This window comes from Budorcas taxicolor, chromosome 1, assembly GCF_023091745.1.
Source record: "Budorcas taxicolor isolate Tak-1 chromosome 1, Takin1.1, whole genome shotgun sequence".
Taxonomy (NCBI): Eukaryota; Metazoa; Chordata; class Mammalia; order Artiodactyla; family Bovidae; genus Budorcas; species Budorcas taxicolor.
In genome coordinates, this window is record NC_068910.1 from 135,635,335 (window position 1) to 135,696,282 (window position 60,948).

The 60,948-nt window shown below is 44.7% G+C and overlaps 1 protein-coding gene across 1 annotated transcript; it reads left to right on the top strand.

Annotated features, from left to right (window-relative positions):
- The first annotated feature begins 25,178 nt into the window (after nt 1–25,178).
- Nucleotides 25,179–51,258, top strand: NRROS (negative regulator of reactive oxygen species). Its single transcript, XM_052646908.1, has 3 exons — nt 25,179–25,216; nt 44,497–44,617; nt 49,028–51,258. The coding sequence occupies exons 2-3, from the start codon at nt 44,510–44,512 to the stop codon at nt 50,996–50,998; spliced, it is 2,079 nt and encodes a 692-aa protein (XP_052502868.1). The 5' UTR covers nt 25,179–25,216; nt 44,497–44,509; the 3' UTR covers nt 50,999–51,258.
- Nucleotides 51,259–60,948: the final 9,690 nt, after the last annotated feature.

The window sequence follows — 60,948 nt, forward strand, 5'->3', positions numbered from 1 at the left end:
ATCTTTCCCAGCATCAGGGTCTTTTCAAATGAGTCAGTTCTTTGCATCAGGTGGCCAAAGTATTGGAGTTTCAGCTTCAGCATCAGTCCTTCCAATGAATATTCAGGACTGATTTCCTTTAGGATGGACTGGTTGGATCTCCTTGCAGTCCAAGGGTCTCTCAAGAGTCTTCTCCAACACCACAGTTCAAAAGCATCAATTCTTCTGCGCTCAGCTTTCTTTATAGTCCAACTCTCACATCCATACATGACTACTGGGAAAACCGTAGCCTTGACTAGATGGCAAAGTAATGTCTCTGCTTTTGAATATGCTGTCTAGATTGATTATAACTTTCCTTCCAAGGAGTAAATGTCTTTTAATTTCATGGGTTCAATCACCATCTGCAGTGATTTTGGAGCCCAGAAAAATAAAGTCTGTCACTGTTTCCATTGTTTCCCCATCTATTTGCCATGAAATGATGGGACTGGATGCCATAATCTTAGTTTTCTGAATGTTGAGTTTTAACCCTACTTTGTCCTCTAGGAAGTACTACACTGTGGTCTAGGAAAGTTAATATATTTCAAATAGCCCAAAGGGAGAAGATTTGTAGTCTAGGCTCATCAAAAGCTTTCTGTCTCAACTCAACACTCTCCCCCTTGTTCTACCTTGATCTCCTTATTTATTTTTTTTAAAGTCATTTATTGATTTAATTATGAAAGCAATGATCTACATAGTTGTTAGTTTTCTTTTAACCTCTTTTATCAGGCCTATTTCGGAGGAGGCAATGGCACCCCACTCCAGTACTCTTGCCTGGAAAATCCCATGGATGGAGGAGCCTGGAAGGCTGCAGTTCATGGGGTCGTGAAGAGTCAGACACGACTGAGTGACTTCACTTTCACTTTTCACTTTCATGCATTGGAGAAGGAAATGGCAACCCACTCCAGTATTCTTGCCTGGAGAATCCCAGGGACCGGGGAGCCTGGTGGGCTACCGTCTATGGGGTCGCACAGAGTCTGACACGACTGAAGCGACTTAGCAGCCGCAGCAGCAGACCTTTATGCTGATTCTAAGTCAGATGTTTCAGATATTTCTGGCAAAGATTGATTTTTAGTGTCAGTCTGCATTAAAATACTCCGTTTTGTTGCCTGCTCCTTAGAGGTTCCTCTTCCACCCTGGTGGTGGAAAGGGGCCATTCCCCAAAGGCACCTGGCTCCCTGGGTTTGTAGCATTCTCCCACCAGGGGGCAGCAGCGCCACACTTCAGATTCTCAGGGAAGGGTGGGGTGGTGTGGGGTGCCCTTCGGGGAGGAGCTCACAGAAGGAAACCCATAAAAAGTGGAAAAAGTTAACTAGTTCCTCGTCCCATTTTAGAGCTAAACCCACAGCCTGCCGTGGGTTGAGCCACAAACAGTCTTTTCTGTAAAGCTAACAAAATCTTTTCTTCTGGAGGGAGGAGGATGCTCTCCATACTTTTGAGGACCTTTTGTTTGTTTGTTTTTTAATCCCTTTCTCCTAATTCTTTGCCCTCTGCTTTTGCTAATGAAAGTTCTAGTTCCTCCAGCTTCTCTTTTCCATTCTTTCCTCCAGTTTCCCACCACCGTGCTTTATGGGTCCATTTAGATACTCACCTTGATACTGGGTCACTCTGGCAAGAAGAGATGCAGCATGAGGGAGGAGCAAGCTGGCTGGCTTCCTGAGCTCCTTTCCTCTCCAGGGGCATCATTTTCAGATTAGATTAGAGACTCCCATTACCTCTGTGCAAAGGCCTCTGGCGCTATCTCACACATCGTCCTGTCCCATTCACTTGTGATCCTCTGCCCCGAAAGGATGAGAACAGAGGCACCACCCTTGCGATCTGGCCTGTAGTGTCCTACACCTGCATGCCACGGGGGGAAGGAATACCTGGGGGCAGAGTTAGGGATCAAGGCACAGTGATGGGGGACAGTTTTGCAAAGGTCCCAAAAGACGATGACCCTAATACCGTCTCCATGTTTTCCCCAGATCCACAGTGTCAATGCCTTTACACAGCATGGCCACCCTGGCTTCTCACAGTGGAGGTGGTGTGGTGCAGTAGGAAGCACGTGGGACCAGGACACAAGCCATATGCTTGATTGCACTGCTTGTGTGGTTTGGGGCAAGTCACTTACCTTCAAGCCTCAGCTTTCTCCTCTGCAAATGGATATTGATAGTACTCTCTATAACTACCTTACAGAGTTGAGATAGTCAAGTAAGATAATGATATGAAAAGGTTTTATAAACAATAGAATGCTTCCAAAGCATCATTTGTTATGAGAGCACTTTGGTTTCTGTTTCATGGGCACAGAATCTGGTATTGGGACACAGGTATTCTTGAGGGTTCCAGGGCTATTGAGAGACAAGTCAGGACAGAACCCAGTGGGATTACTTCTGGTGATTTCTTGGCTTTTAGCCCTCTGTGAGAGGAAGTGTGTCTTTTTTATCTTGGGCCTAGGGAAACTTTGCCAACAAAGGTCCGTCTAGTCAAGGCTATGGTTTTTCCTGTGGTCATGTATGGATGTGAGAGTTGGACTGTGAAGAAAGCTGAGCACAGAAGAATTGATGCTTTTGAACTGTGGTGTTGGAGAAGACTCTTGAGAGTCCGTTGGACTGCAAGGAGATCCAACCAGTCCATTCTGGAGGAGATCAGCCCTGGGATTTCTTTGGAGGGAATGATGCTGAAGCTGAAACTCCAGTACTTTGGCCACCTCATGTGAAGAGTTGACTCATTGGAAAAGACTTTGATGCTGGGAGGGATTGGGGGCAGGAGGAGAAGGGGATGACAGAGGATGAGATGGCTGGGTGCCATCATTGACTCGATGGATGTGAGTCTGAGTGAACTCCGGGAGTTGGTGATGGACAGGGAGGCCTGGCGTGCTGTGATGCATGGGGTCGCAAAGAGTCGGACACGAGTGATCGACTGAACTGAACTGAACTGAACTGAGGGAAACTAATAGGAAGATCTGCCTCTTGAATTCTGGGTCTGGACAGGATCACCAAAGGGTCAATGGTCTTAGGCCATTTCCTTATCCCTCACCTGAGGTTGCATCTAAACCACTCCAGATAGATAAGAATGAATACGGCATACAATCTGTTGGTTAAGTATTTCTGGGGAGATTCCATATTTCCATATACTCTCCTGGCAATTCAGAATCAAGTATATTTTGCAGTGAATTCTTACTTGTATTTATTTATTTATTTAGCCTTTTTTTTCCTGCCATTGAAGGTTTTGAATACTTCAAGGGAAGGGAAAGCATACATTCATCTTTGCATCCCATCTAAGCCCAGTACAGAGTGACACTGGGGTGCAGTGTGTTGGGCTGAACGGTACTGTTCTGTCCTCACCAGAACTAGGAAATATGCTGGTCACTGTTCTTTGCCAGTTTTGCATGGAGTATTTGCAAAGCTCAAAACAAATATTGCAGTAATTTGACTTGCAGCTTCTCTCCTAGTCCTCCCTCCTGTGGAGACTGACCAGGATGGGGGTAGAAACTGTCAAGACTGAGCTCCCTGTTTCTGCTCAAGAAATGCCTTGTGATGGCTTGGCTTGGGCTCCCCTCCCTTAACTTATCAAATGAGATCAGCCACTGAAGGAAATTAGTTTCTCCAGATTGTGAGAGACAGGAAGCAGCACTGAGAAACAGTGTCCCAGGAGGGAAGCCAGAGAATGAGCTCAAGGCCAAACCCAGTTAGTGCCTGGTCCAGGCCCCTTTCCCTGCAGCCCTATCCTGCCCTTATCACTTCCAGACCCTTCTCTCCTTTCCCTGGGTCCTGGCATGTGAGGCTGAAAGAGACTGTAGAAAACATCCAGGCTAGCACTCCCAAGCCTTCCAGCCTGTGTTTGATGCTTCCAGAGAGGGGAATTTTGCTGCCTCCCCAAGGAATCAGCTCTATTTTTGCCTTTCATCCAGTTGAAATCTGCCTCCTCCAGCATCTCCTCGGGCCTGCCAGAACCTCTCTCCTTCCTCCATGGGAGAGCCCTTCAGTTACCTTACCCTCCAATCTGACGCCCCAGGAGACGTCCTGATAAAGACATCAGTTTTTCAGAAACTTACAGTCCCAAAGGGCATCCAAGCTGGAACCTAAGCAGGAAGGAAATACTGAGAACAATGCCGTTGGTGGTCCCTTTCCTTGCCTAGGAGACCTGCTGTTTACTGTGACCTTTACCTACTGTTTTTGCTCCCCTCTGTGTGCTCAGTGTCTTCTGCAAGAATTTTTTCCCATTCAGTTCACTTTATTAATTTTTGCTAAAATATTTAAAAGTGTATTTTAAGACATCATTACATTCTGCCCTTAAGTACTTCAGTATGCATCTTTTTTAAAAAACAGTGGAACAATAACTTTATTTTATTTTTAATAAATTTTAAAAATTGAAGTAAATAGTTGATTTACAATGTTCTGTTAGTTTCAGGTGTACAACAGAGTGATTAAGTTGCATGTATATACATATATATATTCCTTTTCAGGTTCTTTTCCCTTATTGATTGTTAACAAAATATTGAGTTTAGTTCTCTGTGCTGTACCGTTGCTCCTTGTTGGTTGTCTATAGTAATATACATATGAATATATAGTAGTGTACATCTTTTAGGGCTTCCCAGGTGGCTCAGTAGTAAAGAATCCACCTACAGTGCAGAAGACACAGGAGCTGTGGGTTCAATCGATGCTTGGGGAAGCTCCCCTGGAGAAGGAAATGGCAATCCACCTCCCAGGCAAGTATTCTCCCAGGCAAGTATTCTTGCCTGGGAAACCCTATGGACAGAGGAGCCTGGGAGGCACTGAGTAGTGACTAAACTACAACATACATATGTTAATCCCCAAATCCTACTTCACACTCCCATTTCTTTCACCTTTGCTAACCACACCCTTATGGCAGATTGTGAAGAAGAACTAAAGAGCCTCTTGATGAAAGTGAAACAGGAGAGTGAAAACGTTGGCTTAAAGCTCGACATTCAGAAAACAAAGATCATGGCATCCGGTCCCATCATTTCATGGGAAATAGATGGGGAAACAGTGGAAAAGTATCAGACTGTATTTTTCTGGGCTCCAAAATTACTGCAGACGGTGATTGTAGCCATGAAATTAAAAGACACTTGCTCCTTGAAAGAAAAGCTATGACCAACTAGACAGTATATTAAAAAGCAGAGACATTACTTTGCCGTCTAGTCAAGGCTATGGTTTTTCCAGTAGTCATGTATGGATGTGACAGTTGGACTATAAAGAAAGCTGAGTGCAGAAGAATTGATGCTTTTGAACTGTGGTATTGAAGAAGACCTTTGGACTGCAAGGAGATCCAACCAGTCCATCCTAAAGAAGATCTGTCCTGGTTGTTCATTGGAAGGACCGATGTTGAAGCTGAAATTCCAATATTTAGGCCACATGATGAGAAGAGCTGACTCATTGGAAAAGACCCTGATTCTGGGAAAGATTGAGGGCAGGAGGAGAAGGGGATGACAGAGGATGAGATGGTTGGATGGCATCACCGACTCAATGGACATGGGTTTGGGTGGACTCCGGGGGTTGGTGATGGACAGGGAGGCCTGGTGTGCTGATTCATGGGGTCTCAAAGAGTCGGATATGACTGAGTGACTGAACTGAACTGAACATATAAATTATCTTTAACTTTTTATCTAATCTATTACGAATATCTCAGACACAATCAACAGAAAACAAAACACACAACTGCTTATACTGAAACATTTAAAATTTTATTTTTACCTAAAAATTAAAAAATAAAAATCTTCTAGATGAAATTAAGGCCTAAAATTTGAGTAAGAAAATCTGGAGTTGATCGAAACAATGGCCGTAAAGGAAAATCCACAGTGGGTGTATCAGTTAAAGCATTTTCAGCAGCAAGGAACAGAAAGTTCAACTGAACTGGCTAAAAAGGGGCAGTGGAAGGGGATTTAATGGCTTGTATAATAGTAAAATCCATACCTAGCTCATTCAGATGTAATTTAATCAGGGCTTCCATTCAGTTTCCATGGAGGCCTATAGGTCCTGTCCTCCTGTATGTGGTGGCTTAGCCTTCTGCCAGGATTCTACCTCACGGCAACAAAATGGCTGCAGTACTTCCCAGCTTCACATCTTCATATCATACCAGTCAATGGAAGAGAAGAGAACTGCTTTCCCCAAACACCCCACCAAAAGTCTTTTTCCAACTGACCCGAATCAAGTCACATCCTAACCCCTGCAATAACTGTTCACTGGAGTTGAGATTTTGCTGATGACCCCTGACTTGAGCCATGGTCCTTTCTTAAGCCAGGGATGGATGGGGTTAGTTTTCCTCACATCTCCTGCACTGGCTGGTGGATATATGGTTCCCAGACAAAAGTTGGGGTACTCACCAGGAATTAGGAAATGGACGGGGGGTAGGGGGACAATCACAATGTCACTGAACGTGGCAGATATTTTATTAAAATTTGATATAGATCTGATACAGATAAATAAACCAAGAAATGAGACAAAACTAAATTTTAAAATATAAATGAAAGATAATTGAGCCTTTAAAAAGTATTTATTTGCTTATTTGGCTGCACTGGGTCTCTGTTGCTGCGCAGGCTTCACTCCAGTCGCGGTGAGTGGGGGCTACTCATCATTGCTGTCTCCAGGCTTCTCACTGGGGTAGCTTCTCTGGCAGCAGAGTACAGGCTCTTGGCGTGCGGACTTCAGGAGCTGTGGCGCATGAGCTTAGCTGCTCCACCGCACGTGGGAGCCTCCCAGACCAGGGACGGAACCCATGTCCCCTGCACTGGCAGTCAGATAAAAGAATTGACTCTAGTGAAAAATATTTCAGTTGAATAAAGCACATTTTATTTTAAAATAAAATAAAAATGGATAAAAATGGAGATGTTGCAAATGAGTGTCATAGAAAGACACTCATCATCACTTGACACTTGATCACCTTGATCAAGAAATTAAATTGATTTGGTGGTGTTTGTTCCAGAAAACACATTCCTGATGAAAATCAACCAATGTTGGTATTATTTATTTGAATTGCTAGTATGAAAAACCTCCTTGGGCACAAAATGGCAGGGACAGAAATATTCTTTAGCCTCCTAGTGACGACTGCCTTTTTGAGGTGCTCATGAGCCATCTCATCAATATTCCATTTTGGTTCTGGGACTGGCAATAAATTCAATGGCTGTGATGTGTGCAAGTGAATTTGCTCACTCTTTTGAAAATTGTAATAAGTGTCTGTCTCCAGAGGTTTGTCATTTAGACAATGCCTCAAGGATAATTCAGCTGGAAGTCTCCTGATACTCTGGAAAGTAATTTGTCTGGTTAGATTCTTGGAATTCATAGAGAAACACTGGGAGTGTCTTTACAATTTTCCCTTTCACCTCGGATAAACTTCTCTTCTGGGCCTTTCTGTTCTAAGAACATTCCCTGTGACACAGAAAACAGAAGCAAAATACAAATTAAGTTCCTCTTTCTCTCTGTCACCCACCAACATGACAACATTGACCACAAATATCGTATCCCTTTTTTGCTTCGAATATGACTTTATGAAGCACTTTACAGGCCTCAATTCACGAGAGGCTTTCACTTTCTCAAAAGCACGTTAGGCAGTTGTTCCACCTTCTTGTGCTCATCATTGTTCCTGCTCTGCTCTGTCCATCTTAGGCTTACTTTCTCTCACAATCAAATAACCAAACATATATATAACCGTGTGATCTCTAAGTCCCTTCTCCTTTTTCACTGATTTGAGATTTCACAGGTAAAAGGAGATGTTCTTAAGCAGATACCAAATTCTTGAGCATCTTTCTCAAGTTTCAAGCCACGGAAATGGAAAAACAATTCTTTTAATTGTTAAAATCTGGGGAACACATTTAACAGTGTCCTAGCATTTCTCTATCACAAACTTTAAGAAGACACAGTTGCTCTTTCCCAAGGTTCCTGTCACTTCCACTCTGCCAACCAATTCCTCCTTTTGGCCAAATTTAGGTTCAGAGTGGCAGTTCCCCTTATTACTTCCTCTGCTCTTTGGAAGATGAAATTGTCAGCAAGCAATAATATCAGCTAAGGTCTACTGAGCTCTTGATGTGTGCAAGACACCTTTCCTAGGAGGAAACTGAGGCCCAGAGAAACTAAATACCTTGCTCAGGTTCATCCACCTGACAGGTGCCAGAGTCTGACTCCAGAGCCCACGTTCTGTCCCAGGTTAAAAGTGCATATTGCCCGGTCTAGTTTGAGCTGTGTGGACTTCCAGCCAGCCCAAGCAAGAGCTCCTGTCAGCATCTCCCCGCCTCCACGCCGCTTTTGTGACGTGGAGAGGCTTTGCTCCATTTCCTGCATCTGTTGTGGGAGCTGTGGTAATTCCCACCGCAACATCCTTTCTGGATCTCTCCCCTCCTTCCACCCTCAGCTTTCGCTCCTTGTGACCTACAACCCAATACCCTCTTGGTTGTTGAGTTTTCCTTAGTAAAGCCCTTACCAGGGTTACCGAACAGGGTTCCTTGGTTTCCTCCCAGGATGTCCGCATCCTCTCCACTCACAAGTCACTCAGAGAGGCTTTTCTCCTTTTTTCCCTCTGCCTGTGGACCATTTTGCACTCATTACAGACTTTGCTGCCAGAAGGATAATGGTGGCATGTCCCTGGGGGCCATCTGCTGTTGGTGATGGGTTTCTAAGAGGAAAGGTTATCTCCTGTGGATTCTCCTTTTAACCCCTGGAGAGAGAAATGGCCACCTATTCCAGTACTCTTGCCTGGAAAAGTCCCTGGACAGAGGAGCCTGGTGGGCTATAGTCCATGAGGTCGCAGAGTCAGACGAAACTGAGCACATACACGCACATGCTTCTTTAAACATTTCTGTTCTTTTTATTTTTTCTAAATTTAAGTCACCTTTGAGAATGCCTCCCTTTGGGGTTTTTAAAGTTATCTTGTTCCAATTAAACTGCTGCCCAAGCCTGCGTTCCTTTCCATAGCCATTGAAAGTATATCTGACTTTAACCTCAAGTAAAAACCTAAGAATCATAATAAAAACAACTAACACTTATTGAGTCCTTAAAATACATCAGGCTTTGTTCTGAGGGCTTACAGTATTAGCTTATTTAGCTTTCTCAGAACAGTTCTATTAAGTAGCTACCATTATAATCAACAAATGAGGAAACAGAGGCGCAAAGAAGCCATGCAACTACAGTGTGGCTCATTTCTACTGAAACCTAACATGGAACAAAGCCTATATGGATCTGTTTCTTTCACAAACTTCTGTTAATTATGTTCAGCCAATCTGTATGATTGAAGGGATCCTAAGATGAAAAAAGTATCATTTCATTGAAATGGCCTTAAATTCAGTGTTACCAAATTTAACCTATAAACCACTATAGAGAGTGTGTTAGAGAGTATTATTTTTCTGTTAACAATTCCAGTTATAATATTTGTTATTAAACTTATATAGAATTGTAGTTTCAGGATAGCTTAAGTGGTAGTTATAATCCAAACTATAAACATTTCTATCACATAATCATAAACTAGCTCCCTCAATTCTTATTGTTAAAATTTGGTTTCACATTATTTCACCTATAAAAATGTATTGGTTATTAATTTCTTCACTAATATTTTTTACATGTTTCAAATATTTCAGTTTTTCCTGTATTATTATCAAGTTTGGGGCCTACATTTTACTCCTATTCTTTTTTGTGTTTCCAGGTCTAACTTATCCTAAAGTATACCCACTAAAAAACATGATCTCAGAATAAAAGACACTACTGTCTCTGAAAATAATTCTATCACTCTGTTCCTTGAGTGGGGTTTCCTGGGTAGCTCAGCTGGTAAAGAATCCATCTGCAATGCAGGAGACCGTGGTTAAATTCCTGGGTTGGGAAGATCCCCTGGAAGAGGGCATGGCTACCCACTCCAGTATTCTTGCCTAGAGCATTCCCATGGACAGAGGAGACTAGCAGACTACAGTCCACGGGGTCGCAAAGAATTAGACATGACTGAGCAACTCAGCACAGCACTTGAGTGACATCCTTCTAGAATGCTGGGTTGTAATTTTTTACTTGTGCCAACTGAATTGCAGTCCTGGTTTCCCTGGGAATTCAGCAGCTTTGCTCACAGCTACAGGTAATGTCTTATTCTAACAAGACTTGCTGCTGTCACTGCTTTATGCTAATTCCAGAAAAAAGCCTATTTTACTTTTCCAAATCCCAATATCTCCTTGTTGGTTGTTAGTCACTCAGTTGTGTCTGGCTCTTTGCAAACCCATGAACTATAGCCTACCAGGCTCCTCTGTTCATGGAATTTTCCAGGAAAGAATACTGTAGTGGATTGCCATTCCCTTCTCCAGGGTATCTTCCCAACTCAGTGATCGAACCCATGTCTCCCACATTGCAGGTGGATTCTTTACCAGCTGAGCCACAAGGGAAGCCCAAGAAACTGGAGTGGGTAGCCTATCCCTTCTCCAGTGGATCTTCCTGACCCAGGAATCAAACCGGGGTCTCCTGCATTGCAGGCATATTCGTTACCAACTGAGCTATCACTGAAGCCCCAAGGTCTCCTTTATGCCCATCACCTGTTTCAAGAGTTTTTCTGTATTTTCTTTTCCCATTTGGAAAATGAGTTAGAGTTCCTGACTGCAGACAATAAAAACTGATTCTGGAGGAGGAACGAAGTTCTTGGAAGGATTGAAGGTGGATGCGAATGTGAAGGCTGGCCATCCAGAAGAGCAAATGGTCAGCACCAGAGAGAGGTGGACAGCTGTAACCACACCCACGGTCATGCCACGGGGACAACCTGGTTGGAAGGCTGCATCACTGCAGCTGCAGAACCCTGTCCCTGGTGCTGTGGCCACTAACTGCTCCAGATACCATGAGCTGCAGCTGCCACCCTGGAAGAGTCAGCTTCTTTACATCACTTGCTCCAGACCCATGGTTCTTGGGGCAGATTCAGATGGTTGAGGCTGGACTGTGCAGTTGTGTTCTAATTTCCAAGGGATATGGGTCTGTTTCCTACCAAGACTGCACAAGAAAAGGTTCCCCTAAATAGAAAGGGAGTTTGGATACTAAGCACTCCTCAAAAATAGCCCAGCAAATATTGACTATTACAGAACCAAGTTCTAGGTGTAGAATCTTCTTTTTCCCAAATAGAAAAAGGGAATTATTTCTGCTCTCAAAAGGATGAGGGCCCCTTTCTCTTTCACAAAGAATACCAGCTGGCCAAAGTGTTCTGAAATATACAATTAATTTAATTTACATATTTAAGTTATATAAACATATGTGTATTTGCATACTTATATTTGTCTTTACATTATACTTACAATGTAATAATTAACACACAATAATAATATCATTAATATATATTCATGATCTTCTTGTGGGATCCTAGTTCCCTGACCAGGAATTAAACCTGTGCCTCAGCATTAGAAGCACAGAGTCCTGATCACTGGGCCTCCAGGGAATTCCCAAATAATTGCATTTTAAGCAAGAAATCTATAACTTCAAGATCTTTAAAACATTTAAACAGGTGTTAGGGCTTCCTTCGGAGAAGGCAATGGCACCCCACTCCAGTACTCTTGCCTGGAAAATCCCATGGATGGAGGAGCCCGGTGGGCTGCAGTCCATGGCGTCGCTGGGAGTTGGACACGACTCAGTGACTTCACTTTCAGTTCTCACTTTCATGCAATGGAGAAGGAAATGGCAACCCACTCCAGTGTTCTTGCCTGGAGAATCCCAGGGTCGGGGGAGCCTGGCGGGCTGCTGTCTACGGGGTCGCACGGAGTCGGGTGCGACTGAAGCAACTCAGCAGCAGCAGCAGCAGGGCTTCCTTGGTGACTCAGTGGTAAAGAATCAGCCTTCCAGTGTAGGTTTGATCCCTGGTCGGGAAGACCCCATATGTTGTGAAGCAATAAGCCCAGGCACCGCAACCACTCAGCCTATGGTCTAGAGCCTGGGAACCATAACTACTCAGCCTGAGAACCTTAGAGCCTGTGACTGCAACAAGAGAGGCCACTGCAACAAGCACCCAGAAGAGTAGCTCCTGCTCGTCACAACCCAGGGACTGAACCTGGGCCACGGCAGTGAAAACACTGAATCCTGACTATGGGACTACCAGGGAATTTCCTAAAAAATTCTTAAGTCATATGAGATTCTTATACAAGAAATGGAGACTATAGATTCTGCTTTTTTCTAGTTTTATTTATTTTATATAAAAGATCAGTTGAGCTATGACTCATATTTTTGTTGTTTAGTCACTATGTCATGTCTGACTCTTCCGTGACCCCATTGACTGTAGCCCGCCAGCCTCTTCTCTCCATGGGGTTTCCCACTCAGGAATACTGGATTGGGTTGCCATTTCCTTCTCCAGGGGATCTTTCTGACCCAGGGATCGAACCTGTGTCTGCTGCATTGGCAAGCAGTCTCTTTACCAATGAGCCACTGGGGATGCCCAGCATCACTCATATGCTAAACACATATTAAATATATGATTCAATGTCTTTTTAAAAGCATATTAACAGAGTTGTGCAACCATTACCACAAACCATTTTAGGACACTGTCATCATTTCAAAAGGAAACTCCATACCCATTAGCAGTCTCTCCTCAACTTTCCCCAAATCCCCAGACTTAGGTAATCTTTCTGTTTCTATAGATTTGCCTATTCTGGTCATTTCACATAAAAAGAATCATAATATAGGGTCTTTCATGAGTGACTTCTTTCACTTTGTATAAAGTTTTCAAGGTTCATTCATGCTGTAGCATGAATTAGTACTTCACTCATTTTTATGGCTGAGTAGTATTGCATTGGAGAAGGCAATGGCACCCCACTCCAGTACGCTTGCCTGGAAAATCCCATGGACAGAGGAGCCTGGTGGGCTGCAGTCCACGGGGTCGTGAAGAGTCAGACACGACTAAGCGACTTCACTTTCAATTTTCACTTTCATGCACTGGAGAAGGAAATGGCAACCCACTCCAGCGTTCTTGCCTAGAGAATCCCAGGGACGGGGGAGCCTGGTGGGCTGCCGTCTCTGGGGTTGCACAGAGTCGGGCACGACCGAAGCAACTTAGCAGGAGCAGCAGCAGCAGCAGCAGCATTGCATTGGGGCCTTCCCAGGTGGCTCTAGTGGTAAAGAATCTGCCTGCTAATGGAGTTAGCATAACTCCAGTGCAGGTGACACAAGAGACTTGTGTTTGATCCCTGGGTTGGGAAAGTCCTGTGGAACAGGAAATGGCACCCCACTCCAGTATTCTTGCTTGGCATTTCCATGGGCAGAGGAGTCTGACCGGCTAGAGTCCATGGAGTCACAAAGAATCAGATGTGACTGAGTGAACACAGAACAAAGCATTTCATTGTGTGGATATATTGTATTTTGTTTATTTGTTTATCCCTGAGTGGATATTTGGGTCGTTCCCACTTATTGGCTATCATGAACAATGCTGTGATGAATATTTGTATGAAGGTTTTATTGTGGACATATGTTTGCATTCTGGGGGAGTCCCTAGGCATGAAATAGCTGATTTCCCTGATAGCTCAGTTGGTAAAGAATCTGCCTGCAATGTGGGAGACCTGGGTTCGATCCCTGGGTTGGGAAGATCCCCTGGAGAAGGGAAAGGCTACCTACTCCAACATTCTGGCCTAGAGAATTCCATTGACTGTATAGCCCATGGGGTTACAAAGAGTTGGACACGACTGAGCAACTTTTACTTACTTACTTATGCTAACTCCATAAGGAGCTGTCAAACTGTTTTCCAAAGTTTCTGCATCAGTTTGCATTCCCATCAGTGGTGTGTAAGGGCCCTGATTTCTCTCCATCTTTGCCAGTACTTGTTATTTGTCTTTTTTCATTTTATACATCTTTGTGGGTGTGAAGTGGTATCTGATTGTGGTTATGAGTTACATTTCCCTGATGACAAATGATGTTGAGTATCTTCTCGGGCTTATCACACATTTCTTTATCTTCTGGAGAAATGTATGTTCATATCCTTTGCCCATTTTATAATTGGATTTTTGTCTTTTAATTACTGAGCTGGAAGATCCCCTGGAGAAGGAAATGGCAACCCACTCCAGTACTCTTGCCTGGAAAATTCCATGGACAGAGGAGCCTCGTAGGCTATAGTCCATGGGGTTGCAAAGAGTCAGACATGACTGAACGACTTAGCTTCACTTCAAGAATTCTTTATATGTTACTCTGTTCTTGATAACTTAGAGCCTTCTTATGGGCATCAGCAACTGAGGTTCACTGTATTACAGAGGAGCTTTCACGGGTTTATAGACCCGCGTGAGTTGTTTGATCTATATTAAAAGGCAAGGCGAGGGCTTCCCTGGTGGCTCAGTGGTAAAGAATCCGCCTGCCAATGCAGGAGACACAAGTTCAATTCCTGGTCTTGGAATATCCCACATGCCATGGGGCAGCTAAGCCTGTTGTATTGATCCTGTGATCTAGAGCCTGAGAGGCATGACTACCGAGTGCACTCACTGCAACCACTGAAGCCTGCAGGCCCTAGAGCCCGTGATCCACAAGAGAAGCCCTCACCCCACAACTAGAGGGTAGCCCCCATTCACTGCAACTAGAGAAATGAAGCAATGAAGACCCAGCACAGGCAAAAATAAATAAATAAATATTTTTGAAAAGGCAGGGTGATGCTATCAGAGAGAACTAAAAGGCACTTAGAAGAGCATGTCCTTATATATTCATGTATATCTTTTTTTCTTACTCTCTCTGCTATCACCTCTGTTCGCAGAGCTGTAAATTTTTATGATTGACTACTCTAGGCAGAGGCCCAGAGTACTCAGCTTCTCCCATGAATGAGGTGGGAGACAGCTTTCTGCTGTTTGGGTAATTCTGTTACCTGGGAATCTGACTTCCAGAGGAATTAGAGGCATTTTACCTAAGTGGAGATAGTACACTGGCTAGGGGAGGATTAACTGGGACAGGTTTTGAGGAGGTGATCGTTAGTGAAATGGAGAAGGAAATGGCAACCCACTCCAGCATTCTTGCTCCCCAATAAGGTAGTGATGATAACCTGGCAGAGGAGAGGAGAGTCCTGTAGGAGGGAATTTGCAAGATTTGTGTGGAAATTGCCTCACTGGTGCGACTGACATTGGTAACTATGGCAAGAAACAATGGAGAGGAAGAGACTCCTTCAGAGTGGGGAAGGCTCTATACCCAACTCCAGAACTCATTGCCAGCCTGATAACAGTTGATCAGATAGGTCAGGCTTCCTCTGGTTTGATGGGTTGAGGAAAAAAAAAAAGATCACTCCACCCTGTTTCCATCTTACCAGCCTCCCTGCGCTCCCCCACCCGACTCTGTCGACCCTGCCCTGCCCCCTGCTTGTGGCTAAACTGCCCAACTGCCAATTAAAACCCACATTTCCCAGCATGCCTTGCACCACCCAGAACCCCAGTCCCCACCATTCATTCTGCTCCCCTGCTGAAAGCAGCTCTAGCAAATAACCTGTCAGATTTGGGGCCTCTTGCTCTCACTCTCGGAGGGCCTCGCCCCGCTGCCTGCCTTGACTGTGGCTAAACCTGCTACCACTTGACAGCAAACCACACTTGACACCAGCACAGGAAGGAGAACGGGGCCCGCTGCCCTCGGTCTCTATCAAATCAACAAGCTAGTTCTGCTTCTCCCACAGCCGCTGCTTCTGAGCCCTCCACCCTTCTTCCTTCCCTCCCAGAGTCTCAGGAGACCCAGGGGGCTCCTTTGTGGTCTTTATCACTGACATGTAGAGCTTTTGGGGTAGGTGGATGAGAAATGTATTGAGGGGACCTGCACTCTGTGACAGCTTGCACCTTACCTCAGTGCCAAGGCCTCTCTCATGTCAGTCACCCAGGCCTCCTTTTCCCCCAGGCACTCCTCTACAGGATCCTCAGGACCCTCCTTCTACCTCCAGGCCTGCAGCCCTCCCTGATCCAGGAAACCTACCACCACCTTTTTGCTTCTTTTGCCTCCAGAACCTTGCCTTATGGCTATGTCTTTCATCCTGCTGCCATTCTAGAATGTCACAGCTGTTGGAAAACATGGCCATGCTGTGGGACCAGCCAGCTTCAATTCTGATACAGGTGCACAATTCTGAAATCCAAAAAGCTCTGAAAATTAGAGGCTTTTTGGTGAATTTAAGACAAACTCATTTGGGTGCAAAACCTGGCCTGAACTGAAAAAAGCTTATTTTGTTCACTCTATCTTTTGTCCACTTAATGCAGAGTACATCATGAGAAACACTGGGCTGGAAGAAACACAAGCTGGAATCAAGATTGCTGAGAGAAACGTCAATAACCTCAGATATGCAGATGACACCACCCTTATGGCAGAAAGTGAAGAGGAACTAAAAAGCCTCTTGATGAAAGTGAAAGAGGGGAGTGAAAAAGTTGGCTTAAAGCTCAACATTTAGAAAACTAAGATCATGGCATCCGGTCCCATCACTTCATGGGAAATAGATGGGGAAACAGTGGAAACAGAGTCAGACTTTATTTTCCTGGGCTCCAAAATCACTGCAGATGGTGACTGCAGCCATGAAATTAAAAGACGCTTGCTCCTTGGAAGGAAAGTTATGACCAACCTAGATAGCATATTGAAAAGCAGAGACATTACTTTGCCTACAAAGGTCCGTCTAGCCAAGGCTATGGTTTTTCCAGTGGTCATGTATGTATATGAGAGTTGGACTGTGGGGAAAGCTGAGTGCTGAAGAACTGATGCTTTTGAACTGTGGTGTTTGATAAAACTCTTGAGAGTCCCTTAGACTGCAAGGAGATCCAACCAGTCCATTATAAAGGAGATCAGTCCTGGGTGTTCTTTGGAAGGAATGATGCTAAAGCTGAAACTCCAGTACTTTGGCCACCTGATGTGAAGAGTTGACTCATTGGAAAAGACTCTGATGCTGGGAGGGATTGGGGGCAGGAGGAGAAGGGGACGACAGAGGATGAGATGGCTGGATGGCATCACCGACTCGATGGACGTGAGTTTGAGTGAACTCCGGGAGTTGGTGATGGACAGGGAGGCCTGGCGTGCTGCGATTCATGGGGTTGCAAAGAGTTGGACACGACTGAGCGACTGAACTGAACTGAACTGTGAATACTTACTTAGGTTTGTGGCCAAAATGTTAGTGTTGATTTGAGGATGTAGTTCTAGATCCCATTGGTGGAATTATGCAATATATGGTATATATACCATGTAACCATGAAAAACTGGGATTTTTGAAACACCTTTGGTCCCCAAATTTTATGTACTGTAATGCCATACAAAACAGAACCGGATAATTAACTGAATAGAATTGAATAATCCAAGTGACAATAATATACAGCCAATCAAAATCATGTCCATGAAAATTTAGGGACACAGGAAAGCAATTCCAATGTATTGTTATAGATTATGTATGTAAACTTACAAAAGAGCATGTGGAATGTGATTTCAACTTTAAAAAAATTATTTATTTATTTTTGGCTGTGCTGGATTTTTGCTGCTGCTCAGGTTTTTGTCTAGTTGCAGCAAATGAGAGCTTCTCATTGTGGTGGCTTCTCTTGTTGCAGAGCACAGCCTCTAGGCACACAGGTTTCAGTAGTTGTGATTCCTGGGCTCTAGAGCACAGGATCAATAGTTGTGGCCAAGATGCTTATGTTGCTCCACGGCATGTGGGATCTTCCTGGATCAGGGATCCAACTCGTGTCTCCTGCCTTGGCAGGAGGATTCTTTACCACTGAGGCACCAGGGAAGCCCTCAATATTGTTTTTTTAAAAAGCATATAGCACATTCATGAAAAAATGCTTGACCTGCAATACATCATGTTAACAGTGAGCTGTCTCTGTGGTCGATTTTCTTCTTTTTAGCCTTTTCAGCATCTATGTAATACTTTTATAATCAGAAATTTAAAACAAACCCAAACCGTAGCTGTTACTAAAAACAAGTTGGTACTGACATTTTCTACTGTGCGATCAATCTGAGCTCAATTTTCTTTTTGGTAAATTGAGACCATTAGTACCTACTTAATGGAGTCGCTGGCGGACAGTGTAGGTACCTGGGTGGAAGGTAGCTATGACTATGGGCTTTGTGTCAAGGTGCCTTTCTCCTCCACCTGGGTAGGGTTGCCCACTGCCATTGTGCAGTAGTGCAGACTGAGTTCCCCACACGTTGCCCACTGTTTCACAAGTGGGTTCTTACGAACAAGGATGGTCAACAGTCCTTTTGGGTCTGCCTCTCCCTCTCCCTGTCACATTGCCTGAATATCTGCCACATGCAGAGGGTTCACCACTTTACCAAGGTTAACCCCCTCTTAGAGACTTGATCCCATCTCCACTCATCTCTCCCTATTTATTGACTATGCCAAAGCCTTTGACTTGTGGATCACAATAAACTGGAAAATTCTGAAAGAGATGGGAATACCAGACCGCCTGACCTGCCTCTTGAGAAATCTGTATGCAGGTCAAGAAGCAACAGTTAGAACTGGACATGAAACAACAGACTGGTTTCAAATAGGAAGAGGAGTACGTCAAGGCTGTATATTGTCACCCTGCTTATTTAACTTATATGCAGAGTACATCATGAGAAACACTGGACTGGAAGAAACACAAGCTGGAATCAAGATTGCCGGGAGAAATATCAATAACCTCAGATAGGCAGATGACACCACCCTTATGGCAGAAAGTGAAGAGGAACTAAAAAGCTTCTTGGTGAAAGTGAAAGAGGAGAGTGAAAAAGTTGGCTTAAAGCTCAACATTCAGAAAACGAAGATCATGGCATCCGGTCCCATCCCTTCATGGCAAATAGATGCGGAAACAGTGGAAACCGTGTCAGAATTTATTTTTCTGGGCTCCAAAATCACTGCAGATGGTGACTGCAGCCATGAAATTAAAAGACGCTTACCCCTTGGAAGAAAAGTTATGACCAACCTAGATAGAATATTCAAAAGCAGAGACATTACTTTGCCAACTAAGGTCCGTCTAGTCAAGGCTATGGTTTTTCCAGTAGTCATGTATGGATGTGAGAGTTGGACTGTGAAGAAGGCTGAGCGCCGAAGAATTGATGCTTTTGAACTGTGGTGTTGGAGAAGACTCTTGAGAGTCCCTTGGACTGCAAGGAGATCCAACCAATCCATTCTGAAGGAGGTCAGCCCTGGGATTTCTTTGGAAGGAATGATGCTAAAGCTGAAACTCCAGTACTTCGGCCACCTCATGCGAAGAGCTGACTCATTGGGAAAGACTTTGATGTTGGGAGGGATTGGGGGCAGGAGGAGAAGGGGACGACAGAGGATGAGATGGCTGGATGGTATCACTGACTCGATGGACGTGAATCTAAATGAACTGCGGGAGTTGGTGATGGACAGGGAGGCCTGGCGTGCTGCGATTCATGGGGTCGCAAAGAATCGGACACGACTGAGCGACTGAACTGAATTGAACTGATATATATTCTTTTTCAGATTCTTTTCCACCATAGATTATTACAACATATTGAATGTAGTTCCCTGAATGAGTATGTCCCTGTTGTTTAACTATTTTATATACAGTCCAGTGTTCTTGCCTGGAGAATCCCAGGGACGGGGGAGCCTGGTGGGCTGCCATTATGGGGTCGCACAGAGTTGGACACGACTGAAGCGACTTAGCAGCAGCAGCAGCAGTGTATATATGTTAATTCCAAACTCCTAATTTATCCCTCCTCCATTCTTTCCCCTTTGGTAACAATAAGTTTATTTTCTATGTGTGACCTTTAATTCTTGAAAGAACATTTGTCTCTCCCTGGGCTTATTTTCAGACAAGGCGATGGCACCCCACTCCAGTACTCTTGCCTGGAAAAATCCCATGGATGGAGGAGCTTGGTAGGCTGTAGTCCATGGGGTCACGAAGAGTCAGACACTTACTGAGCACTTCACATACCTTGTCACTAATTAACCAACATGTGGCAACCTGGCTTCTGACCCCATGACTCTGCCACAACTGCTCTTTTTAAGAATGTTCTTTCATTCATTCATATAGTCAACATAAATTTGTAAGCACCCAGTGTACCAGGCTCTGTTCTAGGCACTGGGATACAACAGCTAAGAAACAAGTTTCTTTTCCTTAGAAGCACACAGTCCAGTTAGGGAGGCAGATAATTGGCAAGTAAATATATAATAAAATATCAGGGAGTGACATGAATAAAAAAATGTTCTGAAAAAAATATTAAGTACGGGGAAACTGATGGAGGGTGTGTCCACCATTTTAGATGGTGTGATCAAGGAAGGCCTCTTTGAGGGAGGTGACATTTGATCAGAGGTCACAAGAAAGTTAAGGAGTGAACTATTTGGATATCTAGGGGAGGGGAAGAGCATTCTGGACCTCGAAAAGAGAAAAATGGCAAAGACAGAAGCCCGCTTGGTTTAAATGGGCTGCAAGGATGACCTCGTGCTTTGAGTGGAGTAAATGATGAGGAAAGTGATATGAAATACATGGGAGCAGAGACGTGACCAGATCATGCAGGGCCAAGAGCCCATGGTAAGGATGGGGATTTAGATTTGTCAATTAAGAAAAAATGATTTCTCAGTGAGCAACATGTTTCCCTGGAGAAGGTATGTCACCCCACTCCAGTACTCTTGCCTGGAAAATCCCATGGACGGAGGAGCCTGGTCTGCAGTCCATGGGGTCACTAAGACTCGGACACGACTGAGCAACTTCACTTTCACGCATTGGAGAAGGAAATGGCAACCCACTCCAGTGTTCTTGCCTGGAGAATCCCAGGGATGGGGGAGCCTGGTGGGCTGCCGTCTATGGGGTCGCACAGAGTCGGACACGACTGAAGTGACTTAGCAGGAGCAGCAGCAACATGTTTCCCAAGTCCTCAACTTCTCCAACTGCTCTAAGCTGAATTCACTCAAGAAACCTTCACTGAGCACCTACCTACTAGATGCTAGACTAGGTATTCCTGGGGAAACGTAAAAATGTGAACAAACCTAGTCCCAGTCTGCCAGGGCTCACTGCCCTGGGGCGAGGGCAGACTGGTGTGTAAATGATGAAGCCCCCTGCGCAGCACTTGACAGAACCATGAGCAAAGTCCTGTGAGGACACAGGAGATATCATCATCACTCCTACAGCCTCTCCTTGACCTGGCCTCGTCTCATCATCTAATCAATCGGCTTCCTTATCTCTTCGCTCTGTGACTTCATGCTCCGTCCTGTCTCTCAGGGATTCAGTTCAGAGGCCCCCTCTTCCAGAAAGCGCTCCTTGAAATCTCTTCCTCCCATGACTCTCCCAGCACCTTGTTCCTGTTTTTCCATGATTCTCCTCCATTCTGCCCTGAACTGGACCATAGTTAGATGTGTGTTCCCCCATCTCTCTCAGTGTCTTACTGCTGGACCCGCCCTGGCACTGACATTATACTTCTGTAAGCATCTTGTTGTCTTTGTACAATATGAAATCTTCACCATATGTTGATAAGGTCAGTGTTTCCAGAAAAGGAAGAGGCAGTGTGCCCCCAGACACCAGCCACTGAAATTAGTGACTGGGGGAGGCCATAAGCTCATTATCCTGGGAGAGTTCTGTGAACTGATTAAGTTCCTACCTTCCTGGGCAACAGGAAGCATGAGGAACTGGCCTCAGGACTGGAGACCCAGCCTCTTGCCCAGAAGGTTAGAGAATAGCAATAAAACGTGCCCAGAAGGACCCTCAGCCAAGTCAGCCTCACTTGCCTTCAGTCTTTGCTTTGACCCCTAACCTCTTCCAGGACTGGCATCATGAGGGCTTGAGTGGTACAAGTGTGGGTGGTGGCCTCTCCTCTTTCTGTTTTTGATTTTTAGTTCTTAAAAACTACATTCCAAATGAGGGAAATGAAACTACCGAAGACTCTCCCCCAGCAGCCAGCTGACATGGGGCAAGAGAATAATTCCCAGTTAAGGCCCCAAAGGAAATCCCCTCCCTGTCATGTGCTGAGGCCAGGAGAAGTGGGGGAAGCACTAGCTCACTGCTTGGCCAGGCCCAGTCACCAAGGTGAAGGGCCAGGATGGAGTGGCTGTGCTGTCTGTGGCCAGGAGTGGAGAACCCAAGGCCGAACGGGAAAGGCCACACGTGAGAGTGAGGTGACTAAGACCTGGGCCTGGGGTGAGCTGCCAGTTTCAGGGAGGACCCAGCCACTCCACTGCTGGGCACACTGGATTATTGGCTGCTCCCACAGACACATCTGCAGGAGGGAAGCTGGCCCCATTTCTCCCACTGAACCCTTGAACACCTGGCCCCAACTCAGATGTGTCTTCCTTCGGTCTCTGCTGTAGGTCTCTCCCGCTGTCCCCTGCCCCTCAGTCTTGAATAGTACCTGGGTAGAATCTGAAAAAGCAGTGGGAAGGGAGAGAAGAAGCCAGGGTACCTTTAATCTCTGAGAGACTGCCAAGTTCTACCAGTAACATTATTATAAAGCTTAGTTTAAACAAAGAAGGGGGAAACAAGAAACCCTCAGAAGGCAGTGCCTAGAGAATCACCAACATGGTAGGTTTATTGCTTTCCTTTCTTCTTTCCTTCTCTTCCTTCCTTCCTTAAGCAAATATTTACTGAGCCCCTTTCTATGCACTGGGCATATACTTCTTGGAATAACCTATGACCCCTGTCTCAAGGAGTTTGAAGTCGGGGAAACAAGACAGAGATCCTAAATTCACAATAAAGAAGCATCATGAAGCCAATGGATATTGTAGACACATGTAACACTTGGGACTGTGTGTTCAGAGGAAGAGGTGGAGGCTTCAAATTGTGTTTTTGAGATGGGAAAAGTTGGAGGGGGTGTGTCTGGGAGGTCGTTCCAAGCAAGAGAACCCTCCGATGAAGGGAGTACAGAGTGGGAAGCATTTGCTCTGTGTTTAGGGTTGAAACCCACTGTGGATCATGTGTTGAAGCGTGGGAGGTTACAGCGAAAAGAATCTGGAGACAAGATCGGACTGAAAGAGGCATCTGGACTTTCTCCTCCAGCTGGGAACTGCCCAGCTCCTTGCTTTTACCTAGACCTCCTTGGAGAACCTGTGTACTGCTTGACACTGGACCTGTCTTTGTTATGGTTGGGTGGGCAGTGGGTACGAATGCCATGACACAAGGAGCAGGTTCAAAGAAAAAGGTACATGGTCCCCCAGACTCTCATCATCCCATGGAGAGATGTGCTTGGCCAGGCCAGTACTGGATGCAGCATGGGTTGTGTTCTGGAGGAAGCAGCATGGTTGGGAGGGGCCCAGAGGACCAATTCACGCTGGAGAATCCTGAGATGCACAGTCAGGGTTACAGCTTTGCTGGTATGAAATATGTTCGTTTCCAGCTGCACATCAGCATTGTTTTTGGTTGGAAGTCTGATAGGACTTCGTGCTGAGCCAGCTTGTGGCTAAATTAGAGGGAGAGCTATGGTGTGATCTGGCAACAAACTGGCTAGTCTCCACACATCCATCAGGATCGTTGGTTTTCTAAGTCCTTTTGAAGGGTAGCAGCTGCCTCTCTCAAAAGAAATTCTCTAGAGAACCTCAATGTATAAAACATTTAAAAGTGGAATTGCTGCAGATGGGGAGGGGATGGAGTGCCCAGAATCCTACCAGACAGTCCTTAGGATCCCTGAACATACTGAACCTGGTTTTAAGCTGCTGATTCAGGTAAGAGGCAATGGCAAGCCATGAAAGGGCTGTAAGCAGGGAGTGTGACGACCCAATAAATATTTTAGAAGGATGCCCATAGCTTCTGGGTGGAATCTGCTTTGGAGGCAGGGATCCCAGTTTAAGAAGCTACTGAAATGATGCAAACATGAGTTAAAAGGTCTAGACCCAGGGCACTGTTATCAAGGATTACCAGTAGGTTTGGATTCAAGAAACATTTTTGAGTTAGACTCCGTGGGGATGAGTGACCAATTGAATACGAGGGGGTGGAGCCTGCTAGGGCTGGAGGCTTGCCATAAATAGTGACAGCCAAATAGGGAGAGAAACCAGCTAGGCCAAAGGATGAGTTCACTTTAGGGCACATTGAGTTTCAGCCACTCTGGGACATTGACCAATAGACAGTTAAAAAATATGTCTGAGAACATATTTGAGAGAACCATGCTGCTTCTCTCCCAGGAGCTAGAAATTACAATTTGGGAATAATCAACAGATTGGTAGACACAAAAGATATAGGAGTAGAAAATGTGTATGCCATGAGAAGAAAAACGCCTAAAAGACAACCTTAGTGACAATTCGACGTTTATTCAGTTTTTTTCACTGGTGTTATCGTTTATTATCATCACAAATGAACGTTTTAGGGAGCAGAGACAATTTACTTACTGGATGTTTGGGGCAGGAAGGACTTGCTTCTGTTCTCTAAGGATGGGCATGCTGACAACTGCAATACAGAATCACAAGTCGGCAGGCTACAAGAGATGGGAGCCAGCCCTCAAGGATGATTCTGCACTCCAGATCTGACAGGAAAGAGTAGAACTGGAGATCCTGGCTCTAAAACTCCCCAAGTGTGCTTCTTTGCATTACTCATTCCGCATGCAACAGACACTGTAAATATTTTGCCTTCTCCACTAGATAGTAAGTTTCGGAGACCAGGAGATAATGCACAGGAAGCTCTTAGCATAGTGCCTGGCACACCCCTTTGATGGTGACTGTTATGAATTCAATTATTCTTCTGAATTCTTGGCAATTTTGCACACATCGGGCACGAAAGAATTGGTCCAAGAAGTTCAGGGCACCCTGACAGTCTTCCACAAAGCAATTTCCATTTCATTTTCTTTTCTTTTTTTTTTGATATGCTGGAGTCAAGTAAAGACGACCTGGGTGAATGATTCTCTCCCACTTGGGAAACGTGTATCCTACCCATTCTCAAAATCTGCCCTAGCTTGACCTAGCTTGACCCAACCTTGAAGAAGAGTTTCTGGGTCAGCAGAGCTTGTAGGCAGGGGCCCCCAGCTCCCACTCTCTCAAAATCTCGAAGGTAAGAAAGCCCGAGGAGCCTCGGTTAGCACGATTGGGAGACCATTCAAATACCCTACCTTCTCGACTAATCCCGCAGGTAGTCCGAGGGCCACTGCCTCCCGCCCTCCTGCCCGCCCTCGCGTTCTCCTATCCCCCTCGCCACCCTCCCCTCGCCTCCCCTGCGGCGGCAGTTCCGTCTAAGATGCCTGCTCTCTGCGCGTGCTGAGTTGCTGAGCGGCTTGTTCTCCATGTGACTTCAGTTTCCGTCAGTTCCTTCCGCAAGTGCTAAAATAATCTGATGCCCCAGAGAGAGGAGGCAGCTCAGCCCCGCGTTCGGCTGCTGTCGAGGAGGAGGCCGGAGTCCCGGGAGAGGATGCGCCCCGCGGAGCCGCCTGGGCCTGCGGGAGCCGTGAGTATTTCCTGCGGGGCGGTCTCCCCGCCCGGCGGGCGGCCGCGGCCCCTCCGGAGGCGGGAGGCTGGACCAGGTTGGGAGGTAGGAGGTCAAGCGTCCGTGGCCCGCAGTGGGGGGCTGACAGGGAAGTTGTGGCTTGCTGCATCTAAGCTCCACCAGTTCTGTTTGGGTGCTGCGGCTCTGGGTGGAGGTGGAAATACCTTCTCTGGGAGACTTAGGGGTGGCATGGTGTGGTGGAAACAGCGAGGGCTTCAGAGTCAGACCCGGGTTTGATTCCTGGCTCTATGGGGAGAATTCCTGAGCCTCAGTGTCTGCATCTGCCAAATGGAAACGATAATGCTCCTTCCTGGGGCTGGGTGACTGGATGTAATGAGCCTCCGCTGAAACACTGAGCCTGCCTTTCCTGCCCCACAACGTGGACTGAGAACCACGATTTCATAGATGAAGACGGGGAGACTGATGAACAACGACATACTTAACGATATCTTCCATGTGCCGGCTAGTTGGCGTTTAAGGTGTTGGGTGGGGATAGAGCTGAGAAGACAGGCAAAACCCTTTCCCCACCGAGTGTGTGTGTCCATGGGAGATTCCCACAGCCCCAAGGCTTGACTCCAGGCCTCTCTGACCCTGGTGTCCAGTGCTCTTCTGTAGCCCTCGGGCCATCTCCAGGTGGCCTGGATTCTGGAAGAGTCAGCATATATCCCGCAGCCCTTAGGAACTGACAGAAGTTCGGAGCCACCGAGTGGGCTGCAGGCTGCCCTGAGAATCAGCTGCCAGTTCACTTTACCCCTGAGGGGAGGTGACCACGTGACCAAGGGTGGCTGGAATTGCAGACGGCTGAGGCAGGGTCCCAGGGATGGACCCCCTGGATAGGGCTGGTTTAGGGTGGTGCAATTCCCAAGGGGTTCGTGGGGGGTGAAGGGACTCCAGTGGAGGTTTCTTCCATGCTGGGTACAACCTATTAGCAATCTGGATGGGAGAATCATCCAGTTCATAGAGTTGACCTTGAACTGGGGCCTCCTGTGCCCCCTTCACCTACTGGCTGTACCGACTCTTTCTGTGGTTGTTGAAGGTTTACTGGGTTATATAGCCCTGAGGCTTATTTATTTTCCTCACATACCGCATAGGTTTGTACATGTATGTCTGAGAGTTCCTCGAGGGGATTATAGAATCATGGGGTGGGGGACCTCAACTCTTGTGTTTGGGTTTAACAAAACCCAAAACCTCTTTCACAAAGAAGGTGATCTTATCTAATGGGTGCCCTCATGGGAACTTCATGAAAACCCATGTGAAGCTGATCCCATAGAGTCCTTAAACTCATCATCCAAAAGCAGAATGCTCCTGGTAATCGTCTTTGGGCCTGTGTTAGGAATATGTTGACCTGTCTGTCTCTAGTCTTTGGGAGTCTTTCAAAAAAGTGATGCTGGTATTGATTGTAATTTGTGTTCTGGCTGTAGTGTGCATCCACATCACCAAGGTGAGCTAAACTCTTGGATGGAACACTAGGTGTACCTCACATCATGCTCAGATCCACACTGTAACCACATACATTAAGGGAGGGTGGGCTTTCACCCAAGATTAAAAAAACATTATCTTTCTTGAAACAGGCTTATATGCTCAGGGATGCTCACTGATGTATCTGCACATTAGTGACAAATATTTTTCCTTGTTACACTCATTCTCCCTCCTGCATTCTTCTTCTTCTCAACCTCGTCATCAAATAAATGTAATAAATGTCATATGTTTAATATGTGGGAGATTCTAGGCTAGGTTAGGTGATGATCTCTGAAAGCTCAGAGAGGTGAGAAGAGGGGAAAAGGACATTGATTTTATTAAGCCTCATGAGCAAATGTCAACTTGAGTTTAGGGGTTGTTTAGTTGCAGTTGACAAAAACCCAACTGAGCTTGGTTTCAGCAAAAAAAAAAAAAGAGGATTTATTGTTTCCAATAATGAAAAAGTCTATGGGGAATAGCTTCGAGCATGGCTGGATCTGGGTGCTCAAACATTCCCAGGAACCCATCTATCTTCATTCCTCAGCTTTGCTTTCCTCTGTGTAGGCTTCATTATTAGGTAGATCCTAAAGTTGTTGGCAAAGATGGCTGCCTGAAGCTTTAAGCTTAATTCCTATCAGTTTGGCATGTGAAGTAGGAAGAGAAAGCCTCTTTTCTAGTAGTACTAGCACAAATCTTTGGATTGATTCTCTTGGGCTTGGCATCTGCGTTGTACCTTTTATAAACCAATCACTGTGATTAAGGAATTAGGCAGCTCTGATGGACCCAGCTTTGTTCATAGTCCTCACTTTGGAGCCTTGAGTTGAGGCCACACCCAAAAGAACACAGATTTTTAAGAAAGGAAGGGGGTTGGTTGCACAACAATGTAAATGTACTTAACACTAAAAATTTCTGCACTTAAAAATGGTTCAGGCGGTAAATTTTATGTGAGTGTATTTTACCATAAATAAAACATTTTTAAAAATAAAAGCAAGAAAAAAAAGAAAAAGAAAACAAGAGGTGATTTCCTCAAAGGGAAATTGAGGAGCTGTTACCAGAATGAGAGATGAATGTGGGTAGACAAAACCAACTGGTTTCCAGAGTGAATGGAGTCAGGAGCTGAGACCAAACCACACTTGTCTTCTCATTTTAATGTGTGAGTGATTTTAGACTGAGCAAAGGGCGTAAAGAAGGAAGTGGAACCTTGGAGTGTGTCTCACCAGCAAGGTGGGCATGAAGACCAGGACTGGTGCCAGTGATGGCTAAACATGGCCACAAAACCCTCTGAAGACCCAGGGACTCCCCATCTCCAGCCTTAACCCACAAGGTCACTATGGGCAGATGCTGTGCTCTGTACCCCAATATCTTTCTGTTGTCCCTTCCAAGAAAGAAAAGAACAGGGAGGGGATTTTTCTTCACAAGAAAAATCTCTGTTTTCCCACCCTGGCTCTCTCAAGAAGCACCTAAGTGCCTGAGGCAGCCCAGCACCCACAGTGCCCTGCAGGGGATCACCTTGGGTGCATGTTACACTCTCCCACAACCTCGTGTTGTTCTCTTTTAGCCAGGCTGGGCACTGGCTTCTCTTGGTTGTCCCTATTTCACTCTTTGTTTGGCTGGCCACGATCCCTCAGATCTCTTTTGCCTTTCTGGTGTCTTCCCTCAGTGGTCCCAGCAAATGCCAAGGCTGAGTTCCCTCCCTCAGCCTGCAGGGTCAGGGAAAGTGAGTCTTTCCATTCCTGGCCCCGGGCCACCTCCTTCACCTTCCAGCATATTGATGGTCTCCCCATCACTGCTCAGCTTGACACCCTGAGTCTTCCTCATGGGGCTTTCTTTATGACCTTTCTTTTTTTCTAGGTTCTTGTGCCCTTCCTTGGGTCCCTGCTGCTGCTGCTGCTAAGTCACTTCAGTTGTGTTTGACTCTGTGTGATCCCACAGACAGCAGCCCACCAAGCTCCTCTGTCCCTGGGATTCTCCAGGCAAGAATACTGGAGGAGGGTGCCACTTCCTTCTCCATCCTTGGGTCCCTAAACTGACCAAATTTTTGCTAATATTAGTGTCTTCTTATTTCCTTCTAAATCCTCAGTTTCTTCTAGGTTTTCTATAGCTCTTTTTGCAGAACCTACAGAGGCTCTCCTCTTTGTCATAGGTACACACCATGGCATTGACAAGGCACCTCACCCGCAGAGAAGACCTTGACTACATGAACACTCAAGAGAACTATTCAGAATATCAAACACCATAGGTATAGGTACTAACCAATTGGAATGGACATGTCCTTAGAGGCAGGATCCTGGGACTTCCCCAACCCCAGGTCAGATGTTACGTACCTCCTTGGTTGCTGGATCATGCGGGAAAGAGGGCTGGGAGTTCCAAGAGGGCAGCCAGGAAGCTGGGGTGGGGGCTCATGGGATATCTATTTACCAATAAATACTTACCTGTACAACCCAGCTGAACGTTCCCCCAATATATATTCTTCCCAAACAGGTGCATGTCCAGCACCTCCTATCTGGGCCAGAACTCAGCTCTGACTTGGTTTTGTTTTTTGGCTGTGCGAAGCAGCTTGTGGGATCTCAGTTGTCCTACCAGGGATCGAACCTGTGTCCCCTACATTGGGAGCTCAGAGTCTTAACCACTGGGCTGCCAGGGAAGTACTCACCTCTAGTTTTGGCTTCACTGTCTACAAGCTATGAGACTTGAGCAATTCACTTTGGTCTTTTTGAATCTTGAGAGTGAAAGTCACTCAGTGTCTGATTTTTTGCGACCCCCATGGACTATACAGTCTATGGAATTCTCCAGGCCAGAATACTGGACTGGGCAGCTGTTCCCTTCTCCAGGGGATCTTCCCAACCCAGGGATCAAACCCAGGTCTCCTGCATTGCAGGCGGACTCTTCACCAGCTGAGCCACCAGGGAAGCCCTTTTGAACCTTAGATTTCTTATTTGTAAAATGGGAATAATAAACAACGACTCTACTATAGATACTTGTGCACTAATGTTCACAGCAGCATTATTCACAATTGCCAAAATGTAGAAACAACCCAAATGTCCACTGATGGATTAATGGGGGGAACAAAATGCGATCTATGTATTATTCAGTCACAAAAAAGAATGACTTTCTGATGCAGGCTATAACATGAAGGGACCTTGAAACTATTATCCTAAATGAAATAATTCAGGCAGAAAAGGACAAATATTAATAATATATGATTCCACTTATATAACATACCTGGAATAGGCAAATGTATAGAGAAAGAATAGTGGTAACCATGGGCTGAGGAGAGGGAAGAAGGGGGAGCTTTTGTTTGATGGGACAGAATTTAACTTTGGGATGATGAAAAACCTCTGGAGAGGGATAATGGTGAGATTGCACAGCAGTGTAAATGCATTTAATTCTACTGAATGTACACTCAAAAAGGTTAAAATGGTGAATTGTATGTATATTTTACCACAATAAAAATAGAGATGATAATTCCTACTGTGTAGAACTGTTTCAAGTATTAAATGAGAACAAATATCTATAAGAAGCCTTTGCAACCTCAAGTGCTATTATTATTAACCAGTAACATTAAGTTATCCTGCAGTAGGAAATGACTACCCACTCCAGTACTCTTGCCTGGAAAATTCCATGGACAGAGGAGCCTGGCGGGCTACAGTCTATGGGTCACAAAGAGTTGTACATGATTGAGCACGCATACATGCAACAAGTCGTAATCCAATTGTTTCGCTTAATCCAAAAATTCCCTAAAATCATTATTTTTTTGATGAAAGGGCTAAAAAATCACATTTTTTCATTCTTCTGGGAATTCAAATAAATGTTAAGAGAGAAAAAAAAAAATTAGCCTTAGAGCAGGAGGCCCACCTTGCTAGTATAATTTGGGGGATTTTAAAAAGGGCAAAATTATCTCCCATACTGTCCTGAAACTACACCATGAACATTACATTATATAATGTAATGAAAACTTATATAAATATCTATTAAACAGCAGTGCATTAAAGAGGATAACAGTCATTCACTGTTTAGGATGAGCTGCTTTCCTCCTAATTCTGGCTGAGAACACTGAGGCTATGATTATCAAATCTTTTTTTTCTTCTTACAAGACAGAAACTTTTTTCCCAAATAAAACAGCTGACTTTGCAATCTCAATTAGCTTGAGATTAAAGTAATTAAATTGACCCAGAAGACTGAAAAAGTAGGAATGTTTTTTAAAGGTTAAATCATTTGTTATGCATTCTGAAGTATTTAGGGAGAGGTGTGCTGATGACTGCAATCTATTTTGAAATGAATCAAAAAACAAGATGGCTTGCAGGATGGATAGAAGAATGGGTAGATGGATGGATATATGATTAAAAACAAGCATGTGTGCTCAGCTGCTCAGTTGTGTCTGACTCTGTCAGGCTCCTCTGTCCATGGGATTCTCCAGGCAGAAATATTGGAGTGGGTTGTCATTTCCTCCTCCAGGGGAAAAGCAAGTATAGTAAAATGTTAGTATTAGAATATAGGTGGTGGGTATTCCAGTGGTCCCTACTAAAGTTTTTTCAACTTTGCTCTATGTTAAAAATTTTCATAATAAAAATTTGGAGAAATTGCTAATAATATTTAATAACTGCCCACATTCCTTGTCATAAATATAAAAACCAAGCAATTTAAAACTTCCATAGGAGTTATAACTATCTATAATATAGTATCATATTATTTGAATTATTAGATCATTATGCATCTGAACTGTTAGGATATAATGAGGAGGTGACACCTATATTGGTCCCTGAAGAATGAATAGGAGTTCAGCAGTTGGAGAAGGCCTGAAAAGGGGCCTTTCCCACAGAGGAAGGGTGTAAGTTAGTCAAGGGTATTCCAGGATGGCTGGGGCTTGTGACATTGACACTGAGTTTTGCTGGACTCACAGACTAAGTTTGAATTGCAGCTCTGACATTCTGTGGCTGTCCCAAACCTATGAGAGCCTCAATTTACCAAGTCTACAGTGAGGAAGAGAATATTTACTTGCTAGGATTTTCTGAAGATTATTTTATGTAGAGCACTTATTCTAAGGTGAGCACTCCACAAGCATTAGTTATTACAGCTAATAGCCCAGAAGGCGCTCTGGGAGCTTGAATACTATCCCACTGAGCTGGTCAGTTATCAGGAATCCATATCATTTCATTCCTGAGGTGTGCTCTTTCTCAAGGGAACTAAGGTCAGTGGTTGAGTGGGAGTGATGTATTTCCACTCTGAGTAGTAAGCCTCAGTTATCACCTGTAACCCTTTCCGTGCCTAATCTCTCACAGACTCTGGGTGATGTCTCCCCTGAATGTCCCAAGGCCCATACCCTGCAGCTCACAGGGAAGGGAGAAGGTGTTGCAGCCCCTCTGTGTTATTTAACACCAGCTCCCTGTTTGTACAGAGGAACTCTGCCTTCCCTCTAACCTGACACTATCTTGTTAGTGAAGTCCACAACATTTCTTTATTGACAAAGCCTTGTCTCACACACACACACACACACACACACACACACACACACACACACATTCTCTCATTCAGTCTTGACAAAACCCTGTGAGGTCAGCAAGGCGGCTATTATTGTCAACCAGAGCCACTGCAAGAGTGAGGTGATCAGAGAAAACAAACCTGTGATACTGAACGGAAGTGACAAGTTTGAAACAAATACATTATTGGTTAGATGCCTATCAGAGAGAGAGTGTGGGCCTCTCTACACAAAGGTGATACCACCAGCCATGTGTCAGCAAGGTACTATCACCCCAGTAGGAGCAGATTTGCATTTTTTAAGACCTGTGGCCAGATGCAGCCTGTGGCTATGGGACGGGATGGAGGACACTGACTTCTGTGGGTTCCAAAGGCTGACCCTGACCACACAGGGAAGCTGGTTGACTCTTTTGTAGCCCCGAGGAGATGGAAGTCCGCAGAGTAGCACTCTCCACACCCTGGCTGCCTGGAATTGCCATAGGAAGAGCCCAAAGGAAGAAGAGCCTCTGTGGCCTCCAGCCTTTCTCCAGGTGGAGGGAGCCCATCCTAGACGAAGATTCTTCTCACAGGAGCCTCTGTGGAGGCTGGCTGACCAGGGGTGCTAGGCTCCGAGTAGGAAAAAGAGATCCGAATTTTAAACCAGTGCTTGGAAACCACTGCTTTGTGTTCCCTGTGGCACCTTGTCCATCAGTTCAGTTCAGTTCAGTTACTCAGTCGTGTCCGACTCTTTGCGACCCCATGAATCGCAGCACACCAGGCCTCCCTGTCCATCACCAACTCCCGGATCATTTCATCTTTCTGGTCTAGCGTTCTCACCTCCTGCACACTGGTGGGTAGCCCTTTCAGAAAGCTACAGTTCTCATCAAAAGTGTGGTCAGTGACTAAATTCAAATGATGCAACTCCTCACTTATTTGTCCAAGTTCAGAGTGGGATCCAGGTCCCAGAAGCAAGTGCAAAGGGGCCCCAACAGTACAACCAGCTGCTCACAAAACAGGGAGCTGTTGTGTTTAAACCCAGGCAGGTGGACAGCTTCCCGGGAATGAGGATACTTAAGGATGACAAAAAGTATTTTTTCAACTTTGTTATTAAAGTTGTCTTAATACAGTAATAACCTTGCAGCACAGGCATTCCCATTTTACTGGAAGAATATTGAGGCCAAGAAATTGAGTGATGTACCCAAGATGAGAGCCAGGCTTTGAACCTGTTCCATCTGTCCCCTAATGGTAACCATAAGATTATTTTCTGTAACAAATTCATCATTAAGAGAGGAAGCCAGAGAAACAAATCATGAGGTCTCAATTCTAAAGGCTTTTTTGCTCCAATCCTCAATTTGCATGTTCTTTTTTAATGAGTCAATATTCTTTGCAAATTTTGTGAATGAATTAATTTGATCAAAGATACAACTGGGGCTTTGCTTTTATATGTATTCTGCATTTTCTTTTACATGATCAAAACTTAAAAATCTTTGGATGTAAAGGTCCACATTTTGGATATTTCTCCAAAGAAGACATAAAAATGGTCAGTAATCACATGGCAAATGCTCAACCTTATTCGTCATCAGGGAAATACAAATCAAGGCAACAAAGTGATACACTTCACATGCTGGGATGTCTGTAATAAAAATGACAGAAAATGACCAGTGTTGGTGAGAATGAGGAGAAACTGGAGCATTAGTAATGTTGCAGACATCATGCTCTTTACTTCTAAATAATTCATTATATATTTTCTAAGGACAAGGATAGACTTACATAACCAGAGGACAGTGATCAAAATTTGGTAAATTGACATTGTTGTGTAGTCGCTTAGTTGTGTCCAGCGCTTGTGCAACCCCAGGTAGACGGCCAGATTCCTCTGTCCATGGGATTTCCTAGGCAAAAATACTGGAGTGGGTTGCCATTTCCGTTCTCCAGGGGATCTTCCTGACCCAGAGATCAAACCCACGTCTCCTGCACTGGCGGGTGGATTCTTTACTGCTGAGCCACAGGGGGAGCCCAGTAAATTAACATTGATATAATTCTATTATTTCAAATGTTGTCTGTATTCAAATTTTACCAAGTACCCCATAAAGCCCGTATAGTATTTCGATCATTTGGTTAAGGAGGCATTTGCCAGTTTTTCCACTATAAAGCTGTTACTTTTGCATTAACAAGTAATGAAATAAGAAGATACTTTAAGACTATATTAATATCTTGTTTCCCAACATAATTTCACGTTTAGTTTTATCATCCCTTGTGATTCTTGCCTGTAGGACGCACTTTGAAAAATACATTCTTGCATTCAGATTTCAGTCACTTGACTGTGCTTTTCTGAAATATTACATTCTCTTAAGCTTACCAAAGAGCACAAGTCCTGTTTTAGTTAGGTTCTTTTCATTGCCATGAGGCAACACGTGGGCCAGCCTATGCAGGTGGTGATGGTGGTGAAGTACTACCGTGGAACACCATGGAGCTTGGAAATGAACCCAGCAATTTCCAAGAAACACCAGGAACCAGAGAGGCAGCCTTGAGCCATTCTCTCCACCCTCCCTCCCAGCCTGTGCAGTTCATCCTCTTGTCATTCTCCCTAGTATCTTCTCTGATCTCTGCTCCCCGTTGACTGTCTCATTCTTTTCTGTCCTGTTCTGTTTTTCTATGCCTTGTCATCTAGCTTCTAACTGCTTCCTCATGGCAAATCCCTCAAGATTCAATTCCACCTTCTCTCTCTGTGCCTCTTGGCTCCAATTTCACTGCCAATTACCTAATTCTCTCCCTCGTCTCTCTGCACTGAGATCACTCATGGTTGCCGGCCGCATGTAAGGATTGACCTCTGTGGGTCAGGTACTTTCTGTCAGCTTGGTGGAGGTACAGATAGTGGTGAGCTCACATCTTCTGAGGACTGCCCCTCCAGAGGGACTGTGGTTGTGTTGGACAGAGATATGTACCTGGACAGTGGAAGTTACATTAGTACATCAACCATGTCACAGTCAGACCACGTGATCTAAAACCTCTACCCCTTTCAGGTATGAGAGAGAGGTGCTGTCTGGAAGCCCTGATTCAAATGTCAAATGTTAGAATTTTCAGGATATTTTAAAGGTTTATGTGTAACGCATTTTAAGCTTGACAAATGTTTCCTGAGTACCTGAGAAGAACTTTTGAAAAAAATGTACATTCCTGGAAATTTGGGGACAAAAGATTACCACTATCGCACTCCCTTTAGGAACTCCCACCTTTATTTCATTTTCCTCTTTAAAAAAAAAGTTTGAAACATATGAAATTTACAGGAAAGTTAAAAGAAAGTATAATGCTAAATTTGCTAGTTGGTAGTAATTTGCTTTAATTCTCTCTGTTGAGCCATTTGAAGGAAGATTGTATAAACTGTAGACATTGTGAAATTTCACCCCCAAATATTACAGCACGCATTTCCTAAGAATAAGACATTTTTGTACATAACCACAGCATCATTATCGTACCTGAGAAAGTTAGCAATAATCTGGTAATATCATCTGTACATAATACTATCTAAAAAGACATCATTTAGTACACACATAAATTTCCCCAATTGTCTCAAATTTTTCTTTTAGAGATTTTTTAAAAATCCACTCAAGTTACATGCATTAGATTTGACTGTATTATGTTTCTTCGTCACTTCTAATCAGACCTCTTCCCTCCCCTGTCTTTCTTTGTTTTTTAAAATTGACTTTTTTTAAAGAGTCAAAGCCAGTTGTCTTGTAAAACATCTTACAGTCTGTATCTTTCTAATTGTTTCATTTTGACTGGGCTCAGGGCAAACAATTTTTGGCAAGGGTACTACCGAGGTGGGACTTTGTTTCCAAAGGCAGGACACCTGGAGACTCAGGATGCAGGTGGTTTCATCAGGGGAGATGCTAAATATGACCATCTGGAGACAGTTGAGGGTTTTTTTTTTGTTGTTGTTGTTTTTTTTGCTGAGACTCAGAGACTAGAGCTCCTTGCCTGAGGCATTCAAATACTTCTTGGTAGTAGGAATTATTTGAAGTGGTCATAGACTGGGATTTCTGTTCTTCATTATCTATTCTCTGTGGTCTGTAACCAGCTGCCCTTCCCTTTCTCCCAGGATCCCAAGTGGGATTTGCTCTTTTATTTTTAAACAAGGGCAGACTCCTTTGCTGTGGAGTCCTCTCCCTAACACCTGTGACTTGTGTTCTGGCATGTCACTGTCATATGTTTACACCCCACACTTGTGCCAACTCTGCTTCTAGAGATTCTGCTCCTCGTCCCCCACCCCCAACCAGTCTATAAATATTTGCTTCTAACACCAAGTACCTCTGAGAGTTCTCCACTTTCACCTACAAACCTCTTTCTTTAAAGCCTTTTTTAGCTTATCTGATTATTTTGCAGAGAAAATTTTCAATTACGTGCTAATGTATGGATAACACTCTTAGCACTTGCTAATAGTGCCCTTAGCAAAGAGGTTGCAGCCCCAGCTCTGGTGGCAGCTGCTAATAGTAGTAGCAGCAGCTGGAGAGGGTGGGAAGGTGAGGGAGTGAGGAGGTGATGTTCAGGGTGCCTCTGAGTACTAGAAATCCAGCATCCTTTGTGAAAATGAAGCAGAAAACACCAACAAAGCAAACCCAAAGCTCGGGTCAGAATTACTCCGTGTGTGTGTGTGTGTGTGTGTGTGTGTGTGTGTGTGTGTGTTAGTTCCCAGTCCTGTCTGATTCTTTGTGACCCCATGGACTGTGGCCCACCAGGCTCCTCTGTCCATGGGATTCTCCAGGCGAGAATATTGGAGTGGGTAGCCATTCCCTTCTCCAGGGGATCTTTCCAGCCCAGGGACTGAACCTGCATTTTTTGCATTGGCAGGCAGATTCTTTGCTGTTTGAGTGACCAGGGAAGCCCAGAGTTATTCCTCAGTATTCCCAAACTTTGAGTATGAGGAGCCCTTTGTATGCACTAAAATATCTATAGATCAGCCCTTACCTGATGGCTGTGTTTTACTATCTGCTGATTAAGACATTACATAGCAACAGAAAGCTAGTTGGAATTAATAACCCTTAAAAGACCTTGTATTTTATTAATACAGGAAAACCTACATCTGTTTGAAGAAAAAAATAGTGTACATTTGTGTTTGTCAGCTGTTTAGTCGCCAAGTTATGTCTGACTCTTTGCAATCCTGTGGGCTGTAGCCCACCAGGTTCCTTTGTCCATGGGATTTCCAGCATGCATACTGGAGTGGATTGCCATTTCCTTCTCCAGTGTTTGTCAGAGGACCTGACAAAAACAGGGACACTGCTGCCATTCTGTTTTTTGATTCTTTTGATGATAGAGATAGAAATTTCAGGACTTCAAGAAGAAGAGACCAATGTAGTCATGACGATGGATAAGGAAGCACTGCCCCAGCTTACAGCTCAGCCACTCCTGGCAGGATCAGGATGCTCCTTCCAAAAGGAGTAAATGTTCCCATCCCTTCCCCTCATTCCACCCAGCCCGTGGGGCCATCCAGTCATTCTCCTTTCACTTCACTTGGCTCAATGAAGCAGAAGCTTCTCCCTATTGTTTTGTAGAAACAGATAAACAAGCATAATTTCTAAAACAGGAGTTTTTGCAGCGGATACACATTCTTCCTCCTCACTGTTAGTGTCCTCCTGTTTCAGAATACAGTCTTGGTGCATGTTGTTTTATGAAATACATTTATTTTCACCACGTATTTATGATGACCAGATCTGGAAAGAGAAAAACCAGACAGAAAGCCAATTGTCTTTCTGTCTAAAAAAAGGAATATTCTGTATAGACAAGGGATGAATGTGGGGTTGAATCACAGGTTTTTATGATATCTGATTAGAAAACATAGTATCAACGTGAATGGTTATATAAGGGATGCCACTAAGCATTTGAGGTCCTAATATTTCAAGGACTTCTTAAAGAGGAACCAGGAAGGACAGTTTGTGATGACACAAACAGAATAGATAGAAGATAGAGAAAAAATATAAATGCAACACTAAGAGGGCCTCACACATGAGGTGGGATTTATAACCTTAATATCTCCAAGTCAGATGTGTTACAGACAGTATAGAATCTTGTCTCCTGCCCACATCTAGGTCAATGGCATCTTGTCCCTTCAAAACTTTTCACTAATAAGAAATTCACAGTCTCTGACTCAAGTAATATCCATGATAACTATGACAGGATAAAAGATAATAGAGATATTATAGAAATCATTAGTTGAATACATGAATATAGGACTTATTTGTTGTTCAGATGCTCAGTCATGTCTGACTCTTTGTGACCCCACGGACTGCAGCACACCGGGCTTCTCTGTCCTTCACCATCTCCCGGAGCTTGGTCAAACTCATGTCCATTGAGTCAGTGATGCCATCTAACCATCTCATCCTCTGTCATCCCCTTCTCCTGCCTTCAGTCTTTCCCAGCATCAGAGTCATTTCCAATGAATCAGCTGTTTCCAATGTATCAGGTGGCCAAAGTATTGGAGCTTCAGCATCAGTCCTTCCAATGACTATTCAGGGTTGATTTCTTTTAGGATGGACTGGTTGGATCTCCTTGCAGTCCAAGGGACTCTCAAGAGTCTTCTCCAACACCATAGTTCAAAAGCATCAACTCTCTGGCACTCAGCTTTCTTTATGGTCCAACTCTCACATCCATATATGACTACTGGAAAAACCATAGCTTTGTTGACAAAGTAATGTCTCTGCTTTTTAATATGCTGTCTAGGTTAGTCATAACTTTTCTTCCAAGGAGCAAGCGTCTTTTAATTTCATGGCTACAGTCACCATCTACAGTGATTTTGGAGCCCAAGAAAGTAAAATCTGTCACCGTTTCCATTGTTTCACCATCTATTTGCCGTGAGGTGATGGGACCGGATGCCATGATCTTTGTTTTTTGAATGTTGAGTTTAAGCCAGCCTTTTCACTCTCTTTCACCTTCATCAAGCGGCTCTTTAGTTCCTCTCTGCTTTCTGCCGTAAAGGTGGTGTCATCTGCATATCTGAGGTTATTGTTATTCCTCCTGGCAATCTTCCATGTGTGTCTAGTTGCTCAGTCATGTCCAACTCTGTGACCCCATGGACTGCAGCTCGCCAGGCTCCTCTGTCCATAGGGATTCTCCAGGCAAGAATACTGGAATGGGTTGCCATGCCCTCCTCCAGGGGGTCTTCCCAACCCAGGGATCGAACCCACCCTGCAGGCAGATTCTTTACTGACTGAACCACCACTATATAAAAAAAAAATGGATTTAGCATTTTCTGCTTCCACACTTGGAAAAAACTCTTCAACTTCATTATCTGGTTTAACAAAAACAGGTGCAAGTAGATTCTGTTAATGCCGTCTGCTTCTCATGTCAGGATCTCAGGTCTTATACTGGATACTTTCCGAATGGTCACCCAGACCAGGAGGAAACATGGTGCTTATCAGGCTCTACTTGGAACATGGGTTGATTTGCAGTTCTTTTGTATTACTCTATGGCTCCCACTGTGGTTCAAGCCCATGAAATAGGCACCCTTGATCCAAGCCCCTTTAATATAATGAGGGGAGGTTCCAGGTTATCTCATTTAAATTATTAACATCATACGTCATGTGTACCCTCCATCATAATCGTTCTTCGTTCACTTCTTTTTTCTCCACCAAAAATGTATCTAAGATGAGTAACATCTGATTTAAAAATGGATGTATTTTTCAGAAGTTATCAGGCAGATAGGAAAAAAGTGGGATGGTTGACTGAGCGACTTCACTTTGACTTTTCACCTTCATGCATTGGAGAAGGAAATGGCAACCCACTCCAATGTTCTTGCCTGGAGAATCCCAGGGACGGGAGAGCCTGGTGGGCTGCCGTCTATGGGGTCGCACAGAGTTGGACACGACTGAAGCGACTTAGCAGCAGCAGCAGCATGCATAGACACTCTCATCCAGTTGGAGACGCTGTTGAGTGGTCCTCACTTAAGTGTGGGTGGAGGGAGGCAGTCCTGTGCACACAGAAGAAGGTTCACAAAATTTTCCAATGAAGATTTGGCATTCCAGTTGTTTATCTTGTATCCTTCACTGTGCCTTGGGGTTTCCAGGTAGTTCAGTGGTAAAGAATCTGGAATGCAGTTTTGATCCCTGAGTAGGGATGATCCCAACAGTAAGAAATGGCAACTGCTCCAGTATTCTTGCCTGGGAAATCCCATAGACAGAGGAGTCTGACTGCAGCTCATGGGGTCGCAAGGAGTCAGACACAATTGAGCACACACAATTCACTGTGCCATGGCTCTGAGGAAGGCTTCTGCAGCTACATGCTCCAGGAAGAGTGTTTTTCAACCTAAATGATTATTATTTTGAAAGCCTTTTATTGCTTTTCAGAGTCATTGCATACCTTTTTTTTAGTATTGTTCCAAGCCCATCCTCACTTACATCTCTGTATTAGCCAGGCTCCAACCAGGAAACAGAAACACACAGATTATTTAAAAACAGAGGAAATTTAATGCAGGAAATTGGGTACACATGATGGAAGAGGCTGAGACGCCAGCTAGAGAACAGACAGTTAATCCAGAGATTAGCAACCTCAGGAAGCTGCCACCTTCCCTAGGTAGGGGGAGGATAGAGGAAGGAAGTTACCAGAGCCTGTAAGTCACCAGAAAAAGCTTAAGAACTTCTCAGTCCCAGGCAGAGAGGGTGGGAGAGAAATACCATGGATTTTCTCTTCCTTCTACCTTCTAACTAACCTCCCAGTAACCAGGCCAGCTGGAGACCAGCTGACATCCAGAGCCCTCAGAAGTCAGCCCCCAGAGAACCAGAGCTGAGTGGGGGAGGATAAACCATAGCTTCAAGGACAAATAGCTCTCATCTGTTACTGGGATTAGCCTTTTTTGTTTCTGTTCAAATAAATTTGTTCTGGAATTTATTAATGCAGAATTTGTAATCCAACCTTCGCACATAACTTTTACACTTTTAGTTGATATAATGATTTATTCATTCTTCCAACCAAATTATTCATTCTTTCCCCTTTTTCTGTAGCTGTTAAATTACCTTGGAGATTACACATAGGAGTAATAGCTACTCAACCAGCCCATAGGTGTTAAGAACTCATAAATAATAATTATGTTATTAAGTACCTTCATAGTTGAAGTACTTTCATATATACTATTTGATTCTCATAAAAATTCTGAGTAGTTATTATTATCTCTGTGTTATAGAAGGATTAGCTGAGTTTCGGAGACTTCATATGAATGGCTCAGGGACAAATAACAAATACTGGAACCAGAATTCAAACCCTGGTCTGTCTGGTTCCAAATCCTATAATCTTCCTGTGCTGCCTCATGAAAGACAGAGTGCCCAGAGGGTACAGCAAGAGGATTTCTGGGCTGGTTGGCTGAGTTTAGGAGAAAATATGCTTTAAATTTGCAAAAGTTTTCTTGTTGATCCAGAAATTAAAGTTACAGTCTGGGCATAACTGACACCAGGCCTATTTGGCATTCCAGTCTGCAGAGTTATACTCCTGTACTCTTGCCCTGAACACATCTGAACTCGATATCAGTATACAGGGTTGACAGTTCTAGAAGGTCACAGCAGCATGTACCATCCCAAGCCTGACAAAGAGGATTAGAGAGGAAGGAAGGAAGTCCGTGGTTCCCACCTCCCTCTCCTCAGTAAAATAGAGGATACAGTGACATTTGAGTGTCAGTGATTTTTTTTTTTTTTAGTATAAGTATGTCCCAAATATTGCATGGGACATATTTACGCTAAAAAGTTGTTTGGGGAATTCCCTGGCAGTCCAGTGGTTAGGATTTAGCACTTTTCACTGTCGAGGCCTGGGTTTGATCCCTAGGTCAAAGAACTAAGATCCCACAAGCCATGCAGCACAGCCAAGAAAAGAAAGAAAGAAAGAAAAGAAACATTAAAGCTGGCAAATTTTTTAAAAAGGGTTTTGTTGTGTGTCTGATATTCAAATGGCATCTTGTAATTTGCTAAATTTGGCAACCTTCTCTCAAGGTAGGCAGTGATCCCACCTTGTGTGCATGTGTGTGTGAGTATTAGAAGTTTACTGAGGAGAGCAGGCCACATGGCTCTGTTTTGCCATCTGTGCCCTGCATATGCCATGAGGTACTAATTCCTGCACAAGTGCAGAAGCAGAAGGTGAGCCTGGGAAGGGGATTCCCAGCGTCAGGCAAGTATGGATGAATTCTGAATTGGAGGTTCCCTCTGTGGTAAGGGGCGCTGGCCTGACCTGAAGCGAAGGTTAAAGCTGACTTACCTGGTTTCACTTAGCTTTTCTGTCCGTCTGTTTTCACCGATGAGTATTCAAATCTGACCAAAACGTTAAAATTAGCCATAGAGATGTGTAAACTTATTCGAAGAAAGGGAAAGAGGAAGGGGCCCAAGATGGCTAGAAGTGTCAGGCAGAAAGGTCTGTGGGTCCCGCGGAATAGGGGAGGAGATTCATGGTAGCCCTGGAACTGCTGGTCCAGGAGACTCAAGAACAGATCCTGTGGGCCTTCCCGGGTAGATGTCAAGGAAAGGATGGGGCAGGTGAAATGCTGGGGGCCAGGGAATTACCTCGGATTCTGAGGAATGCAGAGCTGGGAGGAGATGCCACCCGGCTGTAAACTCTCCCAACAAGAGGACAGTCAACTCAACAGCACCTCCTGGGTAAGAAATTACCCTGGTTACTCATCCTGGAACTCAGGGAGGGGAGTCTGCAGGCTACTTCCAGCCTGGCAACTAACTTGATCTTGAATAACCTATTACTGTCTTTGGCCTTTCCATCTTTGGCCCTGTGAAAATGCGATGGTGGAGGGTATATTACATTTCCATTAAGGTTTCTCTTTGTTTCTAAAGTCTATTCAGTTCAGTTCAGTTCAGTCGCTCAGTCGTGTCTGACTCTTTGTGACTTCATGAACCGAAGCATGCCAGGCCTCCCTGTCCATCACCAACTCCTGGAGTTTACCCAAACTCATGCCTGTTGAGTTGGTGATGCCTTCCAACCATCTCATCCTCTGTCGTTCCCTTCTCCTCCTGCCTTCAATCTTTCCTAACATCAGGGTCTTTTCAAATGAGTCAACTCTTCACATCAGGTGGCCAAAATATTGGCCTTTCAGCTTCATCATCAGTCCTTCCACTGAACACCCAGGACTGATTTCCTTTAGGATGGACTGCTTGGATCTCTTTGCAGTCCAAGGGACTCTCAAGAGTCTTCTCCAACACCACAGTTCAAAAGCATCGATTCTTCTGTGCTCAGCTTTCTTTATAGTCCAACTCTCACATCCATACATGACCACTGGAAAACCCATAGCCTTGGCTAGACGGACCTTTGTTGGCAAAGTAATGTCTCTGCTTTTTAATATGCTGTCTAGATTGGTCATAACTTTCCTTCCAAGGAGTAAGTGTCTTTTAATTTCATGGCTGCAATCACCATCTGCAATGATTTTGGAGCCCCCCAAAATAATGTCAGCCACTGTTTTCACTGTTTCCCCATCTATTTGCTATGAAGTGATGGGACCAGATGCCATGATCTTAGTTTTCTGAATGTTGAGCTTTAAGCCAACTTTTTCACTCTCCTCTTTCACTTCCATCAAGAGGCTCTTTAGTTCTTCACTTCTGCCATAAGGGTAGTGTCATCTGCATATCTAAATTCTATTGGTATGTGTATAATTTTATGCCTCCTCATGACTTCTATTGTGTGCTCACTGGCTGGGTAAGAGAGCCAGTAACCACACTTCATCATAGTCCTTGTTATATTTGAAGATTGCTTTTTTCATTTTTCCCTCAGGCGTTTCCCTTATGCAGGCAAAATACCAAAATCCTGTTTTCAAAGGTCTGTATTCAAATGAGTTAATCAGTGAAATCTACTCTTTCTAAAAGCCTCATGTCAACACAACAATTAGTCACTCTATGAGACCAGAGGCTACAGTTAATATTTCAATCCCAGTTCACTGTTCTTTCATTCATTTATTCAGCAAATATTTATTGAGTTCAGGCGATGCATGAGGCAGATTTGAGCTTTGAGAGGAACATTTCAACAGAACTACAAGATATGGCAAACTCTAGGTGACCTGAGACCTGGTTCCTCAAAACATTTGCTTCTCTCTTCTTTTTCTGGACTCTTGGGAGTTTCAGGTTCGGCCACCTGCCCACCAAATGGTAGAGGCAAAATGAAAATGAGTTCTTGTTGAGAGTTGCAGTGAAAGGTTAAATGTGCTGGCTAACTTGAGGTATTTGAATAATCTGTGGGTTTCCACCTCCCCATAGCTGTGGGGCTCTGAAAGCGGACACAGTGGGAACTGGCTTCTTCTACAAGGAGGGCACAGCAGCCCTCTGGGATGTCCTTCTCTTACCAGCTCCTTCCCTGCCCTCTGTCCACAGTGCTGCACTTGAGATGGAGTTACTGTCCCTCTGGCTCTGCCTGGGTTTTCACTTCTTGACAGTGGAATGGAGGCACCAAAGTGGAATGGTCACAGCAGCTTCACAAGGGGGCTGTGAGTTGGTGAGTTTTCCTGGGTACTCTGAGTTGTCTGTTACCCCTGTCCTGGCGAGGTTGGGTCTAGTTCGAAAGCTGATGGATTGTCAGTCAAGGAGGGGAGGGGATGAATGAGCCTGAATCACTCTGTACCTTCTTACCATGATGCCATGTGCAAGTTTCTCTTTAATAAAAGGAAAATATGATGCCTGGGAAAGGCCCTGCCCCACTTTTCTCATACCTACTGAGGACAGGTGATCTCAGAGGCACACCAAGGGCAGCCACCTGAAACTTTAAAAACACCTTGTTAGCAATTTGGATGATAGAGCTTCACTAATGGTATCAGAGTCTCTGGGTGGGGCATATTAAATTTGGAGAAGCCCTACCTCAGAGCCTGTGTGTGACCCAGTAGTGAATTCTTAATCAGCTGTACTGAAGAGCATGCTGCCCACGCTGCCCTGCACAGCAACATCCCCACCACGCTCAGGCTTAAGATAGTCCGAGGAGAGATACCTGAGCTTCTGTGGTTCACCCTTTCCTGGGCTTTCAGCCTATATATGGAAGCAGACTTGAATCCTAACAACTGAGCACACTCTAGAAAGTTTCTCCTTTGCCTATAACTCAGTGGTGTCAAAAGTTTGCTTGAGAAACATACAGTTAATGAATGTTCCTTGAGCCAGGGGCCTGGTGGGCTGCAGTCTATGGGGTTGCAAAGAGTCAGACACGACTATGCAACTAACACACACACACACACGTTATGTACTAGGCACTGGGAAGACAAATTGGATTCCAGGATTAATGTGTGCCTGCATGCTAAATTGCTTTAGTTGTGTCCAACTCTTTGGAACACTATGGACCGTGGTCCTCCAGGCTCCTCTGTCCTTGGGATTCTCTAGACTAGAATACTGGAGTGGGTTGCTGTGGCCTCCTCCAGGGGATCTTCCCAACCCAGGGATGGAACCTGCATCTCTTACGTCTCCTGCCTTAGCAGGCAAGTTCTTTTACCGCTAGCGCCACCTGGGAAGTTGTCAGAGTTAATACATTCAAAAATGTGTTCTTCAAGCTGATGAATCTTAAAAACCCAGCTGGTCATGATTCTTAACCACTTTTAGTAACCTCTAACCACTACGCTGAAAGAGACTTCAGTAGAGGGTAGGGCTTATGAGCCACATCAGGTTTAAACCTGGGCTTCCCAGGTGGCTCTCGTGCTAAAAGAACTCGCCTGCCAATGCAGGAGATGTAAGAGATGAGGGTTCGATCCCTGAGTCTGGAAGATCCCCTGGAGGAGGCCATGGCAACCCACTCCAGTATTCTTGCCTGGAGAAGCCCATAGACACAGAAACCTGGCAGGCTACAGTCCATAGGGTTGCAAAGAGTCAGACACGACTGAAGCGACTTAGTACGCACGCACGCAGAGGGTAGGGGTTATGAGTCAGAAGAGGTTTAAACCCCAGCCCCACCACTTACTAGCTGGTGACATTGAGCCAATCTGTGCTTCAGTTTCCTCATCTGTAAGACATGTAGGTAATAATAGTACCAACCAGTAATACCATAACACTGGACTTCAGTGATGACTAAATGAGTTACTGTATGTAAAGCACTCAGAACTGTGCCTCGTATGGGCTAAGGGCTATGTGTTTTATCTGCTGTTATTGTTGTTGTTAGTCTCTGCTATACAGACTTCCATTATTCTCTTACAGAAGCAATGAAAGGTCAACATCACAATAGCGAATTCAGGAGTTACCAGGCATAGGAGGAGGGAATAAAGCAGGAGACTCCCTCCCTGACCCCCTGCAGCCTGGTAGGGACTCAGTTACCAGTGAGATCAAAGAGTGGATTTCCTATGCTCTTTTGAATTGAAGGTTGAGGGTTTGAAAGTGCAGGCACCCTCCAAAGCCCCTCTTTGCATTAGCTATGTGACATTATCGCGAAGTTGACATAGAAAGCTTTCTTGGGCTCTGATGGCCACGTGGTCTTTTTGCAACACGTCAGTGGGGCTGCAGGAATTGCAGAGATGGGTCCCCCACAACTGCAGCAACTCTGGTAAAACAGGGTCTCAGAGCTTGAGGAAAGCCCCTAATCACAGTATTCTTTAGTCCCCACAGAGGGAAAAACCAACACTTACTCAAATAAAGAAATACATCTTGTTTTTGCATGGGGAGATTCAATTTTGTAAAAATGTCAGTTTCCTCCCAGATTACTCTGTTATTATAATGCAGTCCCAATCAAAACTCCGGAAACTTTTTGGGGTGTGAGATATAGAGGGAACTAGACAAATTCATCCTAATGTTCATTTGGAAATTACAAATAAATGCTCAACAACCAGAGGTTAATTAATTAGAGCATGCTAATAATCGGTCTAGCTAACATTTATTAAGCATTTATGTGACAGGTTCTGTGTTAAGTGATTTACATTGACAATCACACTGAATCCTCAAAACAAACCTATGAGAAAATTACAAGTATAATTTCCGTTTTACAGGTGATGTAATGAAGGTCTTGACTGGTTAACCAGGCTAAGGTCACACGTTTGATAAAAAGCAGAATCAGTGGGCTGATCCTAGCGATCTGGCTCTCAACTACTGTGCTCTTCATGCAATGAAGTAACATACAGTTGCCAAAAAGAATGTGATCAAATTTGTTTTTATTGCCAAGGCAATATGTCTATCACATTTTATTAATGGGGGCAGGGGAAGTTAATTACTTAACAGTTTGTAGAATGCAGTCTCATTGAAATTTTTTTTAATTTATTTTTTATTTTATTTTTTAAATTGAAGTATAGCTGATTTACAATGTTGTGTTAGTTTTAGGTGTACAGCAAAATGATTCATATATATATATTCTTTTTCAGATTCTTTTCTCTTGTAGATTATTATAAAATATTGAGTATAGTAAATCCTTGTTGGTTATTTATTTTGCATACAGCAGTGTGTTTATGTTAATCCAAAACTTTAAATTTATCTGTCCCTACACCTTTCCTTGATAACCGTAAGTTTGTTTTCTATGTCTGCGGGTCTGTTTCTGTTTTGTATATAAGTTCATTTGTATCCTTTTCTTTTTTAAAGATTCCACATATAAGCAATATCATGTGATATTTGTTTTTCTCTTTCTGACTTACTTCACTTAGTATGATAATATCTAGGTCCATCCATGTTGCAAAAAAAAAAATTTTTTTTAAGTTAGATAATATCTTTGGAAAGAGTCCAGAGGAGATGTAACAGAAGGATAATGGCATTTCTTTGAAGGAGAGACTGAGGTTACTGAATAATTTTGTATATTTCTATAGTGTATCCATTTTTAATTATGAGAAGGTTTGCTTTAATAATCAGATAAAGAACTTGGGGCTCCAAGAGGTTAATTCCTTGCCCAGAGTCCAAAGCTAGTAAGTAGCACAGCCAAGATTCAGACCTGAGTCTGTCATCTCTTCAAAGTGGTGCTTTTCCCTCTCTCTCAGATTCTTCCCCCCTGGGACTGGGTCCACAATTGTAGACAATCGCAAACCTTGTCCTACTGACCAGTCTATGGGAAGGAATGCCACTGCACTCAGGAAAAGCACTGAATTTGGCAGTGAGAGCACCAGGCTCCAGTCTCAGCGCTGCCATTGGCTCTTCACTTGTCCTCTCCAGAAACCCCTTTACGTCTCTGTAGGATTCAGGGTGATGAGCTCTCAAGTCCTCTTGAGCTGTAATATTTATCAGCTAGGAGTGTAGAGGAGCCTCCTGGGCAAAATTTCTTTGGGTGAAATCAGGGTGCCACAGCGCTGCTAGTTCTTGAGCAGCGTCCCTGTCAAACACACAGATCTTAAGATCATAGCATTAACAATGCAATAGGCACTGTTTGCGTTAATAGCTCCACTGAGTGCCAGGCTCTGTGTAACCTTTGCCTAATCTCACTACAGTCCTCTGAAGTAGGTATTGTGGTTTAGCCACTGAGTCATGTCCTATTCTTGCGACCCCATGGACTGTTGCCCACCAGGCTCCTCTGCCCATGGGATTTTCCAGACAAGAATACCGGAGTGGGTTGCCATCTGCATCTCCAGGGGATCTTCCCGACCCAGGGATCAAACCCCGGTCTCCTGCATTGCAGTTAGATTCTTTACCAACGGAGCTAAATAACTTTATCTCCATTTTCCCGAAGACATACCAGATTTAGGCTAAATTACTTGCTCAAGGTCACATAGGGAACAAAGGGCAGAGGAGGGATTCAAACTCAGGTAGAGACCTGATCCTCGGTCCCTTTCTGTAGTTAAAACCAAACTATAAGAGCAAATGTCAGCCCTCAGCACTTGAGGACAGGAGCTCCAGTCTTCTCAAACACTGTGTGTTCTGAGTGAGGCCTGGAGCATTAAGTGAGCCAGATGAGTGAACTCTATTTCTGTACATACGCCCCCACCTCAGAGGCCCCCTGCCCCCCTGACCAGTGTGTTTCTGGACCTAGCTGGATGGAGTGGCTGACTGTCGAGGGCGGAACCTCGCTTCAGTGCCCAGCGATCTCCCGCCCTCCTCCCGGACGCTCCTCCTGGATGCCAACCCTCTCAGGACCCTGGGGAACAACTCGCTGCAGCGTTACCCTTTCTTGGAGAGCCTCAGTCTGCACGACTGCTACCTGGAGCGCATCGGCCACGTCGCCTTTCAGGAGCAGGCCCGCCTGCGCAGCCTGGCGCTGCCTGACAACGCCCTCTCCGAGAGCTACAAGGAGACGGCGGCCGCCCTCCGCGGCCTGCGCGGTCTGCGCATGCTGGACCTCTCCGGGAACTCCCTGACGGAAGACATGGCGGCTCTCATGCTCCAGAACCTGTCTTCACTGGAGTCCGTGTCCCTGGCGAGGAACATCATCATGAGGCTCGATGAGTCCGTCTTTGAGGGCCTGGGCCGCCTCAGGGAGCTGGACTTGCAGAGGAACTACATTTTTGAGATTGAGGGTGGTGCTTTCGATGGCCTGACAGAGCTGAGACAGCTCAACCTGGCCTATAACAACCTCCCATGCCTTGTGGATTTCGGGCTCACCCAGCTGCGGTCCCTCAATGTCAGCTACAACGTCCTGGAATGGTTCCTAGCGTCTGGGGGAGAGGCCGCCTTTGAGCTGGAGACCCTGGACCTCTCTCACAATCAGCTGCTGTTCTTCCCCCTCCTGCCCCAGTGCAGCAAGTTGCACACACTGCTGCTGCGGGACAACAACATGGGCTTCTACAGGGACCTGTACAACACCTCCTCACCACAGGAGATGGTGGCCCAATTCCTCCTGGTGGATGGCAACGTGACCAACATCACCACCGTCAACCTCTGGGAGGAGTTCGCGTCCAGCGACCTCTCCGGTCTCCGCTTCCTGGATATGAGCCAGAACCAGTTCCAGTACCTGCCAGATGGCTTCCTTAAGAAAATGCCTTCCCTCTCCCACTTGAACCTCAAGCAGAACTGCCTGGTGACGCTCCACATCCGGGAGCATGAGCCGCCAGGGGCACTCGTGGAGCTGGACCTGAGTCAGAACCAGCTGTCGGAGCTGCACTTGGCTCCGGGGCTCCCTGGCTGCCTGAGGAGCCTCCGGTCCTTCAACCTGAGCTCCAACCAGCTCCTGGGTGTCCCCACTGGCCTTTTTGCCAATGCCAGGAACCTCGCTACAGTTGACATGAGCCATAATCAGATCTCACTTTGTCCCTTGCCCACAGGCTTGGACCCCGGGGGCACCCCTGGCTGTGTGGATTTCAGAAACGTGGCATCTTTGCAGAGCCTGTCCCTGGAGGACTGTGGGCTGGAGGCACTACAAGACTGCTCGTTTCAGGGCACCGCTCTCACCCACTTAGACCTGTCTGGAAACTGGGGGGTTCTGAATGGAAGCATTGCCCCTCTCTGGGATGTTGCCCCCACATTACAGGTCCTGTCTCTCAGGAACGTGGGCCTCACTTCCAGCTTCACAGAGTTGGACTTCTCTGTGTTTGAGAATCTGAGGAGCTTGGACCTGTCAGGAAATGCCTTGACCAGGTTCCCAAGGTTCGGGGGCAGCCTGGCTCTGCAGACCCTGGATCTCCGCAGAAACTTGCTCACAGCACTTCCTCAGAGGGCGGTGTCTGAGCAGCTCGCAGGAAGCCTGCGGACTGTCTACCTCAGTCAGAACCCATATGACTGCTGTGGGGTGGAGGACTGGGGGGCCCTGCAGCGCCTGCACATTGTTGCCGACTTGGGCATGGTCACTTGCAACCTCTCCTCCAAGGTCATTCGCCTGACGGAGCTGCCTGCAGGCATTCCTCAGGTTTGTAAGTGGGAGCGGGTAGACATGGGCCTGCTGTACCTCGTGCTGATCCTTCCCAGCTGCCTCACCCTGCTGGTGGCCTGCACTCTCACCTTCCTCACATTTAGGAAGCCTCTGCTTCAGGTCATCAAGAGCCGCTGCCACTGGTCCTCCATATACTGACCCCGACTATATTCTAACATGCCCGTGTTAGAACTTCGGTCTATGCATGTAAGGACACCTTCTCTGCTGAGTTTCAAGATCTGATGGAGAAGACAAATCTGATTAACTGAGGTTTAAATTAAAGTTTAAAGTGTTTCCATCCCTTAGTTGTCCCAGGTTCTTCCTCCTTCACTGTGGTATATCCTCAACCATCTTGGTAAAATATTTATTAAGTGATATTCTGTGAAAATAAAAAAAAATGTGTCATAAATATTTTTTAAATCAAATTCACCTTGTGTTTTTTTCTTATCTTAATTTTTTTTTTTTGGTAGTTTCACACAGGTTATGTTTGTGCCCTTCCTTTGGTGACATCCCGGGAGCTGGTGAGAAAGGGAAGGGATTCTTTGCTTCCCTGCAGCAAAAACACCTCCAAGAGCTCCAATCTTGTCCTGTGGATGGAGAGAGTCAGTGTGCTGAGGGTTCCTCAAGGATGAGTCTTTCAGAGCCAAGCTGGGGACTCTGAGATAGGACCTCTCACCTCCTGTCTTCGTTTGCGTCGCCTCTGCAGCCAGAGTGGGCCTGTAACAGGGTCCTCTCTGGGTGCCCTGGATTCATGCCCAGAGTCTCCAGCAGGCAAACATGACCGTTCCCTGGAAAAGTTAAGAGAACAGTAACTGGGGGGCCCTGGGTTTCTTCAGGTAGTACCTGAATACCTGGCACAGTCCTTGTTCTGAGGGAAAGCAGACAGGAATGCAGAAAGGAGGGAATTCGGGGATTCTATCAGCTTGTGAACACTCCTACTCTCCACAAAACCCACGAAGACTTCTTAGCAGATGTTCGGTATCTGGACTCACCACATTCCTAGTTTACTTTCCCCCTTCCTCCCCACGGTGAACAGTTTCTCTGCTCCTCTCTGGGGAAAAGTTCGTAAAGACAGAGCCCTTTCAGTAGTTGAGAGAGAGCTATCCTTGCCTTGTTATCCCCGCTTATTAAATAAAGGGTGGTGAAGGTGTGGAGGTGGGGAGAGGATAGAAATCCCACAAGTTGATTATTATTACCGTGAAGGCTAAATGTCAGCAGAAATGTTGAGGAAAATCAAAGCGATAAAAAACAGTGGTCTTACTTTGACAAAGCTGAAACTTCCCTTGGATGCTCTACAAGTATAAACAAGGCCATTTCAGCAAGCTTCACACTCGGTAGCATTCATGTCAGCCTGTGTTAGCTATTGCCCTCATTGTGCCTTCATCCTTCCTGTCATCATACCTCTCTCCATCCTGCACTGCTCTAGCCTAGCCCCATGGATAGCTGTCCCTCAGTTTGCCTTGAACTGTCTGCCCAAGTGTTCTTCTGGGCAAGACCCATCAGCTGATGCCCCTAAGACCAGACTCTTCCCCCACCAATAAAAACTCTTTCCTGCCATCCTGCTGTTTCGCAAGGTGGCAATTAGCTAATGAGACACACGAATCTATCTGGGGCTGGTACCTATAAGGATTCTCGTGTTAATGTGTCACCCCTTGTACCAGCCAGTGTTCTTACTTTCCTGCAACTAAGGATGGCTCTGTGTGATTTAAGCCACAGGAGGATTTAGTAAAAGGATCCTGGGAAGCTCTAGACTCTGGGAAGTCTGCAGAACAGACTTTAAAATGGGCAGGAACAGGGGATGCTACACAGCAGTGAGGACCACAGCCCAAATCATGCTGTAAACTAGTTGTGAGGACATGACTGCAGCCTCTCCCTACCTCTGGACACCAGAGTTTGTGCTGCTGCCACTGACAGCTCACAACAGGGCCCCTGGCACAAGGCTCACCGCCACCACTGCCCCCTACTGCCAAAATAAGTGCTCTCCCATATTCTGCTCTCCCGGGTCACTAGTTCCAGATACATAGTCTGGAGCAACTGGACCTGCTTGGTTGACCTTAGCTCCCATGCGCCTGCCCTGGCAATCATAAGGGGTGAAATTCTCAGAACAGGAAGGGAAGTTAGATCTTGAGAAGACCAAAGAGAAAGACAGATGTGTTCCATACCCTTTTAAGCAGGGTGTACACTTTAGCAGAGGACTTCTTGAAGCAAATTCTTTGCATAAAGAAATGACTCTAATGATGCAAACTCCAGACAGACCCTCATGCCAGCAAGGGAGATAGTTTGGGATCAGGCAGGCCTTTTGAAGTCCCTCCTGTCACACCATGTCACTCACCACCCTCTCTACCTGTTCTCAGGGGCCAGCCTTGTGGAATAGCAACCTGAGAAGACATCAGGACAGAGCCCTACCTCTGCCTGTGGCAGAACTTCAGAAGGCTGTAAACTTTTCTTAGTCTGTTAGTCCATCACTAGGGTCCAAAGGCTATTTTCCAAATTTATTTTTCCTTGTGTTAAGAAGAATGGTAAGGGAGGGTAGGGGTGGGAGGGAAACTCAAGAGGGAGGAGATATATATACTTATAGCTGATTCACTTTGTTGTACAGCAGAAACAAACACATTTCAAAGCAATTATACACCAATAATAAAAAAGAAGAAGAGTGGTAAGAGCAGGGGGATTTCTGCCTCCAGTCCTGAGCTGTTTCTCTAGCTAATTCTGTACTTTTGTCCTGCTTTGCCCACCCTCCACCTGCAGAAGAAGAGTACACTGATGTCCTCTCTGTGGGTGCCAGAGGTGGGGATCCACAGAGCCTGTTCCCAGAGTTCCCTGGGGAGACCAGCATGATGTCTGCCTAAAGCCTCCTGCACAGCCAGATGGATCACCCAGTGATGCTTCCTCAGTGGGTAGAGATGGGAGGCCACCCCCAGATGCCACAGGCTGGAATATTCAGACAAAGTATATTCAGAATCAAAGATAAATAATGTCAGAATTTGGACTGTTAATATAAGTAACAGTAATTCAGATTTTGAAAATCCATTCACAAAACAAATTTAAGATTTTTCTAGAAGCCCAAAACAAGTTGTTTGGGGTCCACTGTTTTTTTTCAAGGACCCCAGCTGAAATAAATTGGATAAACTCTAATCTTTGGTTCATACCACTGATTGTCTTTGGTCACTGTTGATACATGCATGGCCCACTTTTATCTCTGTAATATGCCCTGTTTCTTCCATTGCTCCCTCCAGAATCATCCTCCACACTTCTCTATCCTGCCTCAGGAGGAAGACCTCAGTGGGCTCCCTTGTCCTCTGGGAGGGCATATCTGATTATCTTTGGCTGAGAAGAAGCCTTGGTAGATCAGAGAAAAGGAGGCAAGAGAGGTCAGAGTGTTCATTCTCCTGACTCCTTCCTTTGGATTTGTCTCAAACTGGCTGTACTCACAATCAGAGGTCACATTCCTCTCAAGGTGGTCCTTTCCACACAGACCTCTGCCTTGGGGTTCTTGGAGCCACTCACGTCATGGGTTCCTCTTTTCTGGGCCTAGGAACAGGGGACAACTCTGGTATTACCAGTCCTGTGTAATTGCATTATCTCTTGTGGTTTGCCTTGCCCTTCCCACCCCTTTGTAAACAGTCCCTTTGTAAATCCTTCTAGAGTTATCCTTGTTTGAATGCAATTCCTACATTCACCCATCTGGTTCCTTCTGGGACCCTGAGTGCATTGGTTGTTTATTCAGTAATACTGAGCCTGAGAAATTCTGGTCCTCGGGTGTATCAGGGAACCACAGACAGCTAAGAATGCAGTCAGAGGTATAAAGGCAAATCCTCCAGCAATGATTGTACCTCTAATTCATCATGAGTAGACATCGGAAGAGGCTGGACATGAGTAAGATGCCACATTTCATCATATTACAAATAGTACATTCAAATGTGGGATTCCCAGGTGGTTCAGTGGTAAAGAATCCACCTGCCAATGCAGGAGATACAGGAGATGTGAGTTCAATCCCTGGGTTAGGAAGATCCCCTGGAGGAAGAAATGGCAACCTACTCCAGTATTCTTGCTGGGAAATCCCATGGACAGAGGAGCCTGGTGGGCTACAGTCCATGGGGTCACAAAAAGTAGGACACGACTGAGCACGCATATTCAAATGTAGCCCAAATTGGAGAGAAGATTCCTGCCTTGGAGACCTTCTCTAAAACAGTGTGGAGGATATGATGGCATGAGGCCAAAGGAAACAGACAATAGGTACGGGGAAAGTATTATAAGGAAAAGAAAAAAATACTCATCACTAACCAGCCTTGTTTCTACTCCATCTCATCAACAAGTACCAAGCCTTTATTTTGTTCTAAGTGCTTTATAAGGAATACTTCATTTAACTTGGGAAAACCCTAGGCTCTGGGAAGTTTAGAGACACTTTGAACTTCTCTGGTAGCTCAACTGGTTAAGACTCCGCCTGCAATGCAGGAGACCTGGGTTCAATCCCTGAGTTGGAAAGATCTCCTGGAAGAAGGGCATGGTAACCCACTCCAGTATTCTTGCCTGAAGAATCCCATGGACGGAGGAGCCTGGCGGGCTATAGTCCATAGGATTGCAAAGAGTTGGGCATGACTGAGCGACTAAGCAAAGCATAGCACAGAGACATTTAACTGTCAACCTAATAGCAATCAGTAGGCAGCTAGTGGTTACTGAATAGCACGTTTGCTGATAAAATGGCAAACGTGGAAAGGTTCATATGGTACAGAGGTGAGAAAGTCCAGAGTAGTTGAAGTTCACCTATCCATCTGAGGGTGTTCTGAAGGCAGCAGCATGGTTTGGTGAGAGCTTGGAGGTGACTTACAGCAAAGGAATCTCTTTCAGTTCCTTCCTCTTTCACTCATACAGCGTCTTCCCACTCAACAATCAAGACAAAAGGCTGATGCAAAAGGATTCTAGTTTTCACCATGATTTTCAGGATTCGTGGTGGCTGAGGGGACTGACCAGGGGAACTACCTGGTCCAGGGCAGAGACTGTTTCTGGGATAACCAAGTTTTTCAAATGCAGAGTCCAACATCTATAGATGCATTTTCTCTGGTAAGAAAGATTAGGTGAAACATCAGTGGACATAGTACTCAGTTAGAGACTTATGCATTCTTAAGACATGGACCCATTCACTCAGGACATCTGAGAGCTCAGGCAATTCTTGGTCTTAGTGTTAGTTACCAGGAGTGGTAGACGAGGGCCAGTGAAATCCCAGGAAAGACTGCAATGCACAGACTCCATATTCCAGATAAAGCCTCTGATCAAATTATACTTCTTAGTGCTCCTTAAAAACTGTCTTCAAGGACTGCTCCTAAGATCTGCTTGTGTCTTTCACTCATATCCTAGCCACGGCTATTGTTTCAATTGTTCCATCTTCATGTGAGTGCAATGACCGTCCTCAGCATCTTTTCGGGTCTTCTTGGTCCTGTGGTCATTCCTCGGGCACTCAGTCTCCAACTCTCCCTAACTTCAGAACCCTTCATATGGAAAATATGGAAACTAGACTCCAAACTTCAGTGATATGTAACATATCACCGGACGCACTAAGTTTGTAACTAAAAACCCACCCCCCTTCTTATTTCGTGGATGTTGGCTTATAAAGGGCAACACAACAAAAAATTTTTCATATAAGAACATGCATAGCAATACTGATACCAGTTGAGTCAGTGCGACAATGATTCATGCTTAATAAGTTTAGACGACAGTATCACACGCGTTTCTGAAACTGAGAGAAGAAGTTTCAAAATCTTTGGAGAAGTGGCATTAGCAGAAGCCAGTTTGAAGATTGTCTTTGCCGCAGAGCTCCCAGAAAACACTACCAGAAAGGTGGGCATAGATAGGACAGGTGCACGGCCAAACCACATTTTCATGGGGATAAAATTGGCTTGAACACTGGAGTGGCCTCCATAGTGCAACCCTGATGGAGCCTGTGAGGCTCCGAGGGGAAGTGGAGCCACATGAGGCGGGGAACAGAGAGTGAGGGGGAGGGTCATGCTTTCTGGAGGGTGGGTGTGTTTCTTTCTTTTCCGGCTACTGTTATCAATGTGGTGAGCACATCCCTTCAGTTGAATGCCCTGGGAGGAAGCCCAGTGCTTCCTGTTGTCTTACCAGTGTGGCAAAAGGCAAGTAAGAAATAAAGAAAAAGGGGAAAAGGGGGTGGGGGAGTGGGGAGCTCCTCTGGATTGGTCAGGAATGCCAGCCTCTGGGAGGGAACACAGCTCACTTTTTCCTTGAGATGTTGCAGTCAGGTCACATCCTCAGCTGCTTCTCAAGTCAATCCAGATCCAGGAAATAATCTCTCTCCAGAAAAAGGAGATTTTTGAAAAACAACAGAGTAGACGACAAAGGAAATCCTAAAAGGGAGGATAAGGAAATCTGTACGGAAGGATACTGCCAAAGTAACGTACTTCAGTTCAGTTCAGTTCAGTCGCTCAGTCATGTCCAACTCTTTGCGACCCCATGAACTGCAGTACGCCAGGCCTCCCTGTCCATCACCAACTCCCGGAGCCCACCCAAACTCATGTCCATTGAGTCGGTGATGCCATGCAACCATCTCGTCCTCTGTCGTCCCCTTCTCCTCCTGCCCTCAATTTTCCCCAGCATCAGGGTCTTTTTCAGTGAGTCAGCTCTTCGCATCAGGTGGCCAAAGTATTGGAGTTTCAGCTTCAACATCAGTCCTTCCAATGAACACCCAGGACTGATCTTTAGAATGGAATGGTTGGATCTCCTTGCAGTCCAAGGGATGCTCAAGAGTCTTCTCCAACACCACAGTTCAAAACATCAATTCTTTGGCACTCAGCTTTCTTTATAGTCCAACTCTCACATTCATACATAACTACTGGAAAAACTATAGCCTTGACTAGATGGACTTTTGTTGGCAAAGTAATGTCTCTGCTTTTTAATATGCTGTCTAGGTTGGTCATAACTTTCCTTCCAAGGAGTAAGTGTCTTTTAATTTCATTGCTGCAATCACCATCTGCAGTGATTTTGGAGCCCCAAAAAAGAACATGAGTAACGTACTTACCCTTGCCTAATGCCCTTAAAATCCTTCTATTTGTGAGGCTCTATCCCAAAGTTTTGCTGTGTTGGAAAGAATCATTTAAATATCAGATTCTGATTTATTTTGCTACTACGAGCTCTTAACTGTCTATGAAATACTTGATGAGATTTAGCTGAAATAACGTCCTGGTCCCTGGGGTGAAACACACAGGTGGTGCCAACAGGCTGCCATATATTTACATATTTGTCTATTTATAGGACCATAATCAATGTAAATATTTATTTATATCACCACATAACTTACCACTTAATTAAATAGCCTACCCTTGCCTTACTTTTCAGTGGCCAACTTTTGTCTTCTATTCTTCAAAAGGCCAATTTTATCCCCTTTGAAATTTGGTTTGGCATGTACCTTCCCCATGCCTTCTTCTTAGATGATATTTTCAGGAGATCGGTGGCAAAGGCTGTTGTCAAACTGCAATCTGTCACCTCTCCTAAGATTTTGAGAATCCATAAGAAACTTCTCTCATACTTTTCAAGCCAACCCTAACTTTCTTGAACTAGATTTCTTCAACAATAATATCTTCCTCTGTTGCTGTGTTTCACATCAGAGTACATCCTTCCTTCAAAAGAGAGATAACAACAACAAAAACTCCACTTTGATCATAACAGTCGATTAGAAAGGGAAACTCCCTCCAGTTTTCTAACTTTTCCAACAGGCTATGCTTTCTCCCCTTGAAAGAAAAGTAAGTTTTGCATCCCCAGCCCCATTTCCTATAGTTTTCTTAGCAGGCAAATATAGACTACCTGGCAGGTGGAGACAAAGTCAAGAGGCACAGACATCTTTGTTGCCAGCATCAGCTTAGGTTCTTTTTTTTTTTTTGCTACATCCAGCTGTGTTTCTAAAGATACTGTGTTCTTACTTCATTTTTCTTTACCAGAAGTTCCAACAGTATTTAAATTATGTTCTTCACAAATTTTTATGGAAGACTATCAAATATTCTTGGGATATGTATCATATCCCACAGAAAAAAACTTTACACATGTATTAAGTAACAAACTAGTGCAGTAGGTTTGCAGAAGGAGATGTCCCCAGCTCTGTCAGCTGGCTCCGCTGGGAGTGGGGAGTATTGTGACAGGTTGCATTAAGCTTTCTTTTCTTTTTCAGTTTTGAAATAAAAACTATCATTAATTGCAGAAATGGTTACAAATTCTACTAAAGCACTCATCAGAACAAATACAAGTGTTCATTGTGAATAGGAAGATGGTACAAATATAACAAGGGAATTTGTAGTTTGTGATCATGGTGTAAAAGAGATCGAATATAATATGGTCTGGATAAAAATGAAAATATAATGCAGCATATGAGTCATGACAGTTGATTTACAATATTGTGTTAGTTTCAGATGTGCAACAAAGTGACTCAGTTGTATGTATGCATGTGTCTATTCTTTTTCAGATTCTTTCCCCATACAGGTTTTTACAGAATATCGAGTAGAGTTCCTTGTGCTCTACAGTAGGCCCTTGTGGATTATCTGCTGTGTGTAGTGGTGTGCATATGTTAATCCCAACCTCCTAGTTTACCCCTCTCCCTCTACGTTTCCTCTTCAGTAACCAGAAATTTGTTTTCTAAGTCTGTGAGTCTGTTTCTGTTTTGTACATTAAATTCATTTGTATAATTTTTTAGATCCATACAAGTGATATCATATGATATTTGTCTTTGTATGACTTATTTCACTCAGTTTGATCATCTCCACCCATGAAGTTGCAGATGGCATTATTTCACTCTTTCTATGCCGAGTAACTTTCCATTGCGTGTATACACCACATCTTCTTCATCCAGTCACCTGCCAAGGAACATTTAGGTTGTTTCCATGTCTTAGCTATTGTAGACAGTGCCTCACTAAACACTGAGATGAATGTATCTTTTTGAATTATAGTTTTGTCCAGGTATTTATTTTCCAAGGAGAGGGACAGCTGGATCATATGGTAATTCTAGTTTTAGTTTTTTAAGGAATCTCCATACTGGTTTCCACAGAGGCTGTACCAATTTACATTCCCACCAACAGTATAGGATGGTTCCCTTCACTCCACGCCCTCTCCAGCATTTATTATTTGTAAACTTTCTGACGATGGCCATTCTGACCAGTGAGAGGTAATACCTTATTGTAGTTTTGAAAATCATCTGTTCAATGAATCTAGAGAAACTAATTACCCAAGATAAGGCAAAGAGACATGAGTCTTTACCTGAGTTCCAATTTCACATAAGTTGTAATGCCAGTTGAATATGTATGTGGGGATAAATGAATAAAGAAATTACACATAGGAAAAAAAGAGTCCAAAAATGGAAAAAGAATGAGATATCACAATTTTGTAAATATTAAAGGAATTTAAAAAAGCTTAGTGCAACAGTAAAAATTCAACATGTACAAAAGTATAAGATAGTTAAGTGGAAATATTGTCAATAGAACAAATTAATTACAGAAAAAAGATTAAAAGAGGAAGAATAAAATATTTGAATTTGTAAAAATAATTACATTCTGTGATGAAAGAACTGTTTGCATAGAGAATGTATTTACAAAGAAAGAACCTGGGGGGACTTATCTGGTGATCCAGTGGTTAAGACACTGTGCTGGGCTTCCCTGATGGCTCAGTGGTAAAGAATCCACCTCCCAGTGCAAGAGATATGGGTTGGATCCCTGATCCGAGAAGATCCCACATGCCTCGGAGCAACATAAGCAACAGAAGCCTGTGGGCCACAACTGTTGAGCCTGGGAGCCGCAATACTGAGTCCACGTGCCCTAGGGCCCATGCTCTGCAATAGGAGAAGCCACATTAACGAGAAGCCCTCACTGCAACTAGAGGGTAGCCCAGACTCGTCCCAACTGGAAAAAAGCCAGAGCAGCGACAAGGATTCAGCATAGCCCCAAATAATTAAATAGATAAATAATTAAAAAAAAAAAAAAGACACCATGCTTCCAATATGAATTCAATCCCTGGTTAAGGAACTGGGGTCCCACATGTCCTGCAGCCAAAAAAAAAAGAGTAAAAATAAATAAACTGGATCAACATATTTTTAAAAATACTATTAAAAAGAAACT

Coding starts and splice junctions, on each gene's coding strand:
- NRROS (XM_052646908.1), top strand. CDS start 44,510: ATGGAGTTACTGTCCCTCTGGCTCTGCCTGGGTTTTCACTTCTTGACA. Junction 44,618..49,027: donor CACAAGGGGGCTGTGAGTTG/GTGAGTTTTCCT, acceptor TTCTGGACCTAG/CTGGATGGAGTGGCTGACTG.